We start from the raw sequence: 72,089 nt of genomic DNA, 5'->3' as shown, positions 1-72,089 counted from the left end.
TTAAGAGATGAAGATAATATTCCAATAACCGCCCTTCCTACACAAAGTAGAGATCTTTTAACAAAGCAGATGAAACATGGAGAAATAATTCAATTACTGTTTGCATAACTGAGTTTTTGTGGACTACACTCCTCTGTGTTTTCGTGATACTAAAGGCTGTTAGAGATGACAAAGGGTGAGACTTGTTTGTCATCCCCATACTCACCCCCGAATTACAGCCTCGCTGCCATCTCTGCTTTTTACGGGTTCGTCGCGTGGATCAAATCTCCATCTCCTTTTCAAAATAATAATGGGGCGGGGTGGAGACAAGCTTAAAAAAATCTCTGAACCCGATCTTAATAATAATAATAATAATAATAATAATAATAATAATAATAATATCAGGGTTGATTAGGAGATGAGGATAGTATCCCAATACCCTCCCCGAACTATTTCAGAGATTCAAAAAAATCTCTCAGAATGAACTCTGAAAGAAATATAATTTATTTCTTAATAAATTTTCCTTGTGATAATATTGTGTTTTTTAAATTATAAAGTCTATTAAATTTTAGCTCCTCATTCCTCCCAGCTAAAGTCGACCATAAATGTTATTCGTATGTTTCAAAGAAATGCAGCCTATGAGTTTCAAAGAAAAAAACTTTGTATCTGGTGGGACATGGTGGATTGCCCACTCAATCCCCTCAAATGTTTCGAAGTACAACATATAAAAGACAACATGACATCTGTGCTGCTAAGGTTGGCTTATAATTGGTCGATTTCCAATGTTGCTTATGGATTCACCGACAAAATTTCAGATTGGGTTCATAGAAGCTTGATTTGACAAAACATAAATTTTGTAAATATTCATAGATGTGGGTTGGATATACTTAATCTGGAGACTCATAGTTCTATGTGTTACTTTAATTTTGATTTTTTTTTTTTTGTGATAGGTAGTAAAGATACCATCGTCAAATATATTATTACCGACATCTTCTATGTTTCTGTGCTACTGAAGGCTGTTAGAGATGCCAACGAGGAGGGGACGAGTTTGTCATCCCCATACTCACCCCTAAATTGCATCCTCGTTGCCATCTCCGATTTTTTCGGGTTCGCCGTAGGGATCAAATCTCCATATCTATTTCAAAAATAACAATGGGGCGGGGTCGAAACGGGTTTATAGAATATCTTCATCCAAACTTAATCATAATAATAATAATATCGGGGTGGAGATAAGAGATGAAGATAATAATCCAATACCCGCTCCGAACTATTTCAGATATTCAAAAAAATATATGAGAATGAACCCTGAAAGAAATATAATTTATTTCTTAATTAAATTTTCCTTGTGATAATATTGTGTTTACTAAATTATAGAGTTTATTAAATTTTCGCTCATCATTCCTCCCAGCTAAGGTCGACCATGAATGTTATTATGATGTTTTAGAGAAACGCACCATATGAGTTTCAAAGAAAAAAACTTTTTATCTGGTGGGATATAGTGGATTGCCCACTTAATACACTCAAATCGTTCGAAGTACACTAGATAAAGACGATATGACATCGGTGCTACTAAGGTTGGGTTACAATGAGTCGATTTCCATTGTATCTTACGGATTCACCGAAAAATTCCGTATTGGGTCCACATGTATCGATAAATGTCTACTTTGAGATGCTGATATTGAGCTCTCTTGCATTAAGTCCATTTTTATAATTAGTGGAGGACCAAGTTCTGATTTAAACCAAACAAAAAAGATTTATTTTCCCATTGAAACGATGGTAAGAAAACTAAACATTTGACAACATAAAAAGTACATAGCCGGAGATAAGATAAGTTTGCACAAGTCAAGTTTATGTGGATGGTTCGATTGAAAATCATTTTAAAATTTTAAACTTAGAGCTTTTTGATGATTGAGTTAAGATTCAATCCCAATCGGAATTAGAAAACAACGTCCTCTCAATTTTTTTGTTAAAAAATTAAAATCAAAAAAAGCCAAACACTTGGCTAGTATTGTTTATATGCTTATATATACCCTAACACCAACAATGTTGAGGATAACTTATGAACCTCCACTCCCAACGCCAACCCACCTAACTAAAGTAACATGTTTCTTTTGTTAGAACTATACATTTATTTATGGGATAAACGACACAAGAATACTCAAACCTCAAAGATGCATGCATTTTCTTTTGTCCCATCCACTGCATATAAAATAATTGCATTATAAAACTTTTTTGTTTTTGTTTTTTATGATGTTAAAACTTGATGTCGCTACCTTTCGGAATAAACCTCTGGACTAATTCAATAGTCTGTAAACTACATTAACCAAGTAAAATGCACTGCGCAAGTCACGACAAGTCGCATGATTCCACTTGAATCGGTAAGGACGATAGTTACAATAAATTTAAACTCTAATTCCAAGGTTTTCACAAGTGGGATTCACGATACACTCATTTACCGAAAACTAGTAATTAGATTGATCAAGGAAAATTAATCTCTGATAGATTTACACTCTCTTAAATTAAACATCGTAGCACAAACCCTCTTAATATATCATACTGTCCCTTATATACATCAGCGATTCTGGAAAATATCGTCGAGGTTAGAGCATAAAAACATATATGATCGGTAAAGGCAAGATATTACAACATCAGATTTCAGTTTTCATTCTTCATCATTCGAAAAGCCAGCGCTTGAAGCTCGCTCAAATCCGTCTGCGAAGCTCTCTTCTTGCTGTAGGGTTGTTGTAACGGAACGAGATCTTCTTGAATAATCCCATTATTTTGTCCATGATCGATCGAATCAAACGAACTCTGGGGCGTAATCGAATTACTCGTGTTATTTGGGAAAGATTGAAATGGGAACATCGATCCCATTAATCCTCCTGCTGCACTGCTGTTTGGCCATAGATTTTCTCTAGTTCTTGAAGTCTGAACCAGGTTTTGGGTTAGTTGAGCTTTCGCCAGCATCAATTGAGCTTGCAAATATGCCACCTATATATACACGCCGATATCAGAAAATTACACTACAAAACATGTTCAAGAACAGGGAAATTAACTTTATAATAAATGATATAATTCACCTGTTGTTGCAAGGCAAAGATATGAGCCACGCAACCGTAAACGGGATCTCGAATTCTTGCTTGAGCTTCATAAGAAATAGTGACCACTGCCTCGCAACGATCAGCCACGGGCACATGCAGCAAAAGTTTAGACACGTTGCTCGCTCCAAACACCTTATGAATGGCAGCAAATCTTGCCGGGCACTGTTCTGAGCAAAAATAAGGTGCGAAAACACAATCCGCCGCACACTTCCGGCGGAGAAACTTGCATGCACCGCAAGGAGATCCAGTCCCACTCGACATTTCGTAATATACAAATATCAGGAAAAAAAAAGACCTACAACTTTCAGAAAAGGAAAGAAAGTTCAGGCGGCACACGGGTACACTAGAAAATGGTGCAGATACGAAGAGGGCATGTCCGCAGTATTATATGGGGTTCGAAAGGGAGACATGTAAGTTTCGAGTGTATGGTTCTAAGGAGACATTTATTAATGGCTTATGCAATATGGGGTTGAATCTTTAAGAGCTTTATACCCGTCAAAATCAAGCCCACGATTTTTATTTCATTTTTCGCGTCACCAAGGAAGAATTTTTAAAGGCTTTTTTCGACATATAATTGGAAATACAACTCGGGATTTTAGTCTAAGATGCATTATTTATTGATGTGGATGAAGTTTGTTTCAATGGATGACACAAAAAAATATAATTTTTGCGCCGAACGCCGCCGCACCTTGGGAACTGCTGCTAAAAAATATTGTTGCTTTCTTGAAATTGTTTTCTTAATCTGTCGATGAGCATAGACGAAGGTTCTCAAACCAGGCTTTAATTAATGATATTTAGTGAATTTTAATTGCTTTAGTACACCTCTAATTATGTAAAGTAAAATGATTAAGATCATATGACTCATGGTTCAATGTATTTAAATGTCACAATCCTCACAGTTTCTTCGGACAAATCCTTTTCTGAGTTTTCAATGTATATATATATATATATATATATATATATATATATATATATATATATATATATATATATATATTGAAATTGATTTAATGAGAAATTATACAGTAAAGTTGACTTGTGCCTTTTTGACTTTGAAGCTAGGTGATGAAAAAGGGGGCTACTTTGCTTTGAGTTGATAAAGCCAATGAGGTTGGGAATTGGGTTAGAAAATGGTCATGAAATCAGTGTTCTCTATCTATTTTATGAGCTCAATAAAGGGTATACTTATTATTCAGGAATTGATTTTTGACTCATTGCTAATTAACTTTTTGCGATAAGGTTATCTCAAATCCATTACATCATATTTTGCACTATATTAGTTTACAACAAAATCATATCCAACATATTGCACTACATTTCACACTACAATAGAATATTCTCTTAATATTATTTTTTATTTCAATTTTTTTTTATTTTCTAATACCTATTTATTAATAACTTTTATAGTTTGAAAATACAATGATAACTAAATCTTTATATTTATATATTAACATTTTAATTAATTATTTTTTATCAAAAAATAATTAAATTAATTAATTCACATAGAAAATTAATTAAAATAATCTTTGAATACAATAAATCATTGAAAGTAAAAAAAACACGAACATTTAATATTAAATTTATAACATAACACAAACATAACGTTCAATATTTAAACTACTATATTGTTCTCACAAATGTTCAATTAATGCATTTCGTAGTTTATATTGAGCATTTTTATTTTTTATTTTTTTAAAACGAACGAGAAATTCTTGTATTTTCGTCATTGACCACCATTTCAACATCCGGAGCCCATGCTTCCATTGCATCTTGAATTAGTGAATTGAGTCCACGTTCATCTTCAATATCCATGTTGTACATGATAATGCAAGCTTTCATTATGTAATGTAAATCATTTTTACGTAAGACCGTGCTGGAGATGCAATAATATCAATTTAATGTTTTGTGATTTTGTTGTTCGTTAATTACCTAATTACTATAATCTATTTTTATGTTTTGTGGTTTGTTGTTTGTTAATGTTGTTTTGTGATATTTGTTGTTTGTCTTCTGTAATTTGTATTATTTTTAATGTATTAGCAATTTAATTTGGTTTTTATTAAATTTCGTTTATGTAATAATTTAATTTAAAATTAAAATATTGAATTTTTATAATTAATATTTCAAAAAAATTAAAAATTAAATTTATTAATTTTTAAAAATTAAAAAAAAATTAAAAAATTATAAATTTATTATTTAATTAAAATATAAAATAATTAAATTAAACTAAAAAATTTAAAAATGAAAAAAAAAAAAAAATAAACTTGTGGCACAACAGCCACATTTGGAGCAACTTTTAGAGTGAGCTTGCTCAAATGTAGTGTGAATTGTGGAGTTGGGTTGGAACATTTTTATTGCACCACACTCGATGCTACCATTGGAGATGGTCTAAATTGTGGGGACCCGGACGCTAATCAAGTTCTTAATCATCAATGGGACTAATTAATCAATTATAAAACAGGGTCTAAATTTTTTTTTTTTAAAATGCGGAACGTAGTGAAATCAAGTTAATATACATATCAGTATATAATAAAGTACAAGTCATGTACCGTCTACAAATCAGTACAAACTAAGGTTCAACAACTACTATCAAGTGTTTAACCCCTATATACAATCCAAGTCCGGAGCCTCCACTCTAATCACGATCTCTCCTCATCTCCTGGACCCTGATCCTGTCCCACCTGTTATCATGTACACATACAGACAAAACAAGAGCCGGATAACTCCGATGAGAATAAATCCCAGTATAAATCAACGAAACATGCAATCATATAAACAAATATAAAGCATGTAATCAGGTAACAGTAATATGTATCAAAATCTGAACCATAATTACAATTTTGCAATTCAGACTAGACTCAATCCTAGTCTAGGGATCCCGGTTTCCAAATGTGGTATTCCTATATCGAATTCCGTAATAGAAGGAACTCTGTTCCTATTACTCGATATAACCAAATATGGTGTTCCTATATCGAATTCCGTAATAGAAGAATTCCAATCCTAATTACTCGATATAACCAACATCCGGTGTCCTGACCTATCCGTCATGGACTGTAGCTCTATCGCTAATATCATTATCTTGAGACATCGTGCAATGTTCCCGTGGTGATTCCACCACTATCAAGAACTTCTGTCACAAGATTACTCATCTGATACCTGCTATCTATAATTCAAGAAAACAAGTACATCAGTCAAATCAATGCAAATATCAATGCAATAAAGTAAAGTATGTGATTTAAAGAAACTCAAGTCTAATCCGACTCAAGTCGATCTCCCAATACCACATTGACTTATACCTTCTTTCGTCGGTTTCTGGCTCAATCGAAGTCCTGAATTCACAGTCTGTCTGGCAATGACAATATCAATAATCTCATGTCAATATACCTTTCAAATCAATAACAATCTGATCAATCTTGATTTAATTCAAAATCAACGGCATAACGGTACAAACTCAGTATCCCCGTCAATACCATATCCCCATATAACAGTTACAATCCATAACCCATATCCAATACGATCCGTAATTCAATCACAATTCAAATCTGTCCGGTATAAATCAATATACCGTAAAAATTCATAGCAATTCCATAATCAGTCCGTTTCTTAATCTGACTTCGATTCTACGATGTCTAACATGTCAAGAACATCATATATGAATTCCATTCAATTCTGACAATATCATAATTTCAAAGCATGTCAAAACGTAGTAAAACTTACGTCCAGTTGTAGTCTACGTTGCTAGGAACTCGGTACCGAAGTCGGATTCAAAATCAGACGGACGGATTGATCGTAAATCGAATTCTGGAATCAAAGATCAAAGTTTTCCCCGGATTTCCGTTTTCTTCCCCCGGAGAATTGAATGCATGTGTGTATATATATATACATATACATCTCCCACATGCATTAGGCCAAGTGGCTCGGTGTGCCTACTGCACGTCTCGCGCATATGCGCGACCACCTTCCGCGCATATGCGCGAGACATTCTGTCTCGGCGCGTAGCTTCACGGGGACTCGCGCATATGCGCGACACTCTTCCGCGCATATGCGCGAGGATTTCTTCACAACTCTCGGGTTGTGTCGCGCAGATGCGCGTATACACGCCATGCAGATGCGCGAGGCCTCCTGTCTGCTTGGCGCTTGTGCGCGCGTTCTGTCGCGCATGTGCGCCGATGCTACTGTCCTCGCACATACATTTTCACACGTATTCTTATTTCGTGTCCCGATTAATCTTCTCATAATCATATCAAATTATAATTCAATAATTACAGATTATTAGGATTAAATTTCGGGCATTACATAAATCATATGGCTATACGAAATATACGTAGGCAACTGTCTTTATTCGACACAGATCATATTTGTTGTAAAAAATAATATTTTTAATATAAAAAATAATACTTTTACCTCAGATAAACATATATTATACTATATACGTTTGAAATAAAAAACAACACATTTAACTCGGATAAACATATATAACATGACATAATTAACAAAAAATAATAATATTTTTGCAGTGAAAAATATATAATAATTTGGATATAAAGAGTAATAACTTCTATGGATTGAGTCACATCGAAAATTCGTCTCACAAATTTGACTCATATAAAAATCTTACCGGAGTTTTTGTGATTCGATTATATATGTATGTGAACATATATATGCTCTATCCATCTTCTTTGGAATAAAAAAAATCTTCAAGAAGTGTTCATTCACTCAAAAGTATGCGTATATGTGGACATATTTCCAATAATTTATTCTTTTTCTATGAACATCTCAGTTTTTTTTTTTTAAATGATCTCATGCATCTTAAGTTATTTTTTTGTATTTACTTCTTCATTTGTATCAATTACGATCATAATAATAATTAGTATATTTAATTGGGGAAAGATAATGAAAAATTTAAAATAGGCCGATTGCAAATTATATGGCCCATAATTGTTTAAGTTTTTGGGCTCAGTACTGGCCCGTAAAAGGAAAATAACTTACACAGAATGCTGACACGTGAATAAAAGATTTATTTATAATATATATATATATATACTGTCTTTTCTTTTGAATATAAGATATTTAATCGATTAAAAAATTTAAATTTATTAATTGCACCAGCCGGGAATCGAACCCGGGTCTGTACCGTGGCAGGGTACTATTCTACCACTAGACCACTGGTGCTCGGTGACTTATTGCTGCTAAACCTAATTTGTTATTATGTTTATCAAATTAGAAAAAATTAATATTTAATTCTTGGACTTGTAAGATTTCAAACACTTTTCTTATATAATGATTATATCTTGGAAAACACCTCATAATCCATTTCATTATTAATTCTGAAGATTTTAGTTGGTCTTGGAAGAGACGAAGATCAGAGGCTTGAGAATCCACTCAAGTGTTGGTAAATGTGGAAAGGTCCCCTTTTCTTATACTGTAATCTGTTATAAAATGTAGGTGCACTGCTGATCTAACAATGTATATACATTTGAACTGATCCCAGTGGTTCTCTATATCATGGTTTGCCATTGTGGATTCTTATTATATTATTATTATTTTATTTTTACAAAAAAATATTCGACGAAAAAACCCAGAAACGTTGGAAAATTTGGGGAAGATCTCAAAAACCGTTCTGCACGGCCAAGAAATTGAGTAACACATACGTTTTAGCTTTGAAACTTTGTCGCGGTTGCTGTCTTTAATGAAGATCCAACTAAAGATATATAATGAGCTTTGCAAATGATGAGGTGCATTGTAGCTCTGCTGATATATAATGTAGATGATGGTGAAGCTTCACTTAATTTTTTTAAAATAAAACTAACACATATTTTATTGTTGTAAGAGTTAGTATATATATTTTTTCATATTTGAATCCTGATATGAAATTCATTTGATACAATGGTGATTAAATTTCAAGCTGTAATCCTCGAAAAAGAAAGTGCCGAACCCTAGCTAGTAGTAACATTATGTTAAATCAGTGGTATTTTCACTTCATTGTTGTTAGAATATTTCAAGTACCTTTAAATTTTGGTGATTGATAAATAATAACATACAACTATTTCAGGTTCAGTCGCTTTTAAATATATTTCAGGTTTCGGACTGTTGGACCAGATCAAGTCGTTCAGACAATACTTGAGAAAAGCAAGCCGTTCGGGCTAAGAGATCAAGACGCTGAAGTATTTGAACTTAGCTTGCAAAGTTATCATATGTTAAAACTGACCGGCGGTCCAAAGTATTCAAATTATTGAAAATAAATTCATACTACCACCGGTCAAAAAAGAGTTAAATCTGAAAGGATACTAAAGTCAAGTTGTTCAATCAGTTGTCTTGTAACGTCTCGAAAATTTGAAGGTCCACATGAACCACCTGCATGTAAATTATTAAATTTCTTTAGTATTTTATTAAATTCTTTTAATGCATATAATGTATGTTTATTTTATTAAATTGTGTTTAATTATTTTTCTGCATCTTATGCATTATCATTGCATGATAGGATTTAATTCATGAAATTTTTAAAAAGTTCATGCACTATGATTTTTAAGATGCATTTCACGTTCGAACGAGGATCGGAGACTGGAGAATTTTCAGGAAAATTATTTTATTGTGCGGTTTATTTTTATAAATTAAGTTAATGTGGTTTTAAGGGTATTTCTAAAAAATGGGATTTTATTTGGGTATTTTACCTGCGGGATTTTAGTTTTAACTGTACGCAAATTTTATCGAATCACGGGACTTTTTGAGAGTTCGATTAATATTTTCAAAACTTTTTCAACATGAAATATTTTTCGGGAGTGCGTTTGGATTTAATGGGCCTAATTTGAGCTTGTTGGCCTTAAAATCCTCTTTTAAATTTATATATATCAAAATAAGGTCCATTAGTTGATTATTAACTATTTTAATATTACGTAATTATCTATAAACCTAACCCTAGTCATTTGCACCCCACTAAATCTAATCCACTCCATTTAACCGCCCACCCTCCTCCAATCAGTCGCCTCCTTCGTGAATTTCAGCATCAAGATTTCCAAGCTCAAGCGTTTCCTCCCCGCCTCGTGTCTTGCTCGCCGTCGAGCAATTGTTCACCAATTATCTCATCAGGCACGCATTGTATCAATCTTTTTACGCATCACAAATGTCATATATTCTGATGAACTTGTTCTTGTATGAAATCTTTCGATCCAAAAATGAGCATGAATGGTTTCGGTTTTTACATGTATTCTTGCGTTTTCATGCTTTGCTACTCACTATTTTGATAATCTGTGCAAGGGGCTGCTGTGATGGGTTTCTAAGGGTCTGATATTGGCTTCACGTTGTGTTTATGGGAGCCATACCGATCAGGGTTGCTGGGAGTGGTAAGATCGAGAGAAATGTTCCATAGAGTGGCTTGGTAGGGCAAGATCTAAGGTTTGGGGTGTGCTGCGGTACATGGGCTCAAACCTAGCTGTGTTTCAGACCATGTAGAGTCTAGTAAGATGTTAGGAATGAGCCATGGGTGTTTGGTTGAGGAAGAGGCTCAATCCTTGGAAGTCTAGCATGAATCATGATGGAGGTGCAAATTTTCGGTTGGTTTCTGCACGTGGCTTGTGCAACGGCCTTATGTATTGGTTTGGCTTGGTTTAGAAGGGTCATTAGGGTACTAATGGTGTGCCTTAAGTGCTGGACAGGTGGGGGTATAAGGGAGGTCCGAATGTTTAAAGAATTGGGGGCCATGTGTTGTAATAGGATTATAAAAATGGGAAGGACTGTGAGTTGTGGCTGATGCTGAAAATTTAGCCGAGGGTATTTAGGCCTGATATTAGAATTTTAGGACCTTTTAAGTGTTTTTAAGGTATGATAAAAAGTTGGGAATGTTTTGGTTAAGTTTCGGTTCAATTCGGGTTAAAACCGGGACCCCTGCCGCCGGGTACCATGGTTTTATAGATGGATCCATCGAATAGAGCTGATACGATAGAGCTAATACGAAAATCACAACTAATGAACTGAATTCAATTAAAAGAAAATGTTTAAGTTTATGATGACACGATAAGCTGTTTTGACACGTATATGATGATACGACATGACATGATTTGACACGACATGATTTTATACGACACATTTACGTTATGCTTTTAAGTTCATGAAAGATATGTTGAGTATGATATTTTTCACTGCTGTGTGCTATGTATATGTACTTGTTATTAACGGTAGATGTGTGTTGAGTTTTTAGACTCATTAGGCGTGTGTGATGCAGGTGAGCTTGTTATTGAGAGGACTGGAGGTGCCGAACACTGAGTAGACAAACCTGGTGGGATGACACGACCCGAGGACCACATGTTTTCCGCATTTTGTTTTTATGAGATTTGAGATGATATGAACATTTTTATACGCTGGTTTTGATACGCTGATGATTTTCACAATTTTTACTCGTTTATGTTTACGCACTATTTTTTATTGTCAAATACTTAGATCATTTTTAAATGTTATTCCGAAAATGCGAGCTTTTATTAAAAAAAATATATATTTTCGCGCTTTTAAAACGGTAGACGTTTCATGTCTCATTTGGAAAAATTACACGGTCTTTTACCAACTCCCGAATGACAGAAAGCTATCTTATTCAGATATGGTATACCAGCTTTATGGAAAGCATAGGACTTGAAGACGCAAAAGAAAGAGGAGCATTAATGAGCATTTAATGATATGAAAGTAACACTCCATTATGTCGGAACAATACAGATGATCGTTGAAACGAAAATTCAACTATGGAGCTTTTCATTTATAAATATACAGATTTCAAACATGAAGAACACTCTCGATCAACCACAACTATTCTTAAGCCTACATATTTTTAAGATCTCAAGCAGACTTAATCTTTCGATTTCTAGCTGTTTATTCAAGTACAAACTTATTAGAATCATATTAGATCATCAAGGATCAATTTGTGCTACTCCAACAACTCAAACAGTCAAGTCTGTGTTTGTTGTCTGATGAACCAAGAGTTATTAAATATCCAGAATTGAAAAGTGATAACTAAGAGTTTGAGTTACGCAGTGATAAGTTCTAGCTGAAGTGAGTTGTTACGAGACGTTGTAGAATCAAAGTCTTTTAATGAAAACTTCATGAGTGGAAGAAAGGGTGACATATGATTTTATCTCCGAACATCTATAAAAACATTTGTGTAATTACGTTATGCATTTATATTCTTGCAAAATCAATTTCAAACCATTTGTTGTTAAACTGCCAAGTATAATATATCATTAGTCAATCCGAACCTTTTCCGCACTTACACTTTTTGGTGGTACAGCAAGTCTGGTCATTCAAGAATACTTCTTAAAAACTGTTAAAGACCTGTTCAAAATCAAGAAATTTTTTAAAAGTTTATTCTCCCTCATTTCTACACTCTGACCCAATCCCAACAATTGTAATTGCCTCGTGTTGGCAAGATGTCTTGATCTAGTTACTCGATCCCTCGTATATTTTGCTCCTCTCTCTTCATTTTCTTGTAGGTAGGTGTCTATGGTAACTAGCTAAGAACCCCTATTTTGTAAAAAAGATATATCAAGTTTTGATCTCAGTAGAGAACTAAAGAAAATAGTGCTTCCGGAAGTAGTTATTTAATTTTCATCCATGCATGTTATCTGTGATTTGTGAACTACAAGCAAGTCTATGGTACACCACAAAAAACACAGTATAAATTTCCTTAGTTCCTTCAGTAGGAAAGTAAGACGCTATTTGAAGAGCATAGTGTTGCCAGTCAGCGACACAAACACAATCAAAATTGTAACCACATGGATACACGTACAAGGGCTAAATCTGCCCCTCCAAAATAAACTGCAGAAATAATTAATTATAAGCAACTATATATGTGCTTATTACTGGTGTAGTACTTGTTTCAAGAATCATATCAAAGTTTAAGTTCCAAATCCAAGTCCTCTTTTGAATTACTCTCCACCTGTCTGTTCTTCTCCAAATCTTCCACAATCAATGGGGTAAATTCTAAGCCAACACCCCGGTGATCTCCACGAATCATCGGGTTTGTATCGCGATCAAAATCATGGGCACGCATATATATCTGCTGCTGCTCATTATCATGGATTCCATACAAGGGTCTTGTAGCACCAGAAGTACCAGCATATTCTTGAAAACGTGTTGCATATTTTGTATGATGATCATGATGCTCAAAATGATCATTTCTCGATTCTGGGATTTGCTGGTACAATCTTGGACTGGTGTAATCACTGTCTTCTGGCTTTCTTGATGTGGGCTTGTTTCTTGACTTATCTTTTCTGTGTATATTCATATGGCCACCCAAAGCCTGCGCTGAATCGAAACCCCTCTTGCAATAGACACAATCATAAGATCGGCCTACGCCTAAATCGAAAACGTTGTCTTGCTCAGCTGCTTCACTGGAATAAGAATTTACTGATTCTTCTTGATGTAAATTGGGCTCCATCGCAAGCTATCTAGATATTAGTGCTTGAATTTTCGACAGTCTTCGAAAATCTTGGAAAAGAGAGAGAATATGTAGTTTAACTGTTTAGCTTCTGTTGAGGGACTGGAGGATTATATGCATCTGGAAAGGATGCTTTTTGAGGACAAGGGTTTGATGCAACAGACAATTTCCGGAAATGATACTTTTTCAGAACAAGGGTTTGATGAAACAGACAATATAAGAGCTTAGGTTTGAGAGAACTTTGAGGTCTGTGGAAGAAAACTTATGACACGGTCTGTGAATTTTGTTGATACAAAGTCAATATTCTACTCAAGGCCGGCTGTTGGAAATCCTATTTCGCTTATTAAATAGATCACATAAGTTTTCAAAGAAGATTTTAGGGAAAATTACACATAAAATTTTCTTTAAGAAGATGAGTGCTCCAAGTTTTGTCTCTACGCTAATGTTTGATCTCGACTCCAAGTTTTGAATCAGACATGGAGTAGATCTGTGCGCTAATATTAGCAAAATGCCACTTGCCTATATTATATTATATATAATTTTCGGTGATGAAAGCCATTCCTTTTTATGATATGTTAATTTGGTTGCTCGTGCATGAGATTTTTTGTCACAATAATTATAAATTTTTCTTGCAATATTTAATCTCTCCAACAGTTCAACTGATCAGGATCGACACCGATCATCACGGGAAAAATATATTGGACAAAAGGAAGTTGTTGATTCCTGGAGATTCTGCCAGATCTTGGATAGATAGCATAGTATATATATGGTTCTATAACTTTGTCTTGTCTTCGATTTTGGCCCTCTATATATACGTCTTCAATTTTCAGATTTAGTCTATTATTTTTGTATTTTGGTCATTTTTCTTGACGTGGTTCCAACTTGACGTTCACACGTGAATTGTCCTTTTCGATAAAAAAAATGATTAAAATTTTCAAAAATTGAAAAATACAATAACTAAGGCTCGATTTTGACAATATAGAGAAAAAAAATTACAAAAGACGAATATAGAAGACATAAATTACAAATTTCTAATGTTAATATACTCTACATGCATGAAGTATGAAATTTGCAATTGTTTGCAATGTTGTCTGTATGATTTTAGTAAATATAATACATTATAAGTTTGTCATTATTTTCATGGGGTAGGTCTCTTGTGAGACGGTCTCACGAATTTTTATCTGTGAGACGGGTCAATCCTACCGATATTCACAATAAAAAGTAATAATCTTAGCATAAAAAGTAATATTTTTTCATGGATGAACCAAATAAGAGATCTGTCTCATAAAATACGATCCGTGAGACCGTCTCACATAAGTTTTTGTCATTTTCATGAAATCCGTTCATGCTATTGTTTGGAATATTTAAGGTGACTAGCTATAATTATTAATTTTATTATCAAGGAAATATACGTGATTTATTTTATTGTTATCGAAAGATATAATACCTACTTGAATGCGATAAAGAACAATTAAATTGTCAGATTTTTGTAGTTTTATATCTGTCTTTCTTGGATCAGGTTTTATTAGCAAATGCACTGTCCCAATGCTTGCTAGCTAATTAATTCCAACAATCATCATCAATATCACATTAGTTATCTAATAATTATACATGACTATTGCTAGATCACGGGTGACGCACTGAGATTGGAAATATTTGAATCAAACCAGTTTAAATTAAACTTTGGGTAAGGGGTGGTGCATGGGGACAATTTTGAGATTGTGAACTAAAAAAGGGTGTTTCGGTGAATTTATGCTAAACGTGTTATAATCATTGTTTTCAAAATCAGACAGGATTGATCGGTTCGACCGAGAACCATTTACGGGTCCGGTCCAAACATCAATCACAAACGATTATATCGGTCAAACCGGTCAGAACCAGTCGAAAAGCAATATTGAACCGGTTGGACCAATTCATAATTTGTTTTGAATTTAACTTTTTAATTTTATTTTTGGCTATATTTACGAATATTTTGATTTTGAAATTCATTAGTATTATAGTTTATTTAATATTTCAAAATTTAGAATATTTTTTATTATTATTTATATACATATTTAAGATACGTAGAATTTTAAGTATATTTTTAATATATTATATTATTATTTATAACAACATTTCGGTCTGACCATTTGGTTGAATCATTATTTTAAGATAGACCGTTTCGATCACCGATCCGATTATGAAAACATAGGTCATGACATCGTCTTTGAGCTTAATTTTTAAAAATTGTTAAAATATCAAATAATAGAGCTAGATGTTAATATTTTGGTTATATGAGAAAGCGTTTGTTTTACCAAAAAATTTAATCAATGGTAGAGCTATCAAAATAGGCAAGTTTCTCTACGCAAATAGGCGATTTTGGTTGGAAATTTCTCAACCCGCCCAAATGACTGACCGATCCGTCCCATCTGGCCAAATGGAGGGTTGGGGGTCAGTTCACCAACTTTAACTAAAAGACAAAAACTTGTGTGAGACGGTCTCACGGGTCGTATTTTGTGAGACAGATCTTTATTTGGATAATCCATGAAAAAGTATTACTTTTTATGCTAAGAGTATTACTTTTTATTGTGAATATGGGTAGGATTGACCCGCCTCACAGATTTGGATCCGTGAGACGGTCTCACATGATACTTACTCTAACTAAAAATTGATTAGGTCTGCCAGTTTGGCTCATCTTTTCAAATAAGTGGATTGGGTTGACAATTTCCCCATTTTTTCCACCCGACCAAATGGCAGGATGCAGGCCATCCCACCAACTTTAACCAAAAACTGGCTAGGTCCATCAGCCCGACCAAATAGACGGATTGAGTTACAATTTCTCAACTTGCTCCACTAGCCTTTTTTTTATAGTTATAGTTAGTGGTAACAACTTAATTTTTTAAAATCATATAAGAGCCCAATTCTAACAATTTTTATCATGATGATTACAATTTTTTTTTTCTCATCCATCAGAATCGACGATGCTACCTAAGCTCTCACAAATTTGTTCTTCGGCTTTGTGCAAAAAAAAAAAAAAAATTTACTTACTAGAGATAGACTTCTGTTAATATAGAAACTTGACTATGTATACACATGAGTTTATGAAATATATAATCGCATAAAACTTTAGTATATATACAAAGATTTAGATATTTCTCATTTGAAAGGGACAACTCAGCTTTATGCCAAACGTCAAGATGCTTCAAATCATTCCTATAGAAAAAATGGACTCTCCTGTATATATTTATTTCCTAATTTAGTCCATGTAATATTAATGGTATTTCTCCTTGATTTGAGGACAGTTGGGTTGAATATATTGTATTGAAATAATCAACGAGGCAAAGATCATAAGACAAAAAGGTTTCACTGAATTTACGAGTGAATGCTTTGTTATGTAAGAAAAAAGGGCACATCAGAGGTTGACAAAGTCCTTAATAAATAAATTTTAATCTCTTCTTTTCTTTTCTGCCTACATCAATTCTCAAAATATGCAACAAGAAACAAGTAAAAGCTTTCAGTTTCTTATTCATACATCATACTTGAAGTAAAGTTTTTCTTCTTTATTGAAAATAACAAAAACACAAAATTTAATGGGTCTATTCTCGGGACGAACTAAAAAAAATCCTTAAGATGATAAAAAAAAACTACTCTTCCGAGTTAATTTCGACCTCCAATCTTTTTCAGAATCTAGCATCATCTTCCATCCCGGTAACATGGTTTGATATAAGATGATCAACTTGGATCCTGAACAACTTTCTGTATGTTTCCACAATGATTTTATCACACCCTTGTATGATCTGATAATGGGTTTCTCATCCTACATTAATCGTTTTGACAGTATCGAAACCTTCCAACCAGAGCAGGAAATACCAAAAAGGGGGTCTCAAATCAAGAGTTCTGCAGCCATAAGAGACCATAGATAAGAGGTTTTTTGCTAGGCAGTGCTTTAATGTTGAGTACATGTTATATAACGATCCTTATGTAAATGATCCACATAAAATGCATAAACAAATAAATGAAGCACCATCCTAAAGGACTTTAACAAGTCTTATAAAGGTACTTTCCTTCGGAACTGCAGCTTAGGAAGGCTAGAAAAGGGGAACTCCCTTGTAGGATGAGCGTATTAGAGGATAATTAAGTGACCACTTTCTTATGCAGTTTCAAAGTTAGATATTAACAACAACTTAAAGAGTGACTTGTGATGCTTGAAAATTACAGGTTGTTCAACACATACCTTTTGGGGAACACTGGGGAAGTTTCTTCGAACATTATGAAGAAAAAATGATGAACATGATCAATCGGCTTGTGGCAATAAAAAGCTGAAGCCTGAATTTTCACGAATAAGAGGTGGTGGCTCGATGTCTGTAACATCAAAACGATCCATTGATTTGGAAAGGTCATCCACTGAAAACGGAATGCTGCAGTATGAAGGTTTGGGTTTCAGTGAAACTATATCAAGCGAATGCTTGAGTAAAAATTATAAGGCTATAAAATGTAGCAGCATGATCAATATTATAATCAACCTTGAATCGTCGTCCAGAAGGAAAGAACTACTGACAGCGTTATTTGAATCCTCTGTCATTAATATTCTCATGTTGGAAATTACCTGGGAAAAAATAGACCGAAAAAAGTAGTGTCAATCACAATAATTCTCCACCGAAAGAGAAGAAAACACATTATATTTTGGTCAATCGAGGAAAAAGATTTTTATGTTCTAAATATATTCTTATCTTTTATTGCTGAAACATTTGATATTTCATGTCTTAAGTAATTACTAAGTTTGATGCTCTGTTTTTGGCCCTTTGCGAAATTGATCGAATTGTGGTGTTGCAACACATAAAAGAAGCTAGTTACATCTTACAAATAAAATAAGTTATATAAAACAAAAACAAAAAAAAGGATAAAAACCTGACTAGGGGCATAAAATATCATTTCCAGTATCATCTTGAGAAAAAATGGCTTAAGAAAATTAAAATAGTCTTAATAACAAAAATTTTGAACATTTTCAAACCTCACAGATGGAGCATGGAGGAGTAGATGATACTTAGGCATAACACTGGGGGAAGTTGATGTAATTAGCCAGACAAAAACCAATCAGCAATCAAAATATCTGACCACAACAGGAGTAAGTGGAGCATGAAAAAAAAATCAACCAGGACTTACTTCCTGTGAGAGGCTGTGTGTGCCATATTTATCATCCCAATACATAGTGCTGATTCTGTATAGCTGTTGAATGCTGAGCACCTATAAACGATTAAAAAAATATATCAGGGTGATTATAAGAAAATTTCAAATAAATTCTATTAAGAAAATGATTAGTCATTTTACCGGACAAAGGTCATGGCTAATCTCATCTAGAGTCTTCTTTGGCTTCTGGTGTATTACCTGTTACAGTAGTAGTCCAAAAAGTCCACTAGAATTAAAAGCCTTACATATTCTGACCTGGTAAAATGTTTAGTTCTTACTTAGTTAAGACAAATTTATGCAAAAAAACATTTTCTTGATTTATGTTTTTGTACTTGGAAGAAACAACAAATACTCTTGGTGAACAAAATTTTGTTTTCAAAATAATCACAACCAACAATGCTTCACCATTTACTCATGTTCCTTTTAGTTGACTTCTTCCTTCAATTATTATATACCTTCTTTCTAGAGTGGTGTTGCATGTACCTAAAGGTTTTTATTATCTCTTCGTTTCTCCATGCTTTAAAATAGTTTATTCCACACAAATCATTAAACAGCCGTTAATGCCGTACAATGGGGAAATGAAAAAAATAAAGACCATGTATGCTTCGTGATTTTTACCAACACAATCAATGGGATAATATATTGAATAAACAAGGAATAAAATTCAGTACCAGGAACCCTATAGCCTGTCTTATATGCTTGAGCTCATCCCAAGCGGAACCTGAATACTGCAACAAACAGACTATTTATTAGCTTTGATAGCCATATCAGATATAACAAAGTTAAAAGTACCTCCTCAGTTGCCTTGTAACACCAGTGCTCCAGTTCAGCCAATCCAGCCTTTACGTACTCGCCGTTACTGAATGAGCAACACTCTCGTCTCAGTAAAAGGCTGAAATCACAAAAACAACATCAGTTTGCCATTCTGTTAATGAAGCTCATCAGTATCTAGCACTTAATGTACTTCACTGCACAACACCTGTTAAATAACTGCACATTGACGAAAGAAAAGATTTGTGTGTACACTTTCCGTACCAAAAATGGAGGTACCTGAAGATGGATTGAATACAAAATCATGTAATCATTATTCTGATACAATGTCCAAAGCTGAGACGACACAACTTATCGACTATGTTTGAAATTGTTACCGAAGAGAATCCTAAGGAGAAAATCGAGAACACTGTCCATAAAAAGTAAAAGGCTGAAAACTTCTGGTGTATTGTACTTACATGATTTGTCTTTAGCATGTTCAAAAAGTTCTCAAGGCTCTTTACAATTCCTTGCCAGTGGGATATTAAAATCTCCTGCGCAGCAGCATTTGCTAGAGCACGGGCTGTTCCTTTACTTAAATTTGCTTTGGATATTCTTGGTGCCTATATTATTCGTAACACAATAGGAAATCACTGACAATCAAACCAACGCTTGCATACTCATCTTGACTTAATATTAAAGAAAAACATAACCATAATTTTTTGTTATTTTCATAAATGTTTTGAACTTGATCACCTGGATGCATAGTCCCAGCATTGGAGAAATCTCTTTCTTCAAATTATCACGAACCATTCCATAAATTTTCTCTACATAAGCTGTCAGCTGCTGTTTGAACAGTAATGCTGGGTACTTTGCTTCTACTGGGCGTAATGTGCCAGCTGATTCGTCATTCAGTAGAGAAAGATTGACACCTTGAGGAGTACTGCGGAAACTCTGGAAAACAGATTTTTAACCCTTGAAAATACTCAAATACTGAGATTACATTTCAAATTGAACAATATTCTACCTGCGTCATTCTCCCAAATAGTGTGGCGGATGGAGTACGCCGATGCTGCGGTGCATTTCCAGTACCTCCTCCAGCTTTCAGAGTGCGTTGCAGCAGCAATAACAAAGTTGATGCATTGGATAGCCAGTAAGCCAAGATATCATTGTTGTCCTGGGTCTTCCATTAAAGTCATGTCAAAGTTACTATCACGTACATCGTAAATCCAGATATTAAACATTTCATGACGAAGATCCAAACTTCTTACCTCAATAGCATGACCGATGGTTTGTATTATCCTGTCAAAAATGCTTGTCCTTTCAGCCTCGAATGATCGCCAGTGTCTTAGGCATTTATAAATGATGCAGGCTGCAACAGGTCTTCCTCTAGAGAAACCCAAGTGCTGAGCAACACAGCGGATAAGCAAATCCTGATACTCTTGTTGCTTCTCATTTAGCGATTTTTGAGGTCTATCCTCCATATCTAACTGGTCTCTTGCGATCATTGAAGCACTTCGTAAATCCTAGTATAATGGTAGAATAATAATATTATTGACTGTTTCCATAGCATATTGGTTACCTGAAAGTATTTTACTTACTATGGATGTTTTTGTGCTTTCAGCCCTCTGTAAAATTGAAGCATAAACAATGTTAGAGGTGCTATATACAATGGCATATTGATCAAACTGTTGGTTTTGAATTACCTGCATGATTGACCTTGAACTTCTTGATATCAGTTTATTATTCTGTGCCATGGCCAAAGCCTGCTGACGAAGAACTTTATTTTCAGATTCTACGTTTGCGAGCTTCTCTTCAAGCCTAGCAAAAGGACACGATTCAAATTATGCACTCCATGAAATATGCCATTTTTTTAGCACAAAATAACTTGGAGATTTGACCATCACAACTAATATAGAAACATTTAGTTTATGGTAGTTCAGAAGTACAACTTTAGAACTCAAAAATGCACAAAAAACTAGAGATTTTTCAGGGAATTACTAAACCCTAAAGCTTTCAAGCACCAAAAGCAAATTCAGTTAGACAGTGATTGAGATGCAGATATATTACTAATTCAGAACAAGTCCAGGTGGAAAGGTGATGAAGCCCATATGCCCAGGAACTGGGCACAACTGATTTCAATAATTTAGTACAGAAAATTACAGATCTTTCATCGCCTCTTTTAGTTCTGACTTTTATATAAACACAAAGGCAAAGCAGCATTTTTCCTCAGCTCTGGAAGGATGAAATGACTAAAACGGTCAATATATTATAAGTGAAGATGAACAACCAACTATGCTCTTTGGATTGTTCTAGTGTGCAGGGATTTTAACAACTATTTCAAAATCAAACATGCAATCAACTGATTAAGTAACAATTTTTGTTTTTAGATGAAAACTATTTTATTGGAATGATTGGCTGTCCGCACTAGCTGGAAACCTGCTCTATGATAAGACTAATCAACAAAAAAAAATGAGTCAACGAGTAAAAACCTCCAGAAGCAAAGGCTTGTTGCTACTGTTGTTCAGCACTAAAGCAGCATCAGCTGCTCCGAATGTGACTTAGCTGTACAAAACTGAAATTTTTGAACCAACTCTTTCTTACAATTATGAAAAATGAGATCTAGAGGCCGATTATAATATTAACTACGACAAACTCGGGATTCAACATTCATTAAATTCTTCTAAGGTTAGTCCCTAAACTGGGCTTCTCCTAGACGACTGCTGCATTGTTCAAACAAATTTGGCCAAATTCAACTCTAATATAGTTATGGAAGCTTCAAATGAATCCAAGATAGAATTTCTAGAAGATTACAAGGGTACATTAGAATATTACCCAACTTCTATTTGTCCCTACTGGGAACAGAATGGAGGTATAGAACACAAAATTGATTATGCTTTTTCAGAGTTAAGGACGCAAAAGTTATCGAATGGACGGTACTACAGCTGGAGATTACTTCTAATGATTTGGTGTTCTACTAACAGTATAGGAGGGAAAAGAGATAACAGGCAATCTTTCATCTATACCACACCAGTATGGCCCCAGAAGAGCTGTCCCTGTAAAACGTGGGATAGACCGCAACCTTAATTAGCCCCAAAACAGGCTGTTATCTGGTTGATGAATAACAGAAAATTATTAAATTTATCTCGGAAACTATTCCTAGGTATTTTCCCAATGCTCCTGGGTATTCTCAAGCTCTTGGCTGAAACAACGATATGATGGCCTATAGAAGGAACGGAAGTAAGAATGATAATTGAAAGACAGGAAAGCATTATCAGATGAAGGACATGCCTGTTAGAGAAAATAGCCAGAGTGGAAAAATTTGAAATCTTACCGGAGGTCAATGAGATGGAGGATGAGAAGCTGACTAAAGAAAGAGATGGAGATGGAGATGATGATGATGCTTAAGCAAACCATCCACTGGTACTGATCTGGGAGGGGGGCTTATGTCTTTTCTTCCAAGGAATTTAACTCGAAAATGGACCAACTATCATAAGGGACCTCAAAACAACAAATGCACACCACTGGATAACACGAGAAAAATGGGGCTAAGGAATATCGAGTGATCAAAGAGCGAAAAACTAAAAAATTCCAGACTACAAGCATAACCACAAACTGACATGTCATGAACCCAATATAGTCTTGTTTCCACAAGAATGTAAATACATACACATAGGGCAAGCAATTACTTTCAATTAATTTTAAAGCTAAGCCATTGTGCATAGGATAACAAATTTTAATTGTTCACATAGGTTGTCAGTTCCAGCAGTAGCACATGATAATATCCTAAAGACCCAATATATCAAGAACAAGCTGTAGATTTCATGTTGAATAAGCTTTCAAAGATTAGAGGTCTCAAAAAAACATTATCACCACACTGAACCCCAAACAGATTGATTCAATCTTTGGACTTCAGCATAGTTATTTATGGATCACATAATTCAAGCATCTAAACTTTTGGAATCATCTGAGAAACAGGTTTGGCATCTCTAAATCTACAAGAATATAATTCCAACTAACCACCAATACAAGAGGTAAACTAGACCTGAAAACTGAATGAAGTCAATATAAGGAATACTTTATAATATTAACAGGTTGTATGCAGACAGAAGTAAAAGTCCTAATGTTAAATTTTTCGCGTAAATCTTTTGTACAACAAACAAGAGTTATTTCATGTTAATCTGAGCTATGTGCTAAGACACCAAAATTAACATCTAGACAAACTAATTTCTAACTAGGACAGAGATTAGATAAACAAAGTGTTAGAGCACTTCCATCAGAAAAAGTCATCGAATGCCCCCTCCCGATCACTTTCCCAGTTTTCGGTTCCTGCACAATGCAACCATCAACAGAAAAGAAATGTATAATGAATTTTTCTCATTGCAACCTTGCTTAAACAAAAAGTGAATTAAGTTTGGAATGGAATTGTTTTTAGAATAATGGGAAGAGGAAAGTACAAATGAATGATCGGTATTTTAAATCTTCATCCCAAGAATCATGGGATATTATGAATTTTATCAGGTTGTATAACAAGACTAAAAAACGTTGGATCAAGCCCTAACTTGCTATCAGGGAATGTTTTGTTCTAGACCTAGGAACTCTAAGGAAACTAGACTGACCTGAGATTTCAGCTGCTGAAAGATCCTGAACTATGAGCTGGAAAGCACCGGGATTGAAAGAAGAAAAGTTTTCTTGAGTTGAATCAGGGGCTGGGAAGGTGAAATCTGAATCGGTAGATGTGGTATCAGAGGAAGTGGAAGTATCATCATCCAGATCATCTCTAGCAACAAATCCTGAGGTTGAACTGAAGTTGGATGACGCACATAAAATCATTTTGAGCTCTGAAAACTGGCCTGACATGCTGTATATCATCCTGAGGCACACTAGATCATATCTAGCATTAGTCAAATAAAACAAATGGCCATTCTAATCTTAAAATCCATTGATGTAACTCCTGCAACCAATCGTAAGTATCAACATGAAGGCCAAGGTGTGCTGTCAAGCAATTTCGTCATTCTTTTCATTTTCACTTTGAGTAATAAAGTTTTACAGACCTTGATTATTGGATAAAGATCCCATATAAACTTATAGCTATAATTAGTTCAATCCAGAGAATCCCTCCTGGGTCTACAGACTCCTTGAGCACAATGTGTCCACTAGACATGCATGTTTCCGAACCCCACAAAATAATTTGCAGAAAGATGAGTGAGCACAGGTTACATACAATTGAAATAAAAACTTGTGGTGGCTCCAACCAGTTACCATTCAGATAATTGTATGATCCAATATAATCAAATTAATCCAACTAGCAAAGCTCACATTAGCCAACCCATCAACAACCATATCAGGTAATCATAATATCAGAGTTTCATTAATAATATATGCTGAAGGCAAAAACGGCTTCCCATTCTTTGATATTTGAAAATATCATTCAATTTCTAAACTTATTTGTGTAATCCCAGTCTACGTCTAGGTATTAAATCAAAGAAAATCATCGATTTAAGAAATTTATAAGATAATTGCAAGTGTGGAAATAATTTCATATGCCACTGAAATTATCGGAGTTTTTCATGACAAAATGTTAATATTAAAAGAGGAAAAGTAACAAGAATTACACTACCTGTTCAAAGATTCCTGAAGTTGATGAACTCTCTTTTCAGTTTCTTCCAATTTCTGAGTCTTCTCCTCACTCGATTCCTCGGCTTCCGCACATTTTTTTTCAGATTCATCAGCTCGTTGTCTTTCAAATTTCAATGAATCCTGCGAAATAGATGAGAACGTAGAGTGTTGACATTGCGATACACACAACCATAGAGGGAGAAGCATCACATTCACCAACATTACCTTTAATTGCTCCATTTCTGCAGTTATAGCCTCAATCTTTGCTGTATCCTCAACTGGAATTGGGGTTTCTATCACAATTGAGGAGGCTTCTTCAATAGCTCTCTGAGCAGCCTCACGTTCTTTGAGAAGCAGTGCACTTGTTTCATTCAATTTACTTTGTGTATCTTCTAAGGACTGCTGCAACTTTGTTATCTCCTGACTCTTTGCCTCCTCCAAGTCAGTCTAAACAATTCCAGTTTTGGTTAGACCCCAGCGCATTAAACCGTATAACACCAAACATTGCATCTTCCAACAATTAATAACGTTTTCACTATGAACAATATTGAAGAAAGAAAATATATTGCCATGAGAAAACAAAAAAAAATCGGGTACACTTGTATCATTTTGCCCGTGATACTACAAACCTTTAGTTGATGTCTTTCTCAGTGTATAATCACCCATTATCTGTTTATGTTGGTATGTACATGTACACGTGAGCAATTCAGTTATGCATATCACTCATTATTCCTAATGCAAGCGTAACGGTGTAGCTAATGTCCACACGAGAATATAATTGTCTATGCTTATGTGTGTGAATATATGCAGATATGAGTGTATATATGAATGTGTTAGTGTGATGTATATGTAGATAGTGTTAGTGTGATGTATATGTAGATACAAAGATTAAATCAAAGTTGATTTGAGGAATAAAATAGTTAAGTAAAATATATTTACCCGCAAACGCTTTTCTAGTTGTAAACGTAATTTTAGGTCTTCCACCTGTTTTTCAAGCTTATCCTTTGCTTCTTTAAGTGCACCTGTTTCTCTTGATGCCTGCAGATATTTGATATTTATAGTGGAATTTAACAAGATACCAGGAGTTATAATAGATTAAAAATGTATTTGTCATCCAGCACAAGTATTCTCTATGCTCTTGGAATAAATGCACTTGATTATTTAACAATCCCCTACCATTTTTAGTTTCCGAAGTTCTTTCTTAGCAACCCTTCCTCTCCATCTGCACTGAGTCACAATTGATGCCCTTATAAGGCTCTTGTAATATGAAAAAGCTCTATGACCGCGCCAGTGTGCCTGAAAAGGAACTTTTCTGGTAAGGACACACTATCAGTAAACCGGAAATTTATTTCCTAGAGAACTGCTTAATCACCTGGATAGCAATTGCTGCTTTTGTTTGTCTCCTATATCTAAATTCATTGCGGGCAGTCATCACACGCATCCCCGTCTGCAGCACAACAACTGTGCATTTGAGTTTCATGTGGCTCTTTCGTGCCAGGTATCCTCTCAGATTTGTCTGAATTTTAAGAGAAGCGGCCTCTCTTTTCAAATTTTCAAACAATCGGCAGGCAAGCCTTCCTGAGATGAAAAAAGTGAATGCCGATGAAATGTGAGAGGCAGATTCAGAAATAAATTCAATTGCTTGAGCATAAGGACAATCATATGCACACATGTGGAAAGTTTAGAATGTTTCGCTTCAAGCCAATGAAGGACTCCATTACGTAACAGTTGACCTAGAGTATATAGTTAAATTTGACAAGAAAAATTCTAATTCAGCAAACCTCTGCATATGGACTGCATAAAGATTGTTGCTTCCTGCAGAACAACAAAGTGCTTCCTTGCAATATGAGTTCTAGTTTTTCTTTGTATTTTTTTTGCTGAATTACTAAGTTTCAGTGCTCTGTGGGCATCTAAATCAGCCATTTGACCAGCTCTCAGGAACACTTTTGTTTTTCCTATCTGAAATACATAAAACAACATTTGAGCAAAAACAATAAAGCAAAAAACTTCAAAGAAATTTAATTCGGATATCCAGCATAAGCAAATCTCAGAAGCCCGGGCCATTTCAAACATTACAGTTAAGTTATAAGTAAGCACATGATTTGTTTTGCTTCTTTCAAATTATATTCAAAACTTCTTGCTTTTGGATGATTTGAATTTGGTCAATCGATTTCGACAATCATGTAGAAATAATTTACTGAAAAGGCTGAATCTAAGAAATTTGTGCTCAGCTTGAAGCTTGTATGTACTTTCACCAAAACCTATACTGCTCAAACAACTTCAATTCTCAGGGGAAAAGCTTTAATAGATCAAGCTTCTAGAACCTAAGCAAGATCAAGTTAATTGGTATCCCTTCTTTTCATGAGCAAAAAAGCATATTCACGTTACCTGAGCCCCAGTGAGGCCCATCTTCTCCAAGATCTTTTTGCATGCTACCTTTTCGTCATTACTGTTCACATGATAATGCACAAAATGGTTATTTCAGCAAATCCTTAAAAGACCCATTTCAGAAAATCGCTAATTTACATGTCACAATCTCAACAATAACTAGCACTTACTTTCCTTCCAAAACCTCAGGAGCAAGAAGAGCAAACCGATTAACAAATTCATAAAATGTCTTACGGGTGGGGTAACCAGCACAGCTGATCCTAATTGCTTCTAATACACCCTGCCAAAAGAAAAAAATAGCGATAAGTTGAGTGTGCATTTGACATGTAACTAAGAACGATGGATTTCTACAGCTATAAGTCATCTGCACTCACACCACATCGTAGTTGCTGCATGATATTGACATTCTCAAATATAGCAGGCTTGAGAAGATTATTAGGCTTCACACATCTAATGTAATGAGGTTCTGTAGAATTTAGTGTCTCCATCAATTGTTGGAGTTGGACCTGTATGAATTAGTCAAACCATGAGTTTCTGCATTTTTTACCGAGCTCAGAAGCTCAACTATTGGAAACATTGTCAAATTTTTGTCATAGAAATTATATGTCGGAAAAGATAGAATATGTCGGAAAAGAACATAGAAAGTACCTTAAAACGTGAACCAATAGATGAAAACTTAGAAGACTTGTTTGAGGATTTAGTCGACTCTTCAGGAAGTGGAGGAAATAGCCCTGCTACGAATGAGCATTTGGACGCACTCAACAAATCTTGATGTTCAGGAACAACATAATCTTTGTTTTTATCTAAAAACTGATCGGATTGGTATAGAACCTGAAAAAGTACAAAAAGAACAAAAAACTTAAATTTAGATGCAAGTTTGAAATCCAAACTATAGACACATAATTGGACAAATAAAAAATTAATACAGATCACCTCCCCAGCATAATGAGCAATTGTGAAATCTGTGCGGGACAATTTTGGTTTGATGAAACGTTTGTGGGATTTAAAAGTCTGATAAAGCTTTTGCGAAAGTGTTTCGTGCGTTGACTTCGGAAACATACTAGGAACAGGGGAAAAAAATCAAGTTAATAACAGAGATCTTACAGATGTTAATCCTTTGTAAGCTTCTTACAAGAAAAATAATAAATATCATACCAGGCCTCATCTAGAAGTGAGATGATCCCTCCAGGTTTCTGCCATGACCGAACAAAAGTATCAGAACAAAACAAATTGCATCAGTATTCAGTGTTTTAGAAACAGCATATCAGTTGTAATTCAAACTTCAGGAGCACAATTAATCCAAATTTGCACTTCAATAAAAAATTTCTCAAAGATTAAATGTGAAAAGGTACCAATGTACCAGTTTCTGGACGACAATTAAGGTGCGAAGAATGATTCGGGCCTTCAAAAAGAATATAAATAAATGATATCTACATATATATGAGAATGAACTAAACTAGTAAAAATGACAATACGTATAAGAAATGTCTTTCATGCATACTTCAGGAAATATGAGACCAGGGTATGGTCAATTACTTTTCAACAGGAATCTACATAAAGATTATTTATTTCAGACTAAGATTGACATGGACCTATAGTTTTGATTTTATTAGAATTTCCACCTCTTGCACATAGTATTTGGCTAATGTGCCAGCTTCTCAGCGACATAACCAACAACTAAATGTAGTCCAAGGCATAGCAGTTCAAATATTGTGTAAATCAACCTTTTCAATAAGATCTAGGACATCTTGGTTATCAACAAATTCTATGTAGCTCCAGTCAATCTCTTCTTTTGTATACTCCTCCTGTTCCATTTTGAAAACGTGCTGAAAGAAGAATTTGTCAAGTGTCAGTTTTATGGTGGCATCGGTTTATAGTCCACAACAAAATATATCAATTGCTTACCTGGTTGAAATGTTGTTGCAGCTTTTCATTGGTAAAATTAATACAAAACTGTTCAAAACTAGACATATAAATTTTAAGTCAGTCAAGAATCCTAAAAAAATTGAAAAGGAGTCTTATATTTAAGGTAGTGGACCAACGGTTACCTATTAGTTTTAAAACTTTCAAAACCATATATATCAAGAACACCAATAAGGCATTTTGAATTTTTATCTTGCCCAATAGATACATTTATTTTGTCCACCAACCTGCAAGTTTTTGGAAGCTCGCATCAGAATTTTTAAACCAGCAAACAAATAGTAACCAGTTATTCAACCTGAAAGTGAAAGCTAATGCAATGACACAAGAACACCATACCAGTCAAATAAACGAGAATATATAGTTTTGGCTAATCCATCCCTACTAACGGTTGCCCCATCAGGATCAAGACTTCTTTTAATCACTTCTTCTGGAGTGACCATCACTCGCTTAAGTAATGCATCTTTCAGGGCATTAAGATCACACCTGATGAAAAAAAACAATAAGCTGCTGAGGAGTATTATAAATATGAGTGCAGTCATACATGAGAAGCTCTGCCGTAGTCTGAAGATGAAATTTGGAGTCGTCATCCTTGAGAACTGATGAATCGATCTCTTTTCCCTTAGCAAATTCAACATTGCCAAGATGGAGAATTGCTGCCACTACTCTGAAAATTGCATCCTGAATATTAAGATAATTTGAGTATCTTAGAGAGAGAGAGAGAGAGAGAGAGAGAGAGTAGTGAATATGGCACCATGAAGATGCCAGTGTATCGAAAGTACCTGCTCTTTTTGACTTATTCCAACTACATCCATGGCCCTTCTAGTTGCCAAATATTCACGAGCATCACTTACACCAACTAGTTCATAGCAATTAGATTGATTAAGATAGTGGAACGTCTTTGGATGTCCCAGCTTATACTTCTCAATTTCCTGAGAAGAAGAATAATATATTCATAACTATGGGTGACTATATATTTGCCGAATAATCTAAATAAGCTACATAATGCAACAGCTACATAATGCAACATTGTATGGAAGTAGACTACCTCTTGTGGTGCTGCACAAAGTAGGTAAAAACAGTGATAATTCCGTTCAGGGTCCGAAACTTGGCAGACACGAGATCTTTCTAGAAGATACGTTCTTATGGCTGCCCCTGATATTCGTCGATTCTTATCAAATTGAATTTCAACAAACTTTCCAAATCGACTGCAGAACAACGCATAAAGTATGTCAAGTGCAAACTTCTATGAACTATATCATAGCAGGACTAGGGCAACGACTCACCTTGAATTGTTATTTCTCACAGTTTTTGCATTTCCAAATGCTTCAAGTACTGGATTTGACTGCACACCAATTAGGGTTAAAATGAATCAGAAATGCAAGGAAAATTATATATGAAGTATCGGTGAAGTCTTTGATGTTAGATAGTTAGATGGACTCAGCAGCACCTAACTTAAACGCTCACCAAGCTTTGAACTTTCATTTGGATAGACCTTTCTTACCACATATCGGCAGCAGCTGTCGATTGTAAAATATTGAAGTATTGATTGGAGGAAGGGCACGGCATGTTGGCATGTATAGAACCTTATGGGACTTCATTGTGGTCATGAAGTTTCAGAACTCAAACTTGGCAATGGATGTCTATTACCTTTATTTCCTCAAATTTCACATGTTAACATCAGCCCACTGTCGTGGCCAGACATTCATTGCATGTCCTTTTTTGTGAAAATTCTTTATTTTATAAATGATATCCAATTAAACAAGACCTGTAGTATAATAGTTAGATAATTACCTCAAGAACTTGTTGTTCCACAGTACGTCCTTCGGTTCCTTTGCGGCCACCCAAATAGGCAAGGTATTGCATAAGCATTTTAGTAGTTTCAGTCTTACCAGCACCACTTTCTCCACTTACCAGTATCGAGTTGCTTTTTCCCTCGTTAAACATTGCCCTAATTCAGCTCAACAGACTTAGAGACAACTGGACTAATCTTTATAAAGTAATGTGGCAACAAATAACAATTTCCTTCCTTATCACCTGAAAGCAACATCTGCAATGGCAAATACATGAGGACTCAATTCTCCAAGTGGAGCTCCCTTGTACTGCTCCATCATGTGGGCATTGTATAGGTGAGGAAGTCTTTGAAAAGGATTTATGGCAATAAGGATGCTTCCAGTATAAGTCTGTCATAACATCAAAATAGGATACTTTATCGTGATAGAACAGCACAGAATTGCAGTAGTTTTGCTCTCTTGCTTGGAAGAACAAGGATCAAAGATGAATTCGAGCTCAAATTAAATTCATCTTACATATATTTCGTTGAGTTGATATCTTGAGGACAAGTTTTGTAAAACTCCTGGTTCATGCAAATAAGATAGCTTGGTCATGTCATCAACTCCTCCAGCAGGTGCATCTTCATCTTTAGGGTATACTTTCGATAAGTTAGCAGTGACCTTGAGGAAAAAAAACATATTAGTGAATAATGACCACTGGAGAGGCCAAATTGTCATCTATATTATATGGATTCTGATATGCCAAAAGCAGACTAAACTGAGAAAATAATATGAAAGAATAAAAGGCTCGTGTTTATTGCTAAATGGTGGAAAATACATCTTGTTTGTTCTTAGTTTTCACATTATTTTCATCTTCTCTGATTACAATAAACTATGGAGGGAGTTGATACAGCTAAATATGGTTTCAAATGAAAGTCATTTGCATTTTGATTTAGTAAAAAAATTCCTCCTGCAATGTGCAAAAAATAGAAAAAGCACTTCAGTATGCTTTAGAGACGTGTAAGTTCATATATAAAGTGCAGTCTATTTGATAAGCTACCTTTGCCCCTTTAGAAGTTTGGATCTCAAGTTCTTGTCCAGTTATTTTTGTTACTTCTCCATCGATCCAAGCAACTTCTGCATCTTCAACCCAAACATGAGACCCGACAATGATAGTGACTGGTGCACTCTGCATTTCAAATTCACAAAGTTTTCACAGAGTGAGAGAATGGTGCAAAGAAAACCTACCTACATATACCACGGATCAATCCATTTCAATTTCTGTATCACATAGCAGGAGAAAAGTAGAACTGCGTACTTTCAAGAAACTTCATTAAACAGTGATGTTGAAAGTCTACTACGAAACAAAGAGCGTGCAAAACTCAATGGTTATGTTTTGCTTTCACAGTTTCTTATACTTCATAGAAAAATCTCGGTTTCACCCTTAAATTTTTAAAACACTGCCCTCCCATCTAGAACAATTATTTTCTTCATTATTGCATTTATTTATTTTGGTCAAGACATGAACATGGATACTAATTAACAAAAAACAGATGACACAGGATAGGACCTGCACCTGAACAGATGCCAAGATTCAGCATTGGAAAAAAATAATCACAAAAAACCATTTCAAATTCCATTTTTTAAATAAAACAATCAAACGTGATAAAGAGTGACAGACACCAACCACCATCTTGATTGAAGAAAAACCTCAGACATGCATTCATGTAAGCATACCATCTTGATTCAAGAAATTAAACAATCCCGACTGCATCAATCAAGAACATCCATTCTCTGTTCAAGACCCCTAATTTCTTATCCCAATGTTGGAACCAATATCCATCAATTCGCAACACGGCACCTATATTTGATAATAAATGATATAATATATGAATCTTGAAATGAATCCCGTCCGAATCTTGATAAAGAACCAAAATAAAATTTCCGGTAATCTGTCCGGCCGGTCGAGAGTTTGATTTCCTGGGTTTTGATTCCTAAATTCTCGAATCGTCGAGGCGGGTGTGAGCAAAAATGACCGATGTAACGAGGTTTGACGTTGAATGCGTGGAAGGTGAATAGGTTTGTGGAGGAGAAGGGCAAGTTTAGGAGAACCCCACGTATTCGGAATCGTTGAATCCTTCCCCATCGGTGTTTGTGGCCTTCTTCTTTTGCCACCTGCGTGCGTACCTTTGTAGGAAGTAAGAGGGCGTTTGGATCAGGTACCAGGAATATTGTCACGATCAAATAACGGCTCCATAAAAATAACACGTGTTAATATTATGGCACATGTCTATTTTAGTTTTGTCAAATGAATAATAGAAATAAATATAATAATACCTTAATTTTAAAAAATATAAAATGCCACAAAATGATTTTTTTTTTCATTGACTTTTTAAATTTCAATTTTTAGTTCATTTACTTGTCTAAGTTTGTGTTTAGTTCATTAAAATTTTAAAATTTGATTTTGATAATCTAACTTTTAATTTTTGATTATTTTGATTCAATTGCTGACATGACATATGATAAGTCATATGTTGAGTATTTATGTGTTTTGGTGATGCGCCTTAATTCATTTAAAAGTCAGAAACATTAAAATTCAGCAAACATATTATTTTCATTAGTCTGTGTTTAACGGATGTTCCACGTATTTCCAAAAAAAACTAATTAAGGCCTACCAAACTAAGGAAGATATTTTCCACTTAGTGATTAGACACTTCTATTGTCTATTGAACTATATAAACGACCAACAATCAGTATCAGATTTGTTTCTTTATTTGTGAAGACATTCTATTAGCAACTCTAATTGTTCAGAGATGATCAAAGGATACAAACAAAAACATTATTGTCGTTGAATGTCGGTGTCGAAGAATGTAATTGTCACATACTATATTTGGAATTACACGACATTAAGTACTATACCAGTTATAACTTTTGATACAAATGAATTATATTCGTTCATATCAGAACGTTGGAATTTATCTACAAAAAAAAAATTTCAGGATTCAACAAACTCTCTAGACACTCAATCGATTAACGATCAACTATTTTTCAGAAACTCAATTCTTTGTCGAAAAATATTCAAGTATTCACACAAAAATATATCAGATTTTTTCAAAGACCATCTATGATGAACTTACACTCACAATTATTTCAAATTTACATCATATAATTGTATGAATTTTGTAACTGACATAAAAAGTCTTTCTTTTCAGAAATCGATTAAAATTATTTTGTAAATTGTTGCTAAAAGTTTCAATAAGTAGTGTATATGTCATACTGAAGTTGGTGTTTATAAAAATTGTAAAACCAAAGTGTTTTAATAATGGATACATTTTGAAAATAGAAAAATGAGAAACATAGAAATATTCAGATTTTGAGCTTTCATAGACAATCTATATGTGATTTACTTTATGTTATACACTTCCTTATCATTTTGTTCTAAGTCTACTAATTGTCAATGTGGTTCACAAATTTCTGCTGGACTCATTCTGCACCAATTATTCTAGTTGTTTACTGAACTTTTAAGGTTGAGATAAGACTTCAGATACTAATGATAGTTAAGCTCACCGCTATCCAGACTTAAGAAGAAAAAATTGTAGATGTTTATTCACTCCTTCTAAACACCTCCACCTATTCATCAATTTTTTACGTCATATCAGCATTTTTCGATCACACTGAAAATATTGACATAACATCATAGATTACCGAATTATCCAATGTCATGACAACAATTATACCAAAATAGGCAAAATGTAAAATTTAGTGTACATAAACAAATTTTAAAAACTTAATGGATCGAAACTCAAAATTATACAAGTTAATGGACAAAACAAGTTATTTTCCCTAATTTTTCAATGAAGAATATATAAATTTTATAGGCTTGTGATTCCAACCCCACTTTAAATTTAAGTGTAAAAGGCTTTTTATAAGTGTGCAAATAATCTAAATACTAATTAAAATTGTTCATTTTAAACAGATTGAGAATGAATACGATGTGATTATTAAAAGTATGAAAGAAGTAAAAAGAGAATTCTAGGATAAATACAGTTTCCTCGATCAAATATGTATTATGACAGGTGCTTTGAGAAACAAATAAGCATTTATTTTCCATGTTAATTATGTTCGTTAAAATTGGTCGCGATCGAGCACAACTATAATTAATATAGAGAAAGCAAAATGCTGAATTTGGAGAATTGAAAGTGTTTTTACTATTTTAGTTTGTGAATTTCTAAAAGTAATGTTATATATTTACACTCCAAAAAAAATTTAATAACATTCAATCTTACTTAATATATTATTAGACAAAATTATCCTTATAATATTTTTTTTCTTATATAATAAAATCTTGATTTACCCTAGAAAACATCAAATACAATATTTTTATGTCAACAAGTACTAATATTTTACTATTTTAAAAATAAATTAATAATATATCATCATATATAAATAAAATATAAATAAAGAAAATATTTTATTTTGATCTTATAATATTTATAATTTATCACAAATTTTAGTATGGGTAGCCAAACTATTGCAGAATTATTTTCACGAAAATATATGAAACAACGGAAATAAAAAAAATTGATTAACTACAATTTGATTTTTTTTTATATATAATACAAAGTATCTTAAATAAGATCAAACATTTACTATTATGTCAAAAACTATAGCTGTTAGCCGATACGCAACTTTATTTTTTTATATTTGTGGCAGCGGAGGGTGTACTTATTTAATTCGGTATTAATGGGTCAGACTGTTAGACCCATGAATCCAGGGAGATGTGTATATCTGCTGATATTATCTCATATCTCTTAAGAGGTCAGTCTTACTGTAGTAGCCCGAATTCCAAATTGGGTAATTAACGGAGTATTGGTGATTAAGAAGGTTTAATGTGTAATTTTGACCGAGTCATGATCGGACGGACCGAAGATGGTTCGGAAGCACCGAAGAGGTCGGAAGGTCCGAAGTAGGTTCGGTGGATCCGATCATGAGGTGTCAAGAGCAGCTGGACACGTGCATGTTCGGACGGTCCGAAGTGTATAATCGGAGGATCCGATCATGAGCTGTCAAGAGCCAATGGACACGTAGCGTTCGGACGTTCCGAAGTGTTGTTCGGAGGATCCGAACATGGCCTATAAATAGTGCTCGGATTTCTCATTTTTGACTTGCCAATTTCTTGAGTTTTCTCTCATTTTGGAGAGTTTGGAAGGTTTCTAGGGTTAGTTGTTGGTCGAGCGATAGCCAAGAGCTGCCAGGAGTAGTAGCGTAGCGGCGCCTGAGTTACGAGGCAATCGACATCAAAGGGCTGTCGACGGACGAAGGTAAACCCTAAACCTTTGGTAGTACTAGGGAGTACTGGTTTTGCTAGTCGAGCATGGTAGTATTGATTGAGTATGCTTTTGATGCGTAGGCTTGTGCTAGACCTGATTAGCGGTGTTGCGTAAGGCTAGGCTTGCTGTGATAGAGGTACGAAAGTACTATCCGAGATATCCTGGTTGAGTATACATTCTTATATGTGTTGCATGATTATGTGGTGCATTGATATATGTCATATGATGCATGCTATTATGTCACGTTTATTACTGCACGTTGCATTTCATGTTGAGCCGTATCTTCTTCGAGATAGCCTTTACTGTTGAGCTGTATCTCTTTCGAGATAAGCTATATCTTGGGGCCGCTCAGCCCTGTCTTGTGGACGCATGGACACCGAGAGTACACAGTGGCCGACGGGTCGGGAGGGCTTCGGTGGTCCGGGACATTTTAGGTCCACGTCTGTCTTGTAGTGGATGCAGTGACCCAGAGGTGTACCGCGCGGCACTATCCACTTGGCGCCTCTAGACTGAGCATTGTTGAGATCCTTTTGTGACTCCTGTTTCTTGACTACCCCGGTATCATGATCATAGCATGTGCATTTCATATAGGTCTGTATACTCATACTTTTGTACTGGGCGTTCTTATCGCTCACGTCCTCGGTTTTGTTTATTCTTGGACACCCCATTCCCACGGGGCAGGCCTCAGGTTGGACAGCTCAGGAGGAGCAGGAGGAGGACGTTGAGTAGCTGGTTGGTTTAGTTTATCGGTATTGTTTTGATTCGATATGGTTGTATTGGGTATTTTTTATTTTGAGTTATTCTAGACTTCGATTGGGTTGTATAACCATTATTTTTGTTGACTATTTCCGCTGTTATCTCTGATTATTGTTAATTAGGTTAATTGCATGCTTAGTTCTTGCCTAGTAGGTGATTCTGGAACGGGTCACTACATTTATGGTATCAGAGCATGCATACGATTTTGGGATATAGATTCTGTTTTGGGATTTCCGTTGACCAATTTACTAGTTTCCCCATTCTATGTTGTAGCAATGGCTGACCACTTTGGTGATGAGAGTAGTCAGGGAAGTGTAGGTCGTTGGGGTGACCAGGACGATTTGTTAAGCGTCATAAGTTACCGCATGTTTCTCTAGATGTCATTCTTTCCGTTTCTACTCCGATGGGTCATTCGGTTTTAGCCAAGCGTCTAGTGATGGGTTGTCCCTTAGATTTTGAGGGTAATGATGTTGTTATTTCGTTTTGTTTATTCTCTAAACTTGATTTCGAGGACGAAATCTTTTAAGGGGGGGAGAATGTAGTAGCCCGAATTCCAAATTGGGTAATTAACGGAGTATTGGTGATTAAAAAGGTTTAATGTGTAATTTTGACCGAGTCATGATCGGACGGACCGAAGATGGTTCGGAAGCACCGAAGAGGTCGGAAGGTCCGAAGTAGGTTCGGTGGATCCGATCATGAGGTGTCAAGAGCAGCTGGACACGTGCATGTTCGGACGGTCCGAAGTGTATAATCGGAGGATCCGATCATGAGCTGTCAAGAGCCAATGGACACGTAGCGTTCGGACGTTCCGAAGTGTTGTTCGGAGGATCCGAACATGGCCTATAAATAGTGCTCGGATTTCTCATTTTTGACTTGCCAATTTCTTGAGTTTTCTCTCATTTTGGAGAGTTTGGAAGGTTTCTAGGGTTAATTGTTGGTCGAGCGATAGCCAAGAGCTGCCAGGAGTAGTAGCGTAGCGGCGCCTGAGTTACGAGGCAATCGACATCAAAGGGCTGTCGACGGACGAAGGTAAACCCTAAACCTTTGGTAGTACTAGGGAGTACTGGTTTTGCTAGTCGAGCATGGTAGTATTGATTGAGTATGCTTTTGATGCGTAGGCTTGTGCTAGACCTGATTAGCGGTGTTGCGTAAGGCTAGGCTTGCTGTGATAGAGGTACGAAAGTACTATCCGAGATATCCTGGTTGAGTATACATTCTTATATGTGTTGCATGATTATGTGGTGCATTGATATATGTCATATGATGCATGCTATTATGTCACGTTTATTACTGCACGTTGCATTTCATGTTGAGCCGTATCTTCTTCGAGATAGCCTTTACTGTTGAGCTGTATCTCTTTCGAGATAAGCTATATCTTGGGGCCGCTCAGCCCTGTCTTGTGGACGCATGGACACCGAGAGTACACAGTGGCCGACGGGTCGGGAGGGCTTCGGTGGTCCGGGACATTTTAGGTCCACGTCTGTCTTGTAGTGGATGCAGTGACCCAGAGGTGTACCGCGCGGCACTATCCACTTGGCGCCTCTAGACTGAGCATTGTTGAGATCCTTTTGTGACTCCTGTTTCTTGACTACCCCGGTATCATGATCATAGCATGTGCATTTCATATAGGTCTGTATACTCATACTTTTGTACTGGGCGTTCTTATCGCTCACGTCCTCGGTTTTGTTTATTCTTGGACACCCCATTCCCACGGGGCAGGCCTCAGGTTGGACAGCTCAGGAGGAGCAGGAGGAGGACGTTGAGTAGCTGGTTGGTTTAGTTTATCGGTATTGTTTTGATTCGATATGGTTGTATTGGGTATTTTTTATTTTGAGTTATTCTAGACTTCGATTGGGTTGTATAACCATTATTTTTGTTGACTATTTCCGCTGTTATCTCTGATTATTGTTAATTAGGTTAATTGCATGCTTAGTTCTTGCCTAGTAGGTGATTCTGGAACGGGTCACTACACTTACATTTTCTGACATAACTCCAGCAGAGATAATATTAACTGTTAATATCCAACGTTACTCTTTTACGGTTCACCTAGCCAACCAGATCAAGTGGTGCAACGTCAGCAGTTTGACGCAAGAGAATTTCTGAGGAGGTCACTCATCTCAACATTACTCTCACTTATCTACACTTAACTCAACATTATCCCCCTATGAAGTGTAGAATCACTACAAGAAAATATGCTTTCAACAACACTCAAAAGACAACGGTTTTATTAGAAAACGTTGTGTTTTTACTTTTAACAACGGTTTTAACAAAAAAATCATTGTGGATTAGCGTTTTTTTTGGACAAACGATAACGATTTTTGTTAAAACCCTTGTGGATTAGCGTGTTTTTTGGACAAACGACAACGGTTTTAAAAAATATTGTGGATTATCGTGTTTTTTGGACAAACAGCAACGGTTTTAGTGAACCGTTGTGGATTAAAGTGCTTTTTTGGATAAACGACAACGGTTTTAGTGAACCGTTGTGGATTAGCGTGTTTTTTTTGGGAGAAAATACAATGATTTTTGTGCATCGTTGTTAAAATAGTGACGGATTTTATTAAACCGTCGCTAATTTAAAATTGCGACGTTTCAAAAGACAATCGCTATTAGCGACGGTTTTTGAACCGCCGCTATTTTTAAATAATAAAACTGTTGCAATTTTTAAAATAGCGACGGTTTAAACAAAAATAATCGCCAATGGCGATGTTCTTTGCTTAACCGTCGATAATAGCGACAGTTTAATAAATTAGCGATGATTTAATAAACAGTCGCTCATAACGATGGTTTAGTAAACAATTAGCGACAGTTTAATATGAGCGACGATTTTACCAAAAATTGTCATAAATTGTCTATAAATACTCGCATTTTCGGGCCATTTTCCTCCACTCCTTCCACATTTACAATAATTTTTCTCTCTCTATACGATTTTAGTTTCGATTTAGGGTAAGTTTTTTCGTTTCAATTCTTGGTAAATTTTTAAGTGTTAGTTAAAATCATTAATATTATTAATTTAGAAAGATTGTAATTTTTTTTTAGATTTATTAAATTATAAAAGTAATTTTTTTTAATTAAAAAATTAGCGACGTATTATGTCTAAACCGTTGCTAATTAGCGATGATTTAGTCAAAACCCATCGCTAATATATAGCAACGATAATGGTTTTAAACCGTTGTCGTTGAACGCACTTTCAACAACAATACCAATTACAATATTTTTAAATGACCTAATTTGATTAACGACGATTTTTTCCGTCGCTAATCACAAATTTTTTTTAGTGTACGAAATATGGATTAAGCGCAAAACGTGAAGTAAATGCTTCGATTTGGATAAAAGCGTAGGAAAAAATGGTCAAAATTTAAAATTAATTGATATACTAATTTTTATTTTCTGATTATCTCGATCAAATTAATGGCTTGGTTAGATACCAGTTACCACGTCGCCGAAAAAAATTAATGAATTCAAATATTTAGCAGACCAACACGGAAAAGGTAAGATATTGTTAATAAGAGTGAGTCTAATGTGAGACCGTCTCACGGATATTAATCTGTGAGACGGGTCAACCCTACTCATATTCACAATAAAAAGTAATACTCTTGGCATAAAAAATAATATTTTTCCATGGATGACCCAAGTAAGAGATCCGTCTCACAAATACGACCTGTGAGACCGTCTCACACAAGTTTTTGTCTGTTAATAAACTAAAAAAAGTTTTTCTTTTTTTTTATTTTAAAAAAAACAATTTATTTTTGGCCGAGTTTCCTTAATTTGACAATACATTGTTAAGATTTAAACTTATACCTAATTCAACCCCAAAAGCTAGCTTAAAGGGGGAGGATTATCCAAGATCATATATACAAGTTCCAGGTATTTTATCCAACCGGTGTGGGACAACTAACACACCTCCTCACATGTGGAGCGTGAAGTTTACAAATGATCCAATTATGGACAGAGCGAGTGTCCCAAATATAGACAAACACATCCCTCTCACGCACAGGAATGAACATCTGGAGCGTTGAGTTTATAAATGACCTAATTATGGGCAGAACGGGTGGTCCAATACATAACAGTGGAACCTGACTCTGATACCATGGCAAAGCATGCTAAAATCTTGTGGAAAGAAGAAATCTCAGTAACCGAACTTCCGGAGAGAAGAAATCTTATTGCGGGAAAATTAGGAAAAAACTTACTAATGAATTCAAGTGTCCACATATTTAACCTATACAAAAAACGTATCTGTGGAAAGCGTGTTTTCTTATTCCTATAACTATCAACATACATTAGATTCTCTATTTCTGAACATTAATGGTAATGACAAATGATCAGAAGGAAACAGGTGGTATGGGGTAAGTTCGATCCTGGGTGTGGGGGCAGTGCCCACACCCAGGATCAATGGCTGAGATTCAATCTCATGGGGGAATTTTTTTTAAAAAAAAAATAAAAATTGAGCCAGAAAAAATTCTGACCCTTGGATGTACCTCTGCAGGCAGTGGAAGGAATAAACCGGTGGTATGGTCACTCACTAACTATTATGAGACATAATTTAGGTCTAGTTGGCCAAGTGTTTCCCCCATGCAAAAGGTGTAAGCAAATTAAATCCTCACTTCACCACGTATAGAATTTCATGCATTTCTCTTCGTGGAACGTGTCCGAAGCAAGTGCAAACATTGAACATTTCACTGCCACCAGCCCTATAAAATGGACCGCTTTAATCTTCAAATCTCCCATCTCCTACCATACTGTAAGAACTGTTTGGTTTTTGACAATGGTGCCCAGGTTTCTGCTAGCACTGTCCCTGTCACTTCTGGTTTCATCATCATTTGGCGAGAGAACCCCTTTCCAGCTGACTGAGAAGCAGCAATGCCGTTTGCAGCGCATCACGGCGGCGCAGCCCTCCAAGAGGATCAATTCTGAAGGCGGGGAGACCGAGTTATGGAACGAAAGAGATGACCAGTTCCAATGTGCTGGAGTAGTTGCCATGAGAAACATCCTCCGGCCTAATGCGCTCTCTTTGCCCAATTTCCATCCCTATCCCCGCCTTGTTTTCATCGAGCAAGGTACATTTTTTTTTATCTCCTTTAATTACTTAGTACCCCGTGTCTATATCGAATTATCGATGAGTAAAGAAAATGGGATTGTTAACTTGCAGGTTATGGGTACATAAGTGTAACTTACCCTGGCTGTGCGGAAACATACCACGCAGAAAGTTCTCAGAGAACACGCGAAAGCAAAGAAAAATGGGAGACAACTGAGCGAGGAAGTGAAAGGGACTTGCACCAGAAAGTGCACCGTATTCGTAAAGGAGACATCGTCGCCATTCCCGCTGGTGCAGTACATTGGTGCTATAACGCTGGAAAAGAAGATCTTGTTGCCATTTCTATCAATGATCTCAACCATCAGGCCAACCAACTTGACCAAAAATTCAGGGTATATATATATATATATGACAATTTAGGATTCTGTTAATTTCCATGCATGTTTATGCTCGTACAATGGAACTTTCTTCCGAGTGATTGATTAATGTTTTAAATGATGAAGGCGTTTTATTTGGCTGGCGGAGTACCGAAAAAGGGGCAGCAAGAAGGAGGCAGATTTGAAGAAGAAACATTCCACAACGTTCTCAAGGAATTCGATACAAACCTGTTGGCCGAGGCATTCGATATGCCCGAGGAGATTGTGAGACAGATGCAAAAGGGTGGCGAGGAGCGAGGACTCAGCGTGATTGCCCAAGAAAAGATGAGCTTCATCAGGCCTGATGAACAAGAAGAATGGGGAAAGCATGAAGAACGATACGATAACGGGCTGGAAGAAACTTACTGCTCCATGAAAATCAGCACAAACGTTGAGAGCCGGAGAGAAGCCGATATATACTCCAGGCAAGCCGGAAAACTAAACGTCGCTGACAAACATAAGCTTCCTATACTCAAGTTCTTGGACATGAGCGCTGAGAGAGGCGATCTATTCCCGGTAATCAACCAAAATTTTCCGCTGCGCGCCTACTCTTAAATTAAATAAGGATTACTTGCAAAGTATAATAATATTTTGGGTTAATTCAGAACGCGTTACTGAGCCCGGATTGGTCCATGCAAGGCCACACAATTGTGTATGTGACCCGAGGAGATGCTCAAATACAAATCTCGAACCACAATGGGGAAACCCTGATGAACGACAGGGTTAACAAGGGCGACATGTTTGTGGTTCCTCAGTACTACGTCTCCACCGCACGCGCAGGAGAAAGCGGCTTCGAATGGGTGGCCTTTAAGACAACAGGATGGCCCATTCGCAACCCTCTTGCTGGTTACACCTCCGTGATCAGAGGCTTGCCGCTACAAGTCATAACCAACTCATATCAGATTTCACCGAAACAGGCCGAAGAGTTGAAGATGAATAGAGGCGGACAGAGTTTCTTGATGTCCCCCGGCCGCGGAAGGCAATTTTAGAAGGGATTTGTACGTACGTTGTAGTAACTAATGCTGGCACGTTACTTGTATTTCTTGGCGCACGCGACTAAATTTTATGTGAGCAAAACCTAGCTATGGTTTGGCATGGTGGCTGTAAGAATAATCCTGTGCGGGAGACCAAGTGTTGTCAGCGTGTTATTAATAAAGTGCAGGTTTTTCCTTTTCAATAAATAAATTCGTGTGCATTTGTGGGAAATATTAATTTCATTTTTTTTCTTTTTGTTGTTCATTAATTTTATTAATGTGGGGTGAATTGAGTGAGTTGGTTCGGGACAATCCATCGGATTTGATAAATTTTCTGTTTAAAGAAAATGAGCGAATCTTTGTATGATATGGTTGCAATCGTAACTTGCAAACAAGGAAATAAATTTGTGAACGGGCGTCGAAAGGGTGTTTGGTGTGGTCACTCTGATACTTAAATCAGTCAAGGATGCAAAAAAAAAAATAGCTACGTATATGTGAATATACGTGAATGTCTAAGTGCTTAGAAACAAAAAATATTCGGCCCCCTCAAATGAAATATATACCTCCTAGAAAATCTCATGATTACTTTTACCTTATTTTCAGTACACACTAGTTAATTAGGATAAGGTGATTGTTCATACCTTACCTCTGATAATTTTTCTAACACGCCAATTCTTGGGTTATGACAGTAATGATTTTCAAGTATAAGGTAGCTCATACTGGTGCACTCGAGTGGGGTGCTATTTTCGAGGTAGCTCGGGTAGAAAGCCTCCCGGGAGTTTGTATGAGAGCCCAGGTTTTTAGTAGCTCGGGGAGAAAATGTCACAGGCATCCACCTGCTCTGCTTCTGAAGAATTCATCTTGTAAATTTACCCTAATTTGGGCTATCCATGTAATATCTCGGGTCATTCATTACCCGCATTTTAATGGGGTATCATTTATCAAGAGATCAAATTATTTTATTCCTTTACTGAGTAATTCTAGTATAGAAAACTAGCGCTGATCCACAGCCATGCATGCTTCTAAGGTTTGGTTTTGGAGAACCTGATTAGGGCTCGAATATATGAAGGACCTTTTTTGTTCGAGCTCGAAATCCAGATCCAAGTTATAAATCGAGTTGAGTTTTAAGTTTTTTTAAACATTCCAAGGAGACATTTAAATTATATATGCAATGTTAATTATAGTTAACATATACGTGATTGATTATATATGGTTGTGGCATGCTAGCTAATATTTAATACTTTAATTTCTTGGACCAAAAAACACTGTACGTCGATCTGCCTAGCTTCGATCGGGAATGTGCTATTGGGAATTGGTTTGGCAGTAAATGCATGCATACGTGTGTTTATAACTTAAGAAGCTAGGAACATCTTGGTATTCAAAGGCAGTTCCTAGACCGATATGGTGCACAAAGTAGGGATAACTGAAAAAACTGACCGCCGGCAACTTTCCTGGGAACTCGATCAGCAATCACTCAAAACTTTCTGCAGTAATGGTATGAAATTTCAGAAGATAATTGTTTCTCAATTTCTATTTTCCAGCAATATACACTACAAGAAATTCTACATTCAACCACACTCAAAAGACAATGATTTTATCATAAACCGTTGTCTTTTTCTTGTTAACAATGGTTTTAACTTTTCTTTGTCAAATACAACAGTTTTAAAAAACCGTTGTCTTTTATGGGTCAACGACAACGGTTTTAGCAAACTGTTGTCTATGAGCGTGCTTTTTGGTTGCTAAAACAACGATTTTCAATATCGTTGTCTTTGTTCTGGTTTTTTATTTAGCTAAGACAACGATTTTTGTTAAAACTATTGTCTTTTATGGGTTACGACAACGGTTTTTATACCATTGTCTATGAGCAAGTTTTTTTAGTAGCTACGACAACGGTTATTAATACTGTTATCTATGAGCGCGTTTTTATGTAGCTAAGACAACGGTTTTTAAAACCGTTATCTATTAACGTCAGTGAAAGAAAACGGTTTTTTTAGTAGCTACGACAACAATTTATAAAATCGTTGTCTATAGACAATGGTTTGAAAAAGACGTTGTCGTAATACTACATGAAACAATCGTAAATTGTTTATTTAGCGACGATTTTTCTTCAATTGTTGCTAAATATAGCGACGATTTCATAAAACCGTCGCATTTTTAAATTTTACCATCGCTGAATATAGCGATGGTTTCATAAAATCTTCGCATTTGTAAATAAGCGACGGTTAAAGAAAAATCGTCGTAATTTTAAATTAGTGATAGTAAAAACTTTCGCTAATTTAAAAATCACTAATTTAAAAATTGCGACATTTGTTTTATAGCGACGACTTTAGCTTAACCGTCGCTAATAACAACAAATTAAGAAGAGCCTTCGCTAATAGCGACAGTTTAAGACAAAACCGTCGCTATTTAAACAAAAACCATCGCAAATTGTATATAAATATCCGCGTCAACAATCTATTTTCTTCCCACAATAAATTTTCTCTCATCCACGATTTTAATTTCGCTTCAATTCTCTTGATAAATTTTTAAGTATTAGTTAAGATTATAAATATTATTAGTTTATTAAGATTGTAAGTTTTTATGTCAGATTTATTAAATTATAAAAATAAATTTTTTTCTTTACGTAAAACAATAGCGATGGAAATCATATGAACAACCGACGGAAATAATACGAAAAATCGTCGTTAATTAATCTTTAACAACGATTTTTCAGTGTTACAACAACAGTTTTTCCTCGTCGTCTTTAGACATCTACGATAAAAGTTTTTCACCGTTGTATTCGAGCGCACTCTTTAACCACAAGGTCTTTAACAACGGTTTTACAAGACCTACGACAACAGTTTTTCACTGTCGTCTTTAGATGTCTACGACAACGGTTTTTCACCGTTGTCTTTGAATGCACTTTTTAACCACATGACCTTTAACAGCGGTTTTACAGCGGTGTTAAAAACTGTTGTCGTTAGCCTTTTTTTTGTAGTGATAACATACATTTAGCTTTTGCTTTGATTATATTTCTAGTTCTGTTGCAAATATACATGTTGACTTTCATTCATACTAGCATATAACTTGAGTTCATGTTATTCATGAATAATTTAATCTTCATTCACATCTAACTAATGAGGTTAAAACCGACTACCAACTTAGAAATTCATATCGTCTTTGATTTTTGAAGTCAGATCTGACACATGGCACACACAAAAATTAGGAGCAAACTGTGTGTCAGAATACAAAATGTGTTTAAGAGAGGTTGAATAAATATTTTAAAAGATAATGCTAGATTCTGATAAGTGGTCCACTAAAGTTGATTTTCCAATCAAACTAAACTGATAGAGTGTGAAACAACTCAATATACAAAATAAATAATATATTCATACAATATCAGAACATATAATAAGTGACTGAAAGTAAATAGAAGCAAGAATTCGTTTGTGGAAGTTTGAAGACAAATCTTCCATATCTCTTCTTCTTCAATTTCCAGAAAGATTCTAGTAGAATATTTGGCTAATACAACTTTTTATACAGACCCACTTCAACTCGATATACCAACTCTATTGTAATGACCCGAATCTTTATTTTGAATGAAGTGTTAATTAAGAGATGATTAAAGAATTGCTAATTAAGTATTATTAAGGATTTGACAATTCGAGATAGCTGTTCGGATCTACCGAATTTTAAATGGACAACCCGATATAATTCAGATTACATTATCTCGAAAAATCCAACTAGACAAATGAGATTCTGACACGTGGCATATAAGATTGATTCGGATTTTCTGAAATAGTCCGGATGCAGCCTATAAATGGAAGTTGAATTCTTTTGTTTCCTGCACCGCATTCTTCAGAGAGAGTTCTAGCCATATACCTTAGATTTTCTAGTCAGTTTCTAGGGGACTTCGGTGTCGGGAAGTTTCATAGCTAGTGTCGACTCGAGTATGGGTCGATGAAATGAGATCGAGACATCATTAGAGGATTAACGACGGATGCAGGTATAATTCTAAAGACTTAGATAGTGATTTAAGGATCATTAGGAAGAATTTTGTAGCATGTTTGGTCATTCAGGATCTGGTTTGATAGTGATTTAATTATGTTGATATTGTCTAGGTTCAGAGCTTTCTATTTAATTGTTTTAGTGAGGTACGTGATGTACTGACTGAGATATCCAAGCTTAGTATAAACACTTATATGCTGCATATTAATCTGTTGCATGATACATGTTTTACTGATTTGGCATATTATGCATGACATATTATGTTGAGCCTGATATCTTTTGAGATATACCTCATTTGTTGGGGCCGCTCAACCTTATTCTGTATTGTTGATGATGGAGCATCGAGAGCTGCAGTGTTTGACGGGACCCGCAGGATCTGATGACCTGGACATTGTAGGCCCATGTCTTGATGATGAGTGTGTGAGCCAAAACATGCCTAGAGCATATCAGAGACTACACACTCAGGCGCCTCTAGACTGAGCATGAGATTCTTGACTTAATCCTTAATATCCGAGCATATTGCATTTCGCATGCATCATATCAGTTTGTATACTCGTACATTCTCTTATTGAGCTATTGTCGCTCACGTCCTTGTTTTCATCTTGGGCACCCCATTCCACGGGGCAGGTCTTAGGTTGGATGGTTCGGACAGCCAAGACAGTGGCTAGAGCAGTTGGGTTTTCGGTGGTAATCTAGTGGAGGTTTTATGTAGTTTATCGTTTGGTGGTATCAGAGCATGCAAAGATTTTTGATACATTATTAATTCTGTTTTGAGGATTTAGAGGTTGATTTTGATTTCCTTTCAGATGTCAGGAGATGGCAGCCGTCACGGAAGTGTGGGACATGGCCATTATGGCGACAATGAGGCTGGCCGAGAACATCGTTGTAGAGATCGTGACGGAAGGCGTTACCGAGATCATGATGAAAGGAGATGTATGAACAGTATCAACATTATGGATTTCATGAATATTGGACCTCCCCCATTGACCGAGATGAGAATGCTGATGTTGCTGAAGCTTGGATCAATATCATGGAGCAGTGTTTTCGAGTGTTGCACTATGACGAGGATCAAGATGGAGGTAGCCGATTTTGTGATCCAAGGAAAAGCTCGGAAATGGTGGAAAACTGTTTCTGCTATTCTAGTTAAGCAGCATGGACGAATTCGTTGGGAACATTTCCGTCAGGCCTTCATCAATCATCACTTTCCGCCAGCTCTTCGCCAAGCGAAGGAGATGGAATTGATGACCATTAAGCAAGGAGATTCGAGCGTTGAGGATTATCATAAGCGTTTTACGGATCCGTTGCTGTACGGTCCTCACATCAGTGAAAATTATACAGCAAAATATTTTCACTTTTTTGAATGGTTTGAACCATGAGATTTTTTATCAGGTTTCTGTCTGTGACGATCCTACTTTGTACGAAGGATTAGTGAATCGTTTTCGTCAAGCCGAGATCAGTATTGCCAGGAAGAAGGCTATGCAAGCCAACAAAAGTTATAGTTCTTTGAGACCGAGGGGTACATTAGACCGAGTGTGTAGTGCCCAAATTCAGTACACGTATAACCCATGCATTTATTTAATTATTAGATCATTTATATTTTTTTAAATGAGTTTTAACCATGCATAATTTATGAAAATGCATTATTTTAAATTATTCATGTTTATGGGATGCACGTTAAAATTTCTTTTTCAAGTTTCATGTTTCAAGCGATTATTCGAGGCGGGATTGAGGAAAAGACCCGGTGACGATTTTGGCAAATTAAAATGTGGTATTTTATTTTTAAGTTGAGAATGAGGCGTTTTAAATAATTTATTAAGTTGTTAGTATTTTTAAAGCCTTAATTATGTATGGAGTGATTTAAGAGTTTAAAACTTTTAAAATTAGTGTGTAGATATTTTAATTGTAGAGTTTGATTAAAATAGTGTGTGTAAACTTTTTATTAGTATTTTAAATAGTTTATTTAGCTAGAGTTTCCCCTAATTAAAACACACACACACACACGTTACACACACTCACACACACTTACACGTTTTTACACACACTCACTTTACGTTTCAGATTTTATATCTTTGAGGAGAGAAAACTAGGGTTCTTCATTAGCATAGCAGCTGCCCACCCCCTCTTCAAATTCCAGCAAGGTTTTCGTGAATTTTATTGCAAGAAAAGCGTGCCACGTTCGTCCTGGATCAACCTCGCTTCCATCTCCGCCTCGGTGACGCCGTTTCGGAAACGTTTATTATCAAAAGGCACGTATAATCTGTTCTGCATTGATCTTGTCATAGTATGCGTCGTGTTATTTGATGCGTGAAAATCCATGTGTGACGTTCGTCGTTTGAGCGGAAAATAGTTTGAATGCGTTTGAAATACTTTTTAGATCTGAAATCTCGCAACTTACTGTTCTGATAAAAACTGCGATTTTTCTGTCGGGATTTTGAGAAAACTTTCAACTACAAAATTGTAGAACTTTTTGATACCTTCGATTTGATATAAAATTCGAGATTTTTGGATGAAAATCGAGTGAGTTATGATGTTTTTCGTGGGACTGCTCAAACTGTGACTTTTACGAAAATTGTGTTCTTGTAGTTTTTGTTGCAGGCTTCGTTGAAGATCGACGGGTGATTGTTGTTGTGTCTAGGTATGATTATTACGATGATAGGATTCCAATTGATGCGTCGCCTAGTGTCGATAGGCACTCACACGCACTAGAAGTCGTAGGTAACGAATTGGTGTCAATTGCTATGTTTGAATTGGATGTGTCGATAGGGGAACATCATTGCCTTGGGTGGTTGTACGTTTATGGTTTGATGTTAGAGCATGATAGGATGGGTCTCGGGGGTCGTTTCATAGTCCGTGCAACCGAGTCTAGAAAGTTGAGCAAAGCATGTACAGAATTTTCGTAGCTTCGTTTGTCCCGCAAGTACACGGACCCAAGCACGGACCCTGGCACGGGGTCCCTGTCTTTGTTTTTCTCTTGGTGCGCCATTACAGAGTCTACACGGACCTCCACCCGGACCCTGACACGGGGTCTGTGCCTTTGATTCTTTTCGGAGCCTTTTTCCAGAGTCTACACGGACCTTCACCCGGACCCTGACACAGGGTCCGTGCCTTTGCTTTCCTTCGGTGTCAATTTCCAGAGCCTACACGGACCCCTACACGGATGTAGGTACGGGGTCCGTGTCCTTCATTTTTGGGGAAAAATAATTTAGTATGCTTTGAGGTTAGACGTCATGGGTTAGCACAATGATTTACAAAGTCGAGTCATGGGAATTGTAGAACGTCCTAAGGAATTGAATGAACTCGTAAGTGAGCATGATTACCTACGTCTAAGTATGCAAGTTAAGCATGTCAATTCATGATCAGTATGTGCAGCAACGGCCCCGATCGAAGTCCAACGAATCCGTCAACGCCAAGTAAGTATGTATGACGTGCAAAGAAAATATTTTAAGTTTTTGAGGTATGCTAATTGTCTTGTGACCAAATTATGAATGGGTTTGGAAGTCGGTGAACGTGGCCGAGGACCTCTCCGCCCCGTTAAATTATGAACGGGTTAGATCGTGGTTGGAAAGCGTTAAATTATGAACGGGAACCAACCAGCCCGTTAAATTATGAACGGGGATCTCATGTATGCGGCAGTGGATACGTCCCTGTCAGCCCAGTACTGTGGTGTGTCTGATCAGGCGTTTATTATGTATGGGTCACTTGCTTTGAAACATCCTCTAAAAAAAATGATGAAGTCATGTATGTTTTAGTATGCTCAAGTATGCAGTTATGAATATGAAAGTTTCACGTTATGGCACGTCTATATATATGTATGTAAGTTCAAGGTTATTATGCAAGCTCAAGTTTCAAGTTATGTACGTTCTATTTTTAAGATGCATGCGATTTTTATTACGTAGTACTTGTTATCCCAGTTTATACGTGTTGAGTCTTTAGACTCACTAGACTTGATCGATGCAGGTGACTATGTTGATGAGGAGACGGGAGGTGACGACCAAGGGGCATGCTTGGACTGAGCGGGAGGCTAGACCCGAGGACCGCATACGCTATTTTAAGTTTTTAAGAAAATACATTTATACTCTGATTTTATGATTGGGTTGTGAGACTTTTTGAGACAGCTTCTCTTTTAACAAATTTTAATTGTGATGGTGGATTTTAAAGATATTTATGAATGATGAGTGACGACCGTGTGGATGTTTTTATTTAAGAAAATTTTTAATTTTTCCGCAAATTTTAAGTATGAAAATACGGTTCGTTACAGAGTGTGTCTCCTTGGGGAGCACCAGTGTTGTTTGTTAAAAAAAAGGATGGGTCTATGCGACTTTGCATAGATTGTCGACTGTTCAACCGAGTAACAATTTAGAATAAATATATGTTACCATGGATCGACGATTTGTTTGATCAACTGCAAGGGACTTCAGTGTACTCAAAGATCAATTTACGGTCTGAATATCATCAACTTCGAGTTCATCAACGTGATATCCCTAAGACTGCATTTCGAACAAGGTATGGGCATTACGAGTTTCTAGTGTTTCCATTTGGTTTGACGAATGCTCCAGCAATATTTATGGATTTGATTAACCGAGTATTTCAGAAGTATCTTGACAAGTTTGTCATTGTCTTTATTGATGACATACTGGTATACTTTCGTAGCCTTAAAGAGCATGCACAACATTTAAAAATTGTGTTGCTAACCTTAAGGAATCACCAACTATATGCTAAGTTGAACAAGTGCGAGTTTTGGCTCAACAGAGTTGTCTTCTTGTGACATGTTATATCCAAAGATGGGATATTAGTGGATCCTAGCAAGATCGAATTAGTGTTGAACTGGGCACGACCAAAATCAGCTCAAGAGATTAGAAGTTTTCTAGGTTTGACAGGTTATTACCAGAGATTCATCTCATGATTTTCTCAGATTGCCAAACCATTGGCACAACATACGTGTAATAATGTGCAGTTCGAATGGTTACATGATTGTAAAAATTGTTTCAATGAACTGCGTCAACGTTTGACAACTGCACCAGTTTTAGCTCTGCCATTTGGATCAGGAGGGTACACTGTGTACACTGATGCATCACTTCAAGGACTTGGATGTGTTTTAACCCAGAATGGTCATGTGATTGCATATGCATCTAGACAGTTGAAGAAGCATGAAGAGAATTATCTAGTTCATGATCTGGAATTGGCACCGATTGTGTTTGCTTTGAAAATGTGACGACATTACCTCTACGGAGAGAGATTTGAGATTTTTACAGATCACAAGAGTTTGAATTATATATTCACTCAAGTAGAGTTGAATATGCGCCAAAGAAGATGGATGGATTTGTTAAAGGATTATGATTGTGAAATCGAGTATCATTCAGGATCAACAAATCTTACATCTGATGCTCTTAGTCGCAATGTAAGATTATCTGAGAAGATGGATGGATTTGTTAAAGGATTATGATTGTGAAATCGAGTATCATTCAGGATCAGCAAATCTTACAGCTGATGCTCTTAGTCGCAATGTAAGATTATCTGCAATTCAGACAAGTTTTATATCAAGTGTAATCCAAGATTGTTGTTCTCTGGGATTTCACTTTCGTCAAAAGAAAGTAATGGAACACATTGAGTAACGAGCATTTTATTTGAACCGACGTTGTATGCCAAAATCAGAGAAGCTCGGTTTTCTGACCTGAAAGTGAAAAAGTTAGCAAGGTTAGCTAACGGAGACAATGCATCTGGCTTTGCGTTCCAAATAGATGGAACCTTGTGTTTGTCAAGAAGAATCGTAGTTCCAGAAGATTCTAAATTGAGAGGCGAGATTTTATCTCAAGCTCATAGGAGTAAGTTGATTATCCACCATAGAAGCATGAAAACGTATAAGGATTTGAAGACCAAGTTTTGGTGGAAAGGTATGAAGAAAAGTGTTTACCAGTTTGTAGCCAAGTGTTTGGTTTATCAGAAAGTGAAAGCTGAACATCGACGTCCAGGATGATTACTTCATATTCGTCCTATCCCTGAGTGGAAGTGGGAGAATGTGACGATGGATTTTGTCACCCACTTGCCTTTGTATTCTAAGAATTGTGATGCCATTTGGGTTGTTGTGGACCGAAAAACTAAGTCGGCACATTTCATTCCTTATAGTCGGGAATATAGTTTTGATCGCATGGCAATACTATACATCCAAGAGATTCTTAAATATCATGGTGTCCCAACAAGTATAGTTAGTGACAGAGATCCACGCTTTACCTCAAGGTTCTGGGGAAGTTTTCAAAAAGCGTTAGGAACGACATTGAGTCTGAGTACTTTCTATCATCCAAAGACCGATGGTCAATCTGAGAGGACTATTCAGATACTCGAGGACATGTTGCAAGCTTGTGCTTTGGATTTTGGACTAGCATGACATGATCATCTGCCGCTTGTGGAGTTTGCATATAAAATAACTACCACAGCAGCATTGGTATGGCTCCGTTCGAAGCATTATATGATAGAAGTTGTCCTTCTCCATTTTTTTGAGACGAAGTAGGAGAACGACAGGTACAAGGACCTGCATTAGTGCAACAAGCTATTGATGTAGTGGAATTGGTCAAGAAGAGAATTAAAACTGCACAATATCGTCAATCGTCAATCGAGTTACGTGAATACCAAGCGTAGACCTCTACAGTTTCATTCAGAGGAAAAGATTTTCCTTAAAGTTTCACCATTCCACAGGGTGATGAGATTTGGACTCAAGAGAAAATTAGCCCCAAGATTCATCGAACCTTTTGAGATCTTGGAATGTGTTGTAAATTTGGTGTATCGATTGGCTTTACCACCATATCTGTCCAGCATTCATAATCTCTTTCAAGTATCGTTGCTACGACGGTATGTAGCAGATGAATCACACGTTTTTGGTCCAACGGATGTTTAACTTGAAGAAGAATTGACTTATGTCGAGCAACCGCTTTTAATCCTAGGTAGGAAAGAGAAAAAGCTCATAAAAAACCATTCCACTTGTTCTACTGCAATTGCAACGCCAAGGTACTGCAGAAACGACTTGGGAGTTAGAGAGTCGTATGTGCTCAGAGTATCCACATTTGTTTTGAGTTGCCTCTTTGTAATCATGAGTTGTATTTTATTCAATTGTATTGTACTTCAGTTCTAATTTCGAGGACGAAATCTTGTGAGGGGAGGATGTAATGACCCGAATCTTTATTTGAATGAAGTGTAAATAAAGAGATGATTAAAGGGTTGTTAATTAAGTATTATTAAGGAATTAATAATTTGGGATCAAGCTGTTTGGATCTACCGAATTTTAAATGGACAACCCAATATACTTCAGATTGCATTATCTCGAGAAATCCAATTAGACAAATGAGATTCTGACACGTGGTAGATAAGATTGATTCGGATTTTCTGAAATAGTTCGGATGCAGCCTATAAATGGAAGCTGAATTCTTTTGTTTCCTACACCGCACTCTTTAGAGAGAGTTCTAACCATATACCTTAGGTTTTCTAGCCAGTTTCTAGGGCACTTTGGTGTCGGGAAGTTTCGGAGCTAGTGTCGACTCGAGGAGGGGTCGGTGAACTGAGATGAAACATCATCAGCGGGCTAACGACGGACGCATGTATAATTCTAAAGACTTAAATAGTGATTTAAGGATCATTAGTAAGAACTTTGTAGCATGTTTGGTCATTCAGGATCTGGTTTGATAGTGATTTCATTATGGTATTGTCTAGGTTCAGAGCTTTCTGTCATATAGTTTTAGTGAGGCACGTGATGTATTGACTGAGATATCCAAGCGTAGTATACACACTTATATGCTGCACATTTATCTGTTGTATGATACATGTTTTACAACTTTGACATATTATGCATGACATATCATGTTGAGCCTGATATCTTTCGAGATATACCTCGTTTGTTGGGGCCGCTCAACCCTATTCTATATTGTGGACGATGGGGCATCGAGAGCTACATTGTCCGACGGGACTGCGGGATCTGATGACCTGGACATTGTAGGTCCACGTCTTGATGAAAAAGTGTTAGAGCCAAAACATGCCTAGGGCATATCAGAGACTACACACTCAGGCGCCTCTAGACTGAGCATGAGATTCTTGACTTGATCAATATCCGAGAATATTGTATTTCTTATGCATCATATCAGTTTGTATACTCGTACATTCTCGTATTGGGCGATTGTCGCTCACGTTCTTGTTCATCTTGGGTACCCCATTCCACGGGGCATGTCTTAGGTTGGACGGTTCGGACGGCCAGGGCAGTGGCTAGAGCTGTTGGGTTTTCGATTGTGATCTAGTGGAGGTTTTATGTGGTTTATCGTTTTCTCGTTCAGAATTATATTTTCGTTATGGTTGTATTAATATTTAAGACTACTGTTATTGTTCTGTTTTCGTTTGGGTTGTAAGATGATTAAGTATTTGGTTTCCGCTGTTTAATTGTTGTTATTAAGTTTAATGTTGCATGTTTATTAGTCTTTTTAGTAGTGGCTCGGGTAAGGGCTCTACACCTATTGAGCTGAAACTCCTAACAACATTCTTTTTAACTCAATCTGTTAAGAAACAACTTTCTGACAGTTACAATGTTTCTCACAAGACAATACCCTCGAGAATACAGAAGGTAAGTGAGAACAAATGAGTGCATTGAATGACGATCAATAATTAACCTGACAGAAATATGAGGCATGCAAAAGTAAGCTCGAAATAAGTCTCTTAAGAGATGCTGATGATTGAAGAATGCTTGACGTCGATTCAGAATCTGAGACGCAAAATTTCTTGAATTTCTCTGATGCACCCTTCTTTATATAGGTGTTGATCAAACATTCATAATTATGGATGTTACTCACAATTGTACTAATTCTCTGACGATTATGCAGAGAATGTCACACATCTTTTGTATTTTTCAAAAAATTTGTATTAGTAAATTCAATTCACTTGGACACTAGTTAAATAAGGTAACCATTAGATACTTTAATCTGTTATAGAGAAAAAAAATTGTCCTTGCTGATTGAATTCAAAAATAAATACTCGGAAATAACTGACTGTTACGTTAAGAGAATATTTTGGATCAGTCCAATAATCAACATGTTTGTTCTAGAGTTATTTTTTTCAGCTTAATACATCTTGAACTGTCGTGCACCATCAGATCGGTACATCTCTGATGTAGGCTTCTCATGTCGTTTCTTGATTCAGATAATTTCAGTTTAAAAAATCTCGTTCAATAATTATGTTAGTTTAGTTGTACAGTTCTGTCAGTTTTCAGTTGAGTTGTCTGTATTAATACAATTTAGTTGAATTAGTTTAGTTTTATAATCACAAAAACCTAAGTCCAAATTTCATCTTTAACAATTTTATCCTTTTTGGTGATGTCAAAACTTAGCAGTATTTGCAATTATTAAGAGAAACTTAAGACAATCTAGAACTTTATAGATGTACTGAAATATGAAACCTTTGGACTGCCATGTGAAGTTCTAACTGAGTTCCACAAGTTATCAATTGTGAACATCAAAGAAATTTAGGTGAAGTTCTCATTGACTGGAGCATCTATTAAGTTTTCTGAGAAGAAGAAGGACGTGAAAATCGAATTCAAACAAATCAATGACATTACAACAAAGTCTCTGATGGACAAAAGAGGTTCCCTTGATGCTTATACTGTTGAACAATTTGATATGATGGTAGTAATTTCCATTGAGATCAAGATCAACCGGTCCTCATTTCTCTACAACATTCTGGTGACCATGATTTTTCCACTAGATAAGCAACATCAAGGATTTGTTGTTCTTATCTGCTGCCTTCTAGAACCACTACAAGAAAATACTAAATACAGAACACTTAAACGGTTTTTTGAAAAACCTTTGTCTTTTATTTTTTAACAATGGTTTTAGTGAAAATCGTTGTTAAAAAGCATTTTTTTAAGCAAAGACTAAAAACCGTTGTCTTTTATCCCAAAAAAACGCTAAAAGACAATGGTGGGTCAAAGACAACGGTTTTAGTTTTTTTGACAAACGACAACATTTTCAGAAAACCGTTGTGGATTAACGTGTTTTTTGGACAATATTTAGCGACTGTTTTGCTTAATCGTCGCTATTAAAACCGTCGCAATTTTTAAAATAGCGACTAGTGACGGTTTAATAAACCATAACAATATTTTAAATAACGACAGTTTAAACAAAAACATCGCTAATAGCGACGGTTTATAAACAATTGTCGCTAATAGCGACGGTATAATAAAAAAAACCGTCTCTAATTGCGACGTTTTATTAAAAGCCATCGCAAACTGCCTATAATATCCGCGTTTTAATTCCATTTTGCTCCACAACCCTTCACATCTACGATAAATGTTTCTCTCTTAGATGATTTTAGTTCGATTTAGGGTAAGTTTTTCGGTTCAATTCTTTGTAAATTTTTAAGTGTTAGTTAAGATCATGAGTATTATTAGCTTAGTCAGATTGTAAGTTTTTTGGGTAGATTTATTAAATTATAAAATTAATTTTTTTTACTTAAAAAATTAGAGACGTATTATTTCTAAACCGTCGCTATTTTTAGCGACGGTATATCTTAAACTGTCGCTAATTAGTGATGACTTTTTCACTCGCTAAAATTAGTGATGGTATATCATAAAGCGTCGCTAATTAGCGACGGTTTTTTCAAATTCTTCGCAATATGATAGCTACGAAAACGGTTTTTAACCAGTGACGTTGAACGCACTTTCAACAATATTCGTTGTCATTGTGCGTTTTTCTTGTAGTGAACGCTGCAAAGTTCATATGGGATACTCGTCTACTTTGAATATTCACAAGGTATTGAATGAAAAAGCCATGTCTGCTTACAGAGCAAAGAATGTCATCACTAAGGATGATCTACTGCCAGTTAAAAATGAATCAGCAGAAAGCCGAAGAAAAATATCTTGCCAAGAAATCGGTGAAGATGAAGCTATTTGTGGACTCATCTGAATCAAACAGCGCAAAAAAATACACTAAATATTGTAGAATAACTCATTTGAAAATTTTTTAAGTTCTATTTACATAATATATTACATTAGACTTATCGTTTCTTCTTTAACCCAATACTTCACCAATTGCAAAATCATTTACATCACACATGATTTCAAATGGTAAAGACCAATTAGGAGGTTGCATGATAGTAGCCGATGTTAATGTCTAATGATTTTTTCAAAAGAATTTCGGCATTCTTGAGTCTACTCAAATGTAATGTCTTTTGTTAAGAGGTTACAAATGAGTTTAGAGATTAAGCTAAAGTTCATTATAGACCTCCTATAAAATCCAGCATATCCTAAAAATGAACGAATTTCTTTAATAGTAATTGGCGGAGGTAGATTGGTCATGACATCAATTTATTTTTCACAACAGCTTGACACAACTTTGATTGTTACACTTCCAAAAGTAAGTTGTCAACAAGTAGTATAATTCAGTGAGTCTGAATTCCGTATCTGCGTAAAAGCTAAGGTAATTAAAAGTCAACTATGATGTCTTTCAGTTTTTTTTATCTTCTAATTATTTTAGCCTTAAATGACAATTTTTATATGTTCAAAATTTTAAATTAAATAGTCGAGATTAGATGACTCATTTTTGGTATTTAATAAAGTTAGAATAAATAAATATAATTGGAATCCCCTTGATAAAATAGTTCCAATAAATTAAATAATCATTATTTATAATTTTATTACGTATAATTTTTTTATTCGTATATTATATGTACCAAAACATATAAATGTTGTCAAATATTTATTGAGTTATATATTTATAAACACCAAAATAAGGTAATCACTTTAAATAGTTGGTAATATCAAACAAATGTTTAAATGGTACTAAGAATATAATAATGATAATATTCATATATAATAAATCAAGGTAACCATTTTAAATTTATGCTAATAACAAAAAAATATTTAAGTGGTAACAATAATTTGGTCTAACATATAGCATCAATAAATCAAAATAATTCTCATAGATAAGTAGGGTATATAAAAATGCTTAAATTAAAGAAACTAAATATGACATAAATAATAAATAAAATTAAGTAATATTATCATGTCAAGAGCTTCACCTTTTTATCATGACTTTGGAAGATTAGCTATTCATGATGGAAATAAAGAAGTTGGAATATACTTAGCATGATAATTATATCTAATTGAAGAAATTTAGAGAAAATAAAGAGGAAAAATATGAACTCAAAGTTTAGTTCATAGAAAAATGAATGATTTCTGTAATGCCCGAAAATTAATCACTGTTAATTAACGATTATTGACTTATAATTTAACGTGATTATGGAAGGGCCAATGGAGACACGACTTAAGATAATGTGCGGCCATTTATTTTGAATTTCAGAATGTGTTGCCGAAGCAACACCGCACCCGCGGTGCATGTCCAGTAGGGTAGCTAGTTTTGCAAAATTGAGACCGCACTCGCGGTGTAACCATGACCGCACCCGCGGTCGTTGAGTTTAGAAAATAAACACGGTTGCCGAAGTTTGAGCGCACCCGCGGTAGGAAACATAGCGCACCCGCGGTCGTGCTTCTGGAAATTTTATGTATTGGTACAGTAGGGTCACCGCACCCACGTCAGAAACAGGACCGCACCCGCGGTGTTGGAGCGCACCCGCGGTCCAGCGGTTACCGCACCCACGGTGCAACGTGTTTTGCAAAAATTGTGCCACCTCGTTGAATGCATGCACTAATATATATATATATATATGTATATATATATATATAACGTTTATTCCTTCGAAAATCAGTAACAAAAGTCGAGAAAAGCTCTGGGGAAAAGAGTGAAAAATCCTTACGTCTTTTTTGAGAAATCCGTCCATCCGATTTTGAATCCGACTTCGATACTGAGTTCCTAGCGACACAGGCTACAACTGGACGTAAGTTTTACTACGTTTTGACATGTCTTGAAATTATGATATTGTCAGAATTGAATGGAATTCATATATGATATTCTTGACAAGTTAGACATCATAGAATCGAAGTCAGATTGAGAAACAGACTGATTATGGAATTGTTATGATTTTCTGATTATAATGATTTGAAATCGAACAGATTTGAATTATGAATGAATTACAGGTTGTATCGGACATGAGTTAGGATTAGTAATTGATGTATGTTGATATGGTCTTGACGGAGATATTGAGATTGTGCCGTTATGCCGATGATTTGAATTAAATTCAAAAGTAATCAGATTGGTGTTGATTTAGGCAGTATATTGATATGATGTTATTAATATTGCCAGTGCCAGATTGAGGGATTGACAGAGTTTAAATTCCAGACCGACACTACGAAAGAAAGGTATAAGTCAATGTGGTATTGGACATCGACTCAAGTAGGATGTACTTGAGTTTCCCTAAATCACATACTTATTAATTATTTATCATTGTGTGTAATGATTTGATTAAATGCATGTTCTATGTACTTATAGGAGCATGCATTAGACGAGTAATCTTGTGACAGAAGTACCTGATAGTGGTGGGGTAACCACGGGTACATTGCACGATGTCACAAGATAGTGTATTGGCGATAGACCACTGTCTATGACGGATATGTCTGGACACTGGATATTTGGTTATATCGATTTGGATAGAACTGGAGTCTTTTCTATTACTGTTTGTCGATATAGGAATACCACATCTGGACACGGGGATCCCTAGGCTAGGATTGGGTCTAGTATGAGTCGTGGAGTCACGAGTATTGTCGACAGATTGATATTGATTACATTTCTGATTTTGATATGTATTACTGTTATTTGTTTTATGCTTTATATTGAATATATGACTGCATGTTCTTTGATTTATACTCGGATTTATTCTCACCGGAGTTATCCGGCTGTTGTCTTGTTTGTATGTGTACTTGAACAACAGGTGGGACAGGATCAGGGTCTAGGAGATGAGGAAAGATCATGATTAGAGTGGAGGCTCCGGACTTGGATTGTATATAGGGGTTAAACACTTGATAGTAGTTGTTGAACCTTAGGTTGTACTGATTTGTAGACGGTATAGGACTTGTACTTTATTATATACTGAGTTGTATATTAGATTGTTGTCACTACATTCCGCATATTTTTTTTAAAAAATTTAGACCCTGTTTTATAATTGATTAATTAGTCCCAATGACGATTATGATTATGATTAGCGTCCGGGTCCCCACAATTTCCTTCGTCACAATGTACTCCTATTTATAGGCCGATTTGTGAAGACAAAAGTGTAAAAAAAAAAAAAAAAAAAAAAATTTCCCTTCGTCACAATGCACTTCTATTTATAGGCCGATTTGTGAAGACAAAAGAAAAAAAATATTTTTTTTGTACATATAATTGTTGCAATTTTTTTCTTCATGAATGACCCAAATTTTTATTGCATCTTGTACACCATCTTTGACAATCTTTCCTATGAATTTGATTCTTCCACATAAAAAAAAATAATATTCATAATTGAGTTTTCTGAATTGTGGTAAATTTACATATTCTTTTACCAAGTATTTTGAAATATATAGTCAAAATATTCAACTTTGGTAAAACTGTAATATTTCTATTGGTATCACTTTTAGTTGTTGCACAATTTGACCTCAATTGTGAAAATAATTTTATCTCAAGATTTCATTAATATTGTGGACATTGAAACCAACTTTATAAAAGTTTAAGAATCATCTCATTCCCAATTTTGTAACCAAAGTTATTCTTGATTTACTAAATTACTAAATTAAACTTGTAAAAATAATACAATTGTACAACACATAATTTTTTTTATACAAATTGTTATAAAACTTGTGAAACTTAAATATTTAATACAGTTTATAATAAAATATCATACGAAACATTTAATAAATATACAATTTTTATATTAATCAAGCACCATCATAGATCACTATTTTTCTCTACCTCATCAATCCTCCTCTCTTACCTCCACCAAAGATTTTGTTTTATCTATATATAGTTGATGATGTGATAAATTCAATTGCGCATGTATTGTTGTCTATTGATGATGTAATGGCGGACTTACAACAACACCATGCAACTGAAGATTTTCCATAAGAAAAAAATTTCTTATGGAAAATCAGAAACATAGTCATCCGGATCTTGTGGCTAGTCAGAAGCAAGTAGGAGCTTTTCCCTCTCAAATTTCCGAATCATTCTCTTACCGGAGCTTGTGGCTAGTCAGAAGCAAAGTCAGTAGGAGTTTTTTCCTCTCAAATTTCTAAATTATTCTCTTACATCAAGGTGGATGATGTCTCAAGAATGGGAAAGAAAGGCATGATAGTTCAAGTGCTTCCGCAGAGATATTCATCCCACTCCAGAGCCTATGCACTGTTTTTTTTTATATTTTTCAGTTCATCATGTACTTATTCAGTTTCTACTTTATGCAATTGATCAAGATCATCCATTGCTGAATTTTTGCATAACCAAAAAAGGGAAAATTCTAGAGTAATTTCAAGTTTTGGTGATGTGCTAGCTCTATATAATTAATTAAAATCAAAAGCACTGAAATCTAACGCACATAGAAAATTCAATAACCACTAGGTCCAGAAGACCACTTGTTATACGAAGACTATCTAAGATCTACTGAACTAAATGTACAATCCTTCACTAAATGATCACTCTACAAAATTGTGTCAACGATCATATATGAGCATAGACTTATTTCATTAATAGATGAATAATGAATTCAGCAAATCAAACATTCAAAAAATGTTATGTACCCTATTTAAGGATAATTAATCAAACTTACTTTACACAGTTACTTGATTATTTATCTGCTCTTTACCAAAAGATTTGTTGAATATATTCGAAGAACACACTTGAAGTTTGATCAGATATTTTCAGAGATCATTCTATGTTTATTCATACTCACGGCCACCTAATTATTCACTTTATCATTTGAGTGAGTCATTAACTAAAGTGTGTATTTACAAAAACTGTAAATTCAAAATCTTTTAGTGAATACCTTCTGGAAACAGTAGTAAAGGAGACGTATAAAGATTTTAGCATCCGAACTTCATAAAGACGTATGTAATGCACGAACGAGAGGAAATTAAGAACAATGCACGATGTCGTGTGTTTGTCTTGTTTAAATTCATTATTCTTTTTAGTTTTAATATTATCATTGAATTAAATTTTTATCTGTTGCATCAGATTGTTTAATTGATCATAAGGGTTGAATTAGAGACGTAATTGCTATTTAACTAATAATAAGGCATAATATGCACTAAATTTTCAATGGTGAATATTAAAATATAAATTCCTATTTATTGTATCGACGATCGAGTTGATAAATTCAAATGTTTGAGTCGACCAAAATCAATGTTGATTTTCTCTGAATTTATTTAATCAAGTTAATTTTTGCATGATAATTAGTTTTTGGTAGAATTTAATTTTATTTGTTTGTCATGATTCAATTTGGAAAAAAAAAACATATGTTTTTATTATTTTTTTATTGTTTCATTTTAGCACAATTTAAATTATATCTACTCGTGAGAATGATCCTACTGTCATTACTACATTTTAGTTAAATTTATTGATTCAAGAGGTGGGATAGAAATCACTCGTGTGGAGGAGGATCTGGGCCTTGACCCAGATAATAAATCAATGATTTTTATTTTATATCCATGTGAAATTATTAGTATTTAAAAGTTGTAACTCATTTTCATAAAGTAAGTGTAGGGACTATCGAGCGCCTAAGCGAAATCAAAGTGATTTTCTATGTAGGAATTATATTCTGGATGGACACTCTACAATGTGTACTGTCGAGTCAAAACTGCAAAGGAACTATGAGAGACGTTCGAAAAGAGGTACAAGATGCTCAAGAAGTTCATAGTTGGAAAGTTTCTAGATTTCAAAATGATAGAGTCAGAATATGTTGTGAGTCAAGTGCAAAAACTTCAAGTAATATTACCATGCGAAACGAATGAGTCTCAACGAGCCTTTTCAGGTTGTCGCTCTGGTTGAGAAACTCCCTCCTCCGTGGAAGGAGTTCCAAAACTATTTTAAGTAAAAGAGAAAAGAGATCGAACTCGAAGACTTGATAGTGAGATTGAAGATCAAGGAAAACAAGAGCAATACATAAGCCAAGACAAGTAAGATGGTTGCGAAAGTTAATATTGTGGGATCTAACAACCAAAGAAAGAAGAGAAAGTTTGATGGGAAACAAAAACAATAAATCAAAATATCAAAAGAAATTCAAAGAAAATTGTTACAACTGTGAAAAACCAAACCACGTGGCTAAGGATTGTAGGAAGCTAAAGAAAGGGAAAGAGCAAACTGATATGGTTCAAGAAAAATCGATACAATTTGATTTTTTTGAATTTGACTTATCTGCTCTTGTTTCTTAAACAAACTTGGTGGATAACCCAAACGATTGGTGTGTGATACGGGTGTAACCCTTTCACATATGCTCTGATAAAAAGATGTTCTCCACATACACTCTAGTTTTTGGAAGAAAGCTCTACATGGGAAAGTCTGCTACATCGGAGCTAGTGAGACTTGGAAATATTGTCTTGAAGATGATATCAGGGATAGAAGTAACTCTTGTTAATGTACTTCATGTTCCCGACATTAGAAAGAACCTTGTGTCATGTTGTTGTTGGTCAAATATGGTTCTGGGCTTGTATTTGAGTCTAATAAACTTGTATTGACCAAGAATGGATATTTTTTAGGAAAGAGGTATCTGGATGCCTCTTCAAAATGAATGTATTAGCGATTCGTTGCGAGATATATGTTGGCAATAATACTAAAATTTATTAATACTTACTTGAGTGTTCTAATTTATAGAATGTTCGTTTAGGATACAGAAATTTTAATAATCTGCGAAATTGAATGAATTTGGAATTGTTGCCTAAATGTAATATTGATCACACACACAAATGTGAAATATGAGTTGAAGCAAAAAATGACCAAAATGTCTTTCCATTCAGTTGAATTTTGTACAAATCCTCTAGAATTAAGTCACTCAGATATTTGTGATTTTAATTTTGTGCAAATTAGAGGAGGAAAAATTATTTCATAACATTTACAGACGATTGTATGAGACATTTTTATATGTATATCTTTTAAGAAGTAAAGATGAAGCACTTGAGAATCAACTTAGAAAACGAATTAAAAGTATTCGCAGCGTAGAGGAGCAGAATATGGAGCAGCATTTGATGAGTTTTTTCCACATTGGGCATTATAGATCAAACTACTGCACCATACCCACTTCAATCTAATGGAATCGTCGATATTGTCAGCTAATTAAAGTCTAAACAAGATTCCCCATAAGAAAAATAACGAAAAGCCATGAGTTGTGAAAAGGACATAAATCATTCTAGAAAACTCTAGAAAAAGAAAAGAGAAATGATGAATGACAGATATGCAAATATTAATGAACCTACACACAATAAGGATGCTAGAACAGACAATGGTCCTTCAAAAGAAAAGAAACCTTGACAAAGTAAAAAAGCTAGATCTTTGAAGTCTTTAGGTCCATATTCCCACAATTTTATATTGGAAAATAAAATAAAAACCTTACAAGATACATTGTCTAGCCTTGAAGCTCCATACTAGAAAGAAGCTATCAATACGACATGGACTTCATTATGCACAACCATACTTGGGAACTAGTAGATCTTATAGCAAGTACTGAGGCATTAAGATGGATCGTGAAAAGAAAGTATAAAACATATGGTTTAGTAGAAAAGTACAAGGCCATATTGGACAACTTGAAGAATAAATACATATGTAACAACTCAAAATCTATATAGTTCAAGGTCAAGAAAAGAAAGTTTGCTTACTCATGAAGTCTCTGTATGGTCTTAAACAAGCGCTTAAATAGTGGCATCAGAAATTTGACAAATTGATGTTGTCAGATATTTTTAAAATTAATGAGTGTGACAAATGTGTCTACATTAAAGACACTTGAGAATATAATGTAATAGAGTGTTTGTATGTAGATCAAATGCTTATAATAGGAAACAATCAAGATATGATCAAGGCAATGAACAAAATTTAACAAAATATTTTGATATGAACTATATGAGTATTGTTGATATTATTATAGAGATTAAAATCTCTAGAACTCCAGAAGAAATCTACTTATCCTAATCTCATTATGTTGAAGTGTCTTGAGAAAGTTTAATTCTTATGACTCATCTTCGGTAAATACGCCAATGGACGTAAGAGTCCATTTAGGTCTAACTGTACTCGACTGGATATCGCTTGTTCGATAAATAAATTGAGTCAATTCACGAGTAATTCTAGTGATGCTCATTGGAAGGCTTTGACATGGGTGCTTAGATATAAGACACGCCTTGGAATATGGTTTGCATTATATGAAATATCATGTGGTGCTAGAAGGATATAGTGATGCTAACTTGATTTCTGACACCAAATATTTGAAATCTACTAGTGTCTATGTATATAGCATTGGTTGTGGCATAGTTTCTTGGAAGTCATCCAAACAAACTTGCATCGCGAGATCGACAACGGAATCTGAATTCATAGCCCTCGATAAAGCTGAGGAAGAGGCAGAGTGGCTTCATAACTTTCTAGAGGATATTCCATGTTGGACAAAACCGGTGCCTGCAATATTGCTACATTACGACAGTTAATCGTAAATTGCAAGGACATGAAACAATATGTAAAATGATAAGTCTCGACATATTCGTTGAAAACATAACCAAGTGTGATAATTCATCTCAAATGGAATTATCTCTATTGATTATGTTAAATCAAAAGATAACTAGACGGATCCACTTCCAAAAGCATTAAATAGAGCTCAAATGTATAATTTGTCTAGGGAAATGGTTTAAAACATACAAAATAAAGTTTTCATAGTGAAAACCCAACATTGTTGATTAGAGATCTCAAGATCTTGGTTCAGTGAGAAAAATAAATTATGAAAACTTAAGCTAACACTCGGGAATTCTTCCCTTCTCATTCTGTCCTAAGTGTTGATGCCTACCAATGCAGTGAGGTTATGTATTAGACTTTTAATGGTTCCTTAGCTTGCAAATGAAGAGTATGGTAGGATATTCTTAAAAAGAGGTCGCCAATGTTAGTGTGAGGACGAGCCACCTCAACGAAACACTTATGAAACCAAGAAGTGCTTCATGGCCAAAACAGACACAACCAGTAAAGAACTAAATGAAAATGGTTGGAAAGTTATCTTGTAGGTGCTTATGTATGATTTTACATAAACAGACAAGAAGTTTAAGATATCAAGTTGACTTCATGACCCTGTAAATTCGATAGTATTATAAGGAAGGTTCAATGCCAAAAATCACCTATCTTGATGCAATATTTTCTGTGTATACTCTCTTTCGACATCACGTGTATTCATACATTAATTTCATTCTTGTGGGAGATTGTTGGAATATATTTTAAGGTTTAATGAATCGAAATTAAGCAAAGAAAAGCTCAAAAGATTGTTTGGGCGCCAAGGGAGGAGCTAAAGCGCTTAAGGGGCGCCTAAGTGTTGCTTGGATCAATCCAAGTCCCAGAAGAGGCGCCTAGGCTCCTCCCCAATGCCCTGAATTATTCCGGGGTCGTGGGAGAGAAGCCTAGGAACCTCCTGCCTCAGTACCCTAGAATTTCCAGGGCTGTGAGGAATGCGCTTAGTCGATTGATTGAAAGTTGCAAATTTTAATATTATATTGTATCTAAATGGTGTCCCTTGACTTTTTCATTAGACTTTTCGATGAAGAGACGCCTCTTAGATGAAACAAATGCCCCTAATGATTTAGATCTATAAATACATTATCAAAGATAACAATAAAATATTTTTTATCATCGGATTTTCTGCATACATTGTATTCATTTGGCCTTCTCATCTACTTTCTTATTTTGAAAGAGAGTACACTTTATTTTTCTGGCTATTGTTCTTACAATTTACAGTGTTGTTATTGTAAGAGGAATTTGTGGTATCTTGAAGAAGAATTGCCATAAACTGAAACACTAAAAGGAGACAAAATTATTATTAAGTAGAGAGTGTCCAACATCTCACCTTAACTCATCCAATTTTGCTACAAGATTCATTTTATCATTATCGAAGATTTCAAGATATCACCAACAAACAACATGCATACACGAATTTTTGTAAATCCTATACCGAAGGATCGTGTCAGACTAATTAATTTCATTCATATGAATAATTTCCATTTTCTTTCTCCTCTAATTGAGCTAATTACCACGATTTCTCACATTATTTATGCTAACACCTAGCACCACCCAAAAGATGACAACATAGGCCAAATGAAAAGAACCTCTCCCCTTCCTAGCTAGTGTGTACTAAAGCAATACGCAATTGTTTATAATAAATCAATTTAGTCTTCTATTTGTGAGAATATTAAAGTTTGTTTTGCAATTGTTTACTCCTGATGGATTTTATCATATTCGAGTATTAAAATAATTCTAGTGTAAAAAAATAGAATTGATCCGCAGCCATGTCTCTAACGCTCGGTTTTGGAGAACTCCGGCTCAATTATATCGAGGTATCGGCCTTTTTGAGCTTTGAATCGAGCTAACAATCCAGGCAAATCGATTTGAGTTTTAAGGTTTTGTTAAGTTTTTGTTAACATTCAACGCAATACTTGTGGGTATAGATAGATTCACATACATGATTGATTATGGTTGTAGCATGCTCGTATTTAAAACCTCCTTAATTTCTTGGAACGAAAATCGCTAAGAACTCCCTAATGTGAACTCATCAGCCCGAAAGATGACAGCCAAAATAAACATTATATCGAAAAGTTCCATTATTCATACAGATGGAGAAATAAGAGCTCAGTAACAAGAGCATTTCAGACAACAAATGGGGCTAAAGTTCGACTGATATCATTAAAAGAAAGAAACTCTCACTTAAGGAACATATACATAGGCACACTAGGCTTGCTCTTGTACCTATAGAACACCTTCTTTTTGTGAATGAACCATTAACTATAGTTATCACTATTTTCCCAGGCTCTCTAATGTGAAAAGAATTTCTCACAGTCGCCCCCATTTTCTTCTCCTTTTGAAGCAAGATCATGTATGAACAATCATCTTCTGGTATGAATTCCTCTTTGTAGGTCACATCATATCCGACGACCGTGACATCCCATGTCACCGTAACTTCGACCTTGTCGTAGCAGCAGAGTCAGAAGTTAGAAACACGGGAGGAAGCTCAACAGATCACAATACAGTTTTTCTTTTCAAAACAGAGAATGCTATCCTATGAATTCATAACATAAGAAAACTATGTGTCTGCAGCTGTGACATTCGAAATCTGATTTTGGTGTCTGATTTTATAACAATTCCTAGTGACAACCAGGGGCATACCTCATTGATTGGTATCTGAATTTGGTCGGTCGTATTTGCTCTGATATTTTGTTCAAGAACTTTATCATTTGTGGAGAATTCAGTGTCATTCTCTCTTTTCAGGCCACCATATTCAACTACTATGTTTTCTGGGGTGGCATATCTACATTTCAGACCAATTCAAATGCATCAAACTTTGTCATTAAAATAGATAATCAAGATTCATAACCTAGAAATTCACATAGACATAAAAAAAATATTTACTTGAGAAGGGTTTCTGTAACTTTTGATGGCTTCACAAAAACAAACTTGTTCTTGCTTCGTTGTGAGATGAGCCGTAAGTTTAGAGCATGTAGAGCCATAAACCAAGCTGGAACATTTATGATTAACTGCATCCATGGAATCTCAAGAACAATAACTTCATTTTTCAAACTAATAACACATATACTCAAATGAATTGATTTGTCAATCGGGTCCCTTTTTTTATCTTACATTTTTGTAGACCATTCCAGGATAATGATCATGAAGCAGGGCCATCATTTTCTTGCAAATCAGCATGACCTCCTTGACTGCAGTTCCAGGAGCATTCTTCAAATCAATAATCTGAATAATCGAATCCTCTCCACCAGGCCTAAATTGGAGATTCTGAATCCCTCTTTCAACGCACTGAACCCTCCACCTCAAGAAAGCTTTGAATCTCTCACCATTGCTCGAGAATTTCTTCTTTGATTTCTTGCCCAACACATTGTAACACAAAGGGCGGCCTTCTTTATCCATACCATGGCTGAACCACAAATAATCAGGCTCAGGCCTTAAATTCTCTTCCAGAATTTTATCTGCATTAAAATCTATACGCCATTTCAGGGTCCTGCGCAGTAAAGTAAATGCCTCGTGCACCTTGTAATTCTTTGCTTTCAAAAATTTCATCAGAATGATATTTATCCCCTCGTGATTTTCACTAGGCAATAAAGGGACACCCCAAAGCTTAATGTCCTTCAAATCTCCTTTCTTGGCATCTTCTTGGGAGAGAAAAATCCCCCTTTTCAGCCCAAACAGATAGTTTCCACGAATTGCATCCTCCACCCTGCATCGAAATTCAAGCAAGGCCTCCTTTCGCGATCTTTTCATTTCAACAATGGAATAGGCTGGATCACATTCTTCTTTATCAGATGATTCCAGCTCGCTTTCTTCACTGCTAGGATCTTCATCGGATCTTTCCTCCGGCATATTATTCGCCGGCAGTATGAGTCCGGCCGGTAAAGACGCGCCTGCCAGTAACCCAACTCTGAGAAAGGATTAATAGTTCCAAAATGAAAGGTTTTCAAGTCTTTTTCTCCTTTTGTGAGCAAAACGAGCTGTTGAAGGGTTGTAAAGCTCCTCAGCCAACAGTTTTTTCAGGCGGCGGTGCGATGTTTAAGGGGACAATTCTCTCACCCCATTAATTTTTTCTTACTTTAAAATTTAAATTATTATTATTATTATTATTAAAAATTTTAAAACTAATTGTATGAAAATTTTACGTTGAGATTTAAAAGTTTCATTTATTATTCTATTTTTTGTGATAAAATCATAGAAGAGTTATTAATTAACTTCGGGAAATTTAGATTCAGTCCCCAGCCGTCATTTTTTTTTTTGTGTTCAGTTCCTAGGTACTTTTTTAGTACTACATTTCCACATGAAGTGTACCACATTTTGTATGACATAGTACCACAATTTTGTGGGTAGAGAGTGAAGCCAAAGAAATGTTTTCATTGGAGATTTTTCACCAACTTCCCCTTAAAACTTTATTTGATTTAACAAAAGAGGGATCACACACAACTATTCGATCCATGTCACGATCATCTTCACCAACAACAATCGCATCATTTAAGTCCAAGTTTTCAAGCATCTCATTTACCTCTATGGAAAAGCCTGAAGACTTCTTCTTATCAATTTTTTCATATCAGTGTGAACCAAACTTTTGGTGAGAAGATCATAACGAAGCCTCATCATTTGATTCTTGTACACAACATCAGACTCTTGCTCACATTCCCATTAGATTTTTCACTATACTGATTCCTATTTGTTAGCACTTTTTTCCATCTCATTTTTATGTTTTTTGATGGTATTTCATGCACTTTCATAAAGTTTAAAACAAACAATATGTGTCTACACAAGATTCCTGCCATTTCAAAATAATGACAAGTGCATTCGATCTCGTTATTTACCACATCAAACGTAACATTTCGAATTTGTTCT

The 72,089-nt window shown here is 35.4% G+C and overlaps 4 protein-coding genes, 1 non-coding gene and 1 pseudogene across 6 annotated transcripts; 1 reads left to right on the top strand and 5 right to left on the bottom strand.

The window, feature by feature from the left end:
• Positions 1-2,508: 2,508 nt before the first annotated feature.
• LOC140812563 (LOB domain-containing protein 16-like) lies at positions 2,509-3,558 on the bottom strand. Its single transcript, XM_073170864.1, has 2 exons — positions 3,060-3,558; positions 2,509-2,970 (listed from the first exon to the last, which is right to left on the bottom strand). Exons 1-2 carry the CDS (start codon positions 3,339-3,341, stop codon positions 2,635-2,637), a joined length of 618 nt encoding a protein of 205 aa, XP_073026965.1. The 5' UTR covers positions 3,342-3,558; the 3' UTR covers positions 2,509-2,634.
• Positions 3,559-8,178: 4,620 nt separating this feature from the next.
• TRNAG-GCC (transfer RNA glycine (anticodon GCC)) lies at positions 8,179-8,249 on the bottom strand. The gene has a single exon. It is a non-coding gene; the product is annotated as a tRNA-Gly (tRNA).
• Positions 8,250-12,945: 4,696 nt separating this feature from the next.
• Positions 12,946-13,494, bottom strand: LOC140808103 (uncharacterized). Its single transcript, XM_073165126.1, has one exon. It carries the CDS (start codon positions 13,492-13,494, stop codon positions 12,946-12,948), a length of 549 nt encoding a protein of 182 aa, XP_073021227.1.
• A 3,438-nt stretch (positions 13,495-16,932) lies between these two features.
• Positions 16,933-32,971, bottom strand: LOC140831354 (myosin-9-like). Of its 2 annotated transcripts, XM_073195107.1 has the most exons (38): positions 32,170-32,304; positions 31,647-31,790; positions 31,375-31,520; positions 31,132-31,288; positions 30,624-30,682; positions 30,386-30,545; positions 30,120-30,269; positions 29,882-30,018; positions 29,677-29,823; positions 29,466-29,567; positions 29,323-29,380; positions 29,142-29,243; positions 28,573-28,610; positions 28,351-28,477; positions 28,066-28,248; positions 27,792-27,923; positions 27,588-27,697; positions 27,418-27,478; positions 26,811-26,988; positions 26,402-26,607; positions 26,206-26,325; positions 25,969-26,067; positions 25,255-25,476; positions 25,031-25,170; positions 21,117-21,231; positions 21,012-21,038; positions 20,682-20,936; positions 20,438-20,593; positions 20,167-20,364; positions 19,890-20,033; positions 19,640-19,710; positions 19,453-19,552; positions 19,332-19,388; positions 18,802-18,858; positions 18,637-18,717; positions 17,997-18,079; positions 17,708-17,891; positions 16,933-17,370 (listed from the first exon to the last, which is right to left on the bottom strand). In XM_073195107.1, exons 1-37 carry the CDS (start codon positions 32,302-32,304, stop codon positions 17,768-17,770), a joined length of 4,581 nt encoding a protein of 1,526 aa, XP_073051208.1. In that variant the 3' UTR covers positions 16,933-17,370; positions 17,708-17,767. The 2 variants fall into 2 exon arrangements, with proteins under 2 accessions (XP_073051208.1, XP_073051212.1); XM_073195111.1 differs by lacking the exons at positions 16,933-17,370; positions 17,708-17,891; positions 17,997-18,079; ... (6 more) ...; positions 20,167-20,364; positions 20,438-20,593 and adding exons at positions 24,030-24,283; positions 32,847-32,971 and having other exon boundaries at positions 20,847-20,936; positions 21,117-23,739; positions 32,170-32,298.
• An 8,939-nt stretch (positions 32,972-41,910) lies between these two features.
• LOC140812555 (11S globulin seed storage protein 2-like) lies at positions 41,911-43,802 on the top strand. Its single transcript, XM_073170852.1, has 4 exons — positions 41,911-42,249; positions 42,342-42,619; positions 42,731-43,159; positions 43,249-43,802. Exons 1-4 carry the CDS (start codon positions 41,958-41,960, stop codon positions 43,630-43,632), a joined length of 1,383 nt encoding a protein of 460 aa, XP_073026953.1. The 5' UTR covers positions 41,911-41,957; the 3' UTR covers positions 43,633-43,802.
• Positions 43,803-69,373: 25,571 nt separating this feature from the next.
• On the bottom strand, positions 69,374-71,298 carry LOC140831348 (patellin-4-like; annotated as a pseudogene).
• Between the last annotated feature and the right edge of the window lie 791 nt (positions 71,299-72,089).

This window comes from Primulina eburnea, chromosome 1 (assembly GCF_022965805.1).
Source record: "Primulina eburnea isolate SZY01 chromosome 1, ASM2296580v1, whole genome shotgun sequence".
Lineage (NCBI taxonomy): Eukaryota > Viridiplantae > Streptophyta > Magnoliopsida > Lamiales > Gesneriaceae > Primulina > Primulina eburnea.
Note: the sequence above shows the minus strand (reverse complement) of the source record. Positions and strands in the feature narration are given on the sequence as shown.

Coding starts and splice junctions, on each gene's coding strand:
- LOC140812563 (XM_073170864.1), bottom strand. CDS start 3,341: ATGTCGAGTGGGACTGGATCTCCTTGCGGTGCATGCAAGTTTCTCCGC. Junction 2,971..3,059: donor TCTTTGCCTTGCAACAACAG/GTGAATTATATC, acceptor GTGTATATATAG/GTGGCATATTTGCAAGCTCA.
- LOC140808103 (XM_073165126.1), bottom strand. CDS start 13,494: ATGGAGCCCAATTTACATCAAGAAGAATCAGTAAATTCTTATTCCAGT.
- LOC140831354 (XM_073195107.1), bottom strand. CDS start 32,304: ATGCAGAGTGCACCAGTCACTATCATTGTCGGGTCTCATGTTTGGGTT. Junction 26,068..26,205: donor AACTTCGGAAACTAAAAATG/GTAGGGGATTGT, acceptor AAATATCTGCAG/GCATCAAGAGAAACAGGTGC. Junction 25,171..25,254: donor CAGAAATGGAGCAATTAAAG/GTAATGTTGGTG, acceptor TCTATTTCGCAG/GATTCATTGAAATTTGAAAG.
- LOC140812555 (XM_073170852.1), top strand. CDS start 41,958: ATGGTGCCCAGGTTTCTGCTAGCACTGTCCCTGTCACTTCTGGTTTCA. Junction 42,620..42,730: donor AACTTGACCAAAAATTCAGG/GTATATATATAT, acceptor TAAATGATGAAG/GCGTTTTATTTGGCTGGCGG. Junction 43,160..43,248: donor AGAGAGGCGATCTATTCCCG/GTAATCAACCAA, acceptor GGGTTAATTCAG/AACGCGTTACTGAGCCCGGA.